This window comes from Primulina tabacum, chromosome 3, assembly GCF_025594145.1.
Source record: "Primulina tabacum isolate GXHZ01 chromosome 3, ASM2559414v2, whole genome shotgun sequence".
Classification (NCBI taxonomy): domain Eukaryota; kingdom Viridiplantae; phylum Streptophyta; class Magnoliopsida; order Lamiales; family Gesneriaceae; genus Primulina; species Primulina tabacum.
Genome location: NC_134552.1, coordinates 50,908,634 through 50,980,722, shown reverse-complemented (window position 1 = coordinate 50,980,722; position 72,089 = coordinate 50,908,634). Strand labels below are relative to the sequence as shown.

General features: G+C 36.6%; 3 protein-coding genes across 7 annotated transcripts; 2 read left to right on the top strand and 1 right to left on the bottom strand.

The window, feature by feature from the left end:
• Window positions 1–41,015: 41,015 nt before the first annotated feature.
• Window positions 41,016–44,128, top strand: LOC142538215 (uncharacterized). The gene is made up of 3 exons (XM_075643576.1): window positions 41,016–41,262; window positions 42,446–42,820; window positions 43,353–44,128. Exons 1-3 carry the CDS (start codon window positions 41,133–41,135, stop codon window positions 44,057–44,059), a joined length of 1,212 nt encoding a protein of 403 aa, XP_075499691.1. The 5' UTR covers window positions 41,016–41,132; the 3' UTR covers window positions 44,060–44,128.
• A 571-nt stretch (window positions 44,129–44,699) lies between these two features.
• On the bottom strand, window positions 44,700–51,556 carry LOC142538214 (serine/threonine-protein phosphatase PP2A catalytic subunit-like). The gene is made up of 11 exons (XM_075643575.1): window positions 51,331–51,556; window positions 49,382–49,438; window positions 49,032–49,115; window positions 48,872–48,943; window positions 47,815–47,886; window positions 47,522–47,562; window positions 46,745–46,811; window positions 46,126–46,317; window positions 45,950–46,039; window positions 45,747–45,854; window positions 44,700–45,102 (listed from the first exon to the last, which is right to left on the bottom strand). The coding sequence occupies exons 1-11, from the start codon at window positions 51,427–51,429 to the stop codon at window positions 45,037–45,039; spliced, it is 948 nt and encodes a 315-aa protein (XP_075499690.1). The 5' UTR covers window positions 51,430–51,556; the 3' UTR covers window positions 44,700–45,036.
• Window positions 51,557–56,480: 4,924 nt separating this feature from the next.
• Window positions 56,481–63,497, top strand: LOC142538212 (DEAD-box ATP-dependent RNA helicase 37-like). Of its 5 annotated transcripts, none has more exons than XM_075643571.1 (7): window positions 56,481–56,687; window positions 57,088–58,040; window positions 58,134–58,217; window positions 59,335–59,577; window positions 61,162–61,329; window positions 61,573–61,686; window positions 62,762–63,497. In XM_075643571.1, the coding sequence occupies exons 2-7, from the start codon at window positions 57,318–57,320 to the stop codon at window positions 63,269–63,271; spliced, it is 1,842 nt and encodes a 613-aa protein (XP_075499686.1). In that variant the 5' UTR covers window positions 56,481–56,687; window positions 57,088–57,317; the 3' UTR covers window positions 63,272–63,497. The 5 variants fall into 5 exon arrangements, with proteins under 5 accessions (XP_075499686.1, XP_075499689.1, XP_075499685.1 ...); XM_075643574.1 differs by having other exon boundaries at window positions 57,080–58,040; XM_075643570.1 differs by having other exon boundaries at window positions 56,481–56,718.
• The last annotated feature ends 8,592 nt before the right edge of the window (window positions 63,498–72,089 follow it).

The following is a 72,089-nucleotide window of genomic DNA, read 5'->3' as shown; positions in this document are numbered from 1 at the left end:
GGAAAGACTCATCTTGGTACAGTGAGGACAATCGTCGAATCTGGGGGGTTATAGTTGGTATCAAAGCAGTGTTCTTGTGAAGGGTTATGCCTACTGCTAGTTGCGAGAAGCTCACGAAGCCACACCTCAAGTCTGTAAGTTTTAAGGTTTTGAATTATTCCTTGTATTAAGCATTAAATCATGATTTCAGCATGTCATGTTTCAAGTTCAAATTACGTGCATCTTATGATATTGATATTATGTTCATGCATGTTGGGTTTACGTGTTGGGTAAATGTTGGAAAGGTATGCCTCCTAGACGTAGGATTGTGCGTGAAGCAAGCGATGAGATTAGGGAAGCCCAGGATGGGGAGAGGGTCACTCCCCCTCGTTCACCCCCAGATATGCAGGCTCAGATGCTTGCAGGGATGACCCAGTTCTTCGCACAGTTTGCGGGAAACCAGACTGCAGTAGACACAGGCGCGAGGCCCGACCGGAGGCAGTTTATGAGAGGTTTCAGAGGATGGATCCGAAGGAGTTCTCGGGGACTACTGACCCAAAGATAACGGAAGGATGGATTAAGTCCATCGAGGTAATCTTTGCGTTTATGGAACTGCAGGATGCAGACATGGTTAGATGTGCCACCTTCTTGTTGACTGGAGACGCCAGGCTTTGGAAGAAAAGTGCATCGGTGTCAGTGGACTTGCAAACACTGACATGGAATGTGTTTAAAGAGGTATTCTACTTCAAGTACTTCACTGAGGAAGTACGATCCAGACTGACCAGGGAATTCATGACGCTGCGACAGGGAGACAGCAGCCTGACAAACTTCGTCAGGGAGTTTGAGAGTGGGTGTCACTTTGTGCCCCTGATTGCAAATGATGCATGGGAGAAGTTGAGGCATTTTATGGATGGGTTGTGGCCGATCTTGCGCCATGTTGTTCGAGTTGCTAGTCTTACGACTTATACAGTTGCCGTGTCGATAGCTTTGGCGGCATGGTATGACCAGATGGACATTGAGGTCGATAGGCGTGGCAAGAGGCCCTATCAGGCACCTTGTTTTGAGGAATCTTTGTAAGTCATTAAGAAACTTAGGATTAAGTGGATATAAGTACTGGAATTAGGTTATCTAAGACTACTTGGGTTGTGTAAGTTTTAATTTCAAGTTTATAAAATAGGTGATCATACGGGGATATTGTGTGAAATAAAAACAAAATGGAATTAGTTGTATTCAACATAGGTTACCAATGGTCGAATATTAAGATTTTTATCGAGTAAGAAATCTAAAATCTTTATATGAGGATTCTAGAATTCTGTGGGTTATAAGTGAAGTTGATTTATTAGAATTAGTCCATCATATTAACAAGGGGAAAACTATTAAGCTTTATACGTTAGAATTAATTAAGTATTGAGGATACGTCAAAGTGTGACATTCGTTCCAATGAGGAATGTTCAAGTGTCTTAGGCCTCAACTATAATGTAATTGGGAAGGAAATAGTTTAAGCATGTGTTTGATGCTAGAAAGGTTTTATTATCTAAGCAGAATATCGATATTCTATATTTTGGGGTTTTATGGATTAATGTTACTCGAAATTTAAGATTAGCAACAATATTATTTGGGATGTACTTGTAAATAGCTAAGTTACGTAAGTTTGGTGTCTTAAGGTAAAGACTCGATTCAAGGATCGTAGGTCAATATTATTACGGGGTTAAGATAAGGTTTAACTTTTGAGTGTAGTACCAAGGATAGAAGTTGATCAGTAACTTTTGGTGCTAAGATTTCTTGGGTTGAACTGCATAAATGCTAATGTAATAGATCGATGAACCTTACGGGTATAGTATAAGGAAACTAAGATACAATAAATTTGAACATCTATTTCTAATTTTGGGAATTGTGAGAAAAGTCAGAATTCGAGGTCATAGTAAAGTAAAACTAAGACATCATTCAGGACTAGATATGGGCATTACGAGTTTTAGTGATGCCGTTTGTACTGACGAATGCTCCAGCAATATTTATGGACCTCATAAACCGAGTATTCCAGCCCTACCTAGAGCAGTTCGTCATAGTGTTCATTGACGACATTCTCATATACTTGAAGAGCCATGAGGAGCACCGTCAGCATTTGGGTATAGTGTTGCAGATTTTGTAGAGATACAAGTTGTTTGCAAAATTCAGTAAGTGTGAATTTTGGTTGGAGAAGGTAGCGTTTTTGGGCCATATAATATCTAGTAGTGTTATTGAGGTGGATCCAGCTAAGGTAGCAGCGGTTAAGGAATGGGTTGAACCGAAGAATGCTTCAGAAATCCGCAGTTTCCTAAGCCTAGCAGGTTACTACAGGAAATTCATTCAGGGATTTTCTTCAATAGCAGTACCACTCACTTCAGTAACCAAGAAGAATTCTAAATTCGTATGGAGTGATGAATGTCAGAAGAGCTTTAACACTTTGAAGCAAGCTCTGATTTCAGCACCAGTTTTAGCCTTGCCAGCAGGGCAAGGTAATTTCGTGCTGTACATCGATGCATCTAAGCTCGGGTTAGGCGCATTGTTGATGCAGCATGGTCGGGTTATAGCTTATACTTCCAGGCAGCTGAAAGTGCATGAGAAGAACTACCCGACTCATGATCTTGAGTTAGCCGCCATTGTCTTTGCGTTGAAGATATGGAGACATTATTTGTATGGCGAGAAATGCCAAATATTTACTAATCACAAGAGTTTCAAGTATTTCTTCACGCATAAAGAATTGAATATGAGACAAATACGGTGGTTAGAGGTGGTAAAAGACTACGATTTTGAGATTAGATACCATCCAGGGAAAGTTAATATTGTGGGCAGATGCCTTGAGCCGTAAAGTTGCAGACGTACCACAGTTGTCAGTGTAGAGATCTCTTCAGTCAGAGGTTCAGAAATTTAGGCTAGAGATTTATCATAACGGCAGGGCTCCTAAACTGTCTAATCTGACCGTCCAGTCTTCTTTGTTTGATCGAATCCGTGAAGGTCAACCTTCAGATGAGTAGATGCAGAAATGGAGACTAGAGGATGAAGCCAAGGGCAGTGTACTATACACAGTGTCCGATGGTATTGTGAGGTACAGAGGTAGGATGTGGGTGCCTAGTGTTGATTCGATCAGAGAGGATATTCTGACAGAGGCACATGCATCTCCGTACTCCATTCATCCAGGAGGTACCAAGATTTACAAGGATTTGCAGATCCTATATTGGTGGCCAGGTATGAAGCGAGATATCCGTCGATTTGTGTCTGAATGCCTCACTTGTCAGCAGGTGAAAGCAGAGAATCAGAGGCCAGCAGGGATTCTTAAGCCACTCCCTATCCCCGAGTCGAAATGAGAGAATATCACCATGGACTTCGTCGTTGGTTTGCCGAGGTCAGTCAGAGGATGTAATGCTATTTGGGTTATTGTGGATAGACTTACTAAGTCGGCACACTTCTTGCCAGTGAAGACTACTGTCTCCATGACACAGTATACGGAGCTTTATATCAGGGAGATAGTCCGATTGCACGGAATCCCAGTTTCTATTGTGTCCGACAGGGACCCGAGGTTTACATCGTCTTTTTGGAAGAGTTTGCATGCAACCATGGGGACGAAGTTGCTATTCAGCACAGCTTTTCACCCGCAGACAGATGGCCAGTCTGAGCGAGTGATTCAAATTTTTGAGGATCTATTGCGAGCCTGTATGATCGATTTCCATGGGACTTGGGAATCTAAGCTATCTCTAGTGGAGTTTACCTACAACAACAGTTTCCAAGCATCTATTTGTATGGCTCCCTACGAGGCACTGTATGTGAGGAAGTGCAGGTCGTCGATTCATTGAGATGAAGTCGGTGAGAGAGCAGAAGTTGGTCCAGAAATAGTTCAGCAGATTGCAGATGTGGTGGTCAAGATCCGAGACAGGATTAAGACCACACAGAGTCGTCAAAAGAGTTATGCTGACAAGAGGAGAAGAGATCTAGGTGATCACGTCTTTGTAAAAATAGCCCCCATGAAGGGTGTTATGAGATTTGGGAAAAAGAGGCAAGCTTAGTCCGAGATTTATTGGACCGTTTGAGATCCTTGACAGAGTTGGGACACTAGCTTATCGTGTAGCCCTACTGCCGAATTTGGCCAGTGTACATAATGTGTTCCACGTCTCGATGCTGAGGAAGTACTTAGCAAATCCTTCGCATGTTTTGAGTTATGAGGCATTGCAGCTTGCTCCAGACTTGTCATATGAGGAAAGACCTGTCCAAATCCTAGACAGACAGGAGCGGAGACTTCGGAACAAGATGACCAAGTTGGTCAAAGTCTGGTGGCCGAATCAATCAGTGGAGGAAGCCACTTGGGAGACCGAAACAGATATGAGGAACCGCTATCTAGAACTGTTTGGTAAGATTTAATTTTGATGACGAAATTTATATAAGTGGGGGAGGAACTGTAGAGCCCAAAATCACTACACGTAAAACCCATGCATTTATTTAAGTTTTGAATCATTTATTTAAATTTAAAATGATTTTTAGTGATGCATGATTTATTAAATTGCATTATTTTAATGTTTATGTGATGCACGTTAAAATATTTCTCGAGTTTCATGTTTCAGGCGATTATTCGATGCGAGATCGAGGAAAAGAGTCCGGTGACGATTTTGGCATATTTTTATGTTGTATTTTATTTTTAAGTTAAGGTTGGGGCATATTAATTAATTTAATAAATTTCAGCATTTTAAAGCCTAAATTATGTAATTAGTGAGTTTAGAATTTTGAAACTTTTAAAGTTGGCTTTGTGCATTTTATTTTGTTAAAAAGGAGAATTTTATAAAATTAATTTGTGTTTATTTTAATTGAGGAGTTGTTTAAAATTAGTGTGAGTTAAATTTTTTGTTAGCATTTTAATTAGTTAATTTAGCAATAATTTCTCCTTATTAAAAACACACACACGTTACACCCACTCACACACACTTACACGTTTTTACACACACCAAAACACACAACACACACCTACACATTTTATTTTCAGAATTTGAGAGCAAAACCTAGGGTTCTTCCACCATAGAGCAGCCGCCCCTTCCTCTGAATCTTTCCAGCAAAATTTTGTTGATTTTGTTTCAAGAAAACCGTTCCACAAGCGCCCCGGATCAACCCTCGCTTCCTTCCCGCGTCGGAGTCGTCGTTTCGGTAACGTTAAAGATTTAAAGGCATGTATATTCTGTTTTTCATACGTCGATCTAGTCATATTATGTGTTGCGATGTTTTTATGCGAGAAAATCCATGTGTGATGTAAATGGTTTGAGCAGAAAAATTGTTTGATCAATCTATGCAACGTTTTTAGATCTCAGAATTTCGTTTTTGCTGTATTTTGAATTACTTTGATTTTTCGTTCGATTTTTCTGAAAATCTTTCAACATATGAAACGTAGAAATTTTTGATACCTTCGATTTGATATAAAATTAGAAATATTTGGATAAAAATTGAGTGAGTTATGGTGTTTTTCGTGGGGCTGCTCAAACTGCGTTTTCTGAAAATTATTCTATTGATGTGTTCTTGAAGTTTATTTGTTGCAGGCTTCGTTGGGAACCGTCGGGTGATCGCTGCTGTGTTTAGGTATATGGAGTATGAGTTTGGGATGAGTTTTGATGCTTCGTTTCTTGTCGATAGTAGTTGGTTGAATTAGAAATTGTAGGAAACAATTGTTGTCAAAATTGAGTTTATGGGTATTATTGCATTGCGTGTGGTGCGTCGTCTCTTTGGGAACGTATGGGGAGTTTTATGGAGTCGGGTCAGTGTCATAGTGTCCTAGGATGAGTCTCGATGGATTGGTTCACGAATCGTATTATTTAGTTAGGAGTATTAAGATGCAAATCGCGGAGTCCAGTACACTCGGCGCCCGAGCGGTAGTTTCTTACCGCCCAAGCGTCACTCCTTATGTCCGAGTGTTTTTTTTTTCCAGAATACCTGGCGCTTGAGCGGTAAAGTTTTACCTCCCGAGCGCGGCCTCATCTGTGAGAGTGTTTGGGTTCTTTCTTTTTTTCAAGTTCAATAGTGAGTTCATGTCTTTTATTTTTAGGAAATGTTCACACATCATTTTAGAGATTGTTCGGGGTTCGATGTCATGGGTTAGTACGATGATTTAACGAGGTCAAGTCTCGAGTGATCTAGAATGTCATAAGCTATTTTTGTACTTCGGTGGTTAGCACGAGTACCTACATCTAAGCTATGTAAGTTAAGGGTTTGAACGCTTTTTAGTATGTGCAGCAGTGGCCCCAAGCAAGATCTAACGAATCCCTCAACGCAAAGTAAGTAAGTATGTTCGACGTGCAAGAAAAATATTTTAAAGTTTTTGAGGTATGCTAAATATCTTGTGACCAAATTATGTATGGGATAGGAAAGCGATAAAGTATGACCATGGACCAATCCACCCCGTTAAATTATGAACGGTTTTAGATCAGGATTGGAAAGCGGTAAAATATGACCAGGGACTAATCCACCCCGTTAAATTATGAGCGGGTTTAGATCAGGATTGGAAAGCGGTAAAGTATGACCAGGGACCAATCCACTCGTTAAATTATGAACGGGGATCTCATGTATGTGGCAGTGGATCTTCCCTATCAGCCCTGTACTGTGGTTTAGTCTGATCAGGCGTTTTATGTATGGGTCACTTGCTTTGAAACATATCTCTACGCAAAATGATGAAGTTTATGTATGTTCAAGTATGTACAAAGTAAGCATGTTTAAAAAAAGTTTTATGTTTATGGCACGTCTATGATATGTATATATGTTCAAGCTTTTATATGCACGTTCAAGTTCAAGTATGTATGTTATATTTTAAAGTTGCATGTGATTTTATTACATATTACTCGTTACTTCTAGTTTATACATGTTGAGTCTTTTGACTCACTAGATTTGATCGATGCAGGTGAGGATGAATTTGAAGAGACGAGGGTTGAGGACCAGTGAGCTGGCTTGGACTGAGCGGGAGGCTAAACCCGAGGACCGCCATATTTTAAGTTTGTATGCAATGTTCGAAATACTCTGATTTTACGTTTGATTACAATGTTTAAACAATTATTTTTCTTTAGCAACTCTAAAGGTGTTCACTCTTTTGCAAATACTTATTTTTGGACAGTTATTTGTGAACGCAAATTTAGAGTTTATTGGCATTTAAGAAAGTTATTATTTTTCCGCAAATTTTAAATAGTTTAAAAGTACGGTACGTTACACACACCTCTGTGGATACCCGAAGTACAAAATCACCTAGAATTGTACAAATGTGGGTTCCTAAAGGACTGATAAGGCTTGGACCCAAATAGATTGGGTATCAGTTACTAAAACTTGTGCTTGCAGGAACAGGAGAAGAAAACCAAGATAAGCAGCTCCACATGGAATCTGGACAGTGGATGTTTCAGACATATGACTGAACAAAAGAGTCCACTCTCAGAATTAATGAGTTGTACTGGACCAAAGATAACTTTCGGGGACAACTCAAAAGGTAAAACCGTGGGTAAGGGTAAGATTATCCATGGTAATATTACTATAAATGACGTGCTCTTAGTTGAAAATCTCTGCTACAATTTAATCAGTATTAGTCAAATGTGGGATAATGGTTACTCAGTAGCTTTTCAAAAGTACACCTGCACAGTTAAAGATGCCAATGAATCTGTAGTCTTAACCAAAAAAGAGAAGGCAACACCTACAAATTATCTTGGAACATAGATCATGTTAATGTTCCTACATGTTTGGTTGCCTCCCTTAGTGATAAACATTGGCTTTGGCACAAGAGATTGAATCATCTGAACTTCAAGTCAATCAATTATCTCAAGAAGCAGAACATTGTTGATGATTTACCTGATATTAATTTCGTTAAGAATCATGTATGTTCTGCATGTCAACTTGGCAAGCAAGTAAGATCTAGCTTCAAGAATAAAGGTAGTAAATCAACATCAAGGTGTTTGAAATTATTGCATATGGACTTATTTGGTCCAATCCCTAACATGAGCTTAGGGGGGATGAATTATACACTTGTTGTTGTTGATGACTTTTCTAGATTTACTTGGGTAATATTTATTGCTGAAAAGATCAAACCAGTAGCCTACTGATCAAGATTCTGAAAATGATTCAAAATGAAAAATCAATTTATGTCATCAAAATCAGAAGTGATCGGGGAACTGAATTTACTAACAAGATTCTTGAGTTATTTTTGGATGAACATGGTATTCATCATGAATATTCAGCTGCCAGAACGCCTCAACAAAATGGAGTAGCTGAGAGGAGAAACATAACTCTTAAAGAAGCTGCTAGAACAATGCTAGCAGATGCAGACATCTCTCAGCGCTTCTGGGCAGAAGCAATCAACACAGCTTGCTACACACAAAACTGAACCATAATAAACAAGAGACACAATCAGACCCCATACGAGATATGGAAAGGGAGTAAGCCTAATGTATCTTATTTTCATGTGTTTGGTTGCAAATACTTTGTGCACAATAATGGTAAAAATCATTTGTCTGCATTTGATTCAAAATCAGATGCTGGACTATTTCTTAGATATTCAGCAGTAAGCAAAGCATTTAGAATTTTCACTAATAGAACTCTTAATGTTGAAGAATCTATTCATGTTGTTTTTGATGAAGATAGCAGTGCTCCTGGAATTTTCTAACGTGTCAAATCTAAGTAACAGGTTAGACAGGATTCATCTGGAACTGGATAGTGAAGATGATGCAGAACCAAGTGTCAAAGATGCTCAAAATCTAGAACCAGACATTCCTCTAGTAGAACCAGTTGTTTAGACACAGGACAAACCAAAACCAGAAGTTGACATTCCAGAACCTGCTACTGCTTTAGCTGAGCATGATCCGAATTCATCAAACCAGGAAGAAATTTCTTTAAACCCTTTGTTTGGAGAAATCTCACCCCCCCTCCCCCCCATCTTTGGTTATTGGTAATCCAGTAGCTCCATTAAGAACCAGAAGGCAAATGATTAATGAATATATGCATGCTACTTTTATCTCTCAGGATGAACCAAAGAAGATTGAAGAAGCTCTTCTGGATCTTAGTTGGATTGAAGCTGTGCAAGAAGAGCTGAATCAATTTAAAAGAAATTAAGTTTGGTTTCTTGTACCTAGCCCAGACCGTCTCATCAAGCAATAATTGGAACTCGGTGGGTATTTAGAAACAAGATAAATGAAGAAGGTACTGTGATTAGAAATAAAGCAAGACTGATGGCTCAATGTTTCAGACAAGAAGAAGGAATAAACTATGATGAAACCTATGCACCAGTAGCAAGGCTTGAAGAAATCAGAATATTCTTAGCCTTTGCTGTTTTCAAGAACTTCAAAGTTTATCTGATGGACGTGATTTTCTAAATGGTCTACTGCAAGAAGAAGTCTACGTTGAACAACCTCCATGTTTTATTGATCATTTCTTGCCGCATCATGTTTTTAACTTACACATAGCCTTGTATAGTCTGAAACAGGCATCTAGGGCTTGGTATGAAACTCTCACAATTTTTCGTCAATCATGATTTTACAATCGGCACAGTAGACAAGACTTTATTCACATTAGTTAAGAATAAGCATATTTTGTTACTACAGATTTACGTTGACGACATTATCTTTGGGTCAACTAACCCCAAATTGTGTGAAAAGTTTGCTAAGATTATGCAGGATCAATTCGAAATGAGCATGATGGGAGAATTGAAATTCTTCCTAGGACTATAGATCAAGCAACTTGATACATAAATCTTCATAAATCAGGCTAAGTACACTAAGGAACTACTAAAAAAGTTTGGCATGGAAACATGCCCTGCTGCTTCCACTCCAATAAGCTCATCTACAAAACTTGATAAAGATGAAAACGGAATTTCAGTAGAGGTAACTCAGTATCGTGGTCTAATTGGTTCTTTGTTATATCTTACTGTCAGTAGACCTGATATTATGTTTGTTGTTTGTATTTGTGTAAGATTTCAATCTAACCCTAAGCAATCACATTATATTGCTACTAAACGAATTCTGAAATATTTGAAGGGTACTCAAAATGTCGGCCTATGGTATCCCAATGATTCTTCTTTCAATCTTATTGGATATTCAGATGCTGACTATGCAGGTTGCAAACTGGATAGAAAAAGCACAAGTGGTTTTTGTCAATTTCTTCGTGATAGGTTGATCTCTTGGTTCAGTAAAAAGCAGACTTTCATAGCCACGTCTACTGCAGAAGCAGAATACCTTGCTGCTGGAAGCTACTGCTCTCAAATACTGTGGATGCAACAACAACTTAAGGACAATGGAGTTCAAGCCTCTGAATCACCTATATTCTGTGACAATACCAGTGCTATAGCAATTACACACAATCCAGTACTTCATTCAAGAACAAAGCACATTGACATCAGACATCATTTTATTATAGATCATGTGCAGAAGATTGACATTCGTCTGAAATATGTTCCTACTGATCAACAAGCAGCATACATCTTTATAAAACCTCTGCCTGAGAATAATTTTTTCACTTTCGTAATGTTCTCGGTTTAATTGATTTATTTTAACTATTGTTTACTATCTTCTATCTTATTTTGTACAGTAAGTAAAAGCAGTAGATAAACAAGAGATATGACAAAATGAAATATTTCATTCATAAAACCAGATGCGTTACATTGTCTAAGCTATTACAATTGTTGATATCAGCAATACTGAGAGTTACAGAGGAAACCTAATTAGGACTTGCTGGAATACCCCCCTCTTTTCGCATGATCGTGGTTGTTAAAATTGATTATTCCGCAGCATAGTCCTTCTAATAATTTTGAAAAATCTCACTGATTATTCAGATTACAGGTCAAGAAATTTCTTCCAAGTCTTCATTTCTTGGAGAATGATGTCTTCAAACATCTTCTTACGAGACGTCGGAAGTTGACTATGGAACTCCTTTGTTGAATCCGACTCTGAAGAAGACTCCGAAAGAATGCTTGCACTATCCATTTGTTTTGATTTGTTTTATGTGTAAATGACTTAGTTTGCATGTTTGCAGGTATTTATAGAGCCTCGGGGAAGCTAAAAAGTCACTCGACTGTTCACCCATGCACGAATATTAAGAGTCATCTGTCATTCCTTCAGATCTCGAATCTTCGCTTTTAATATTTATTTATTATTTGCATTTATTATGGGGGAATAATTTTATTGTGACTGATATTTTCGTGTCATGTCATAAGCAGAAGAAGATTTGATTTTTCGATAAAACAATGTGTCTACTGGTCTTTATAAAAGTGTTGGATATGTTTCAGTAGTTTATGACTTCCAGTAGATATTATCATAAGACGACAAATCCTCTTCTGATTTCTTTTAATAATCGCTTGGACAGCCCGCCTCTTTTATTGTATTTTAAAAGTTTGGCGTACCTGACACTCATCTTTTAACCTTTCAAAAACTCAACCGCAAACATACTTACACGTGTCCTTATGTTTTCACTGACGGCTGTACATTTTGAATATTAACCGCCTCTTCTTTCTCATTTCATCTTTTACGATTTCAGACTATTGCATACTAGCTACTGCTTTCTCTCGCATTCATCTCTACTGCAGAATCTACTTCGAATCAATCTTATTTGCAGAAATGGCTGGAGCTTATACTCTCAACGCTTATCAAGTTAACTTTGCATCGGTTCTGACCATCAAGGATGACAATCTTGTTAAGATGTTCAAGGCCATGAAAAATCTGGTCTTAGGAGGTTTTTGGAGGTTCCAGCAATTATCTACAAGACTACACTCCTGGATTTTTATGCGAAAGCAGCCATTGAGGATGGGAAAATCATTTACTCCCAGGGAGATGCATCCATCTCCATCGATGCTGCACTGCTGGGATCAACTTTCTTTCTTCCATTCTCAGGTACTTCTGATTTTTCAGTTATTTCTAAGGAGGAGATGTCTACTGCCCTTACCTCCTCCTTAGCTTCTGGAGAGGAACTCTCTCCCTCTTGATTCAAGAAGTTTCTGAAAATGAAATACCAAGTGCTTGCTGATATTGTGGCAAAAGCACTTCTGGTCAAAGCTGGTACGTTTGATAAGCTGACCAAAGAAAAAGTTCAAATGATGGTAGCTATCACTTCTGATATTAAAGTGGACTGGAGTCAATTTTTGTTCAGAACCATGAAGGATATGATTGTGAGGAAGGGTACGGGTTTTGCTATTCAGATCAGCATGATGTTGAAGGATGCTGGTTTTTCCTCTTACTTCTGAACATGATGGTTCATCTGTTACAATGGCCGACGCTAATAATGTACTTTCTCTAAGGCCTAAGCCCACTGTGGCTGAATTTGTTGCCCTGAAAAAGGATATCGACGACACTCAGACTGAGGCTCAAGGACTTCAAAAGAAAATCAAGAGGAAAAGAGTGGTTGTCTCTACTGATTCAGATAAAACAGTATCTGAGGAGTCTGCTGCTCCAACCAAAGCCTCACTCCCAGCCACCCCAAGGAAAAAGAAAGCCCGCACTATTCTCCGTCTCAAGAAAACATCAGTTGTTGCCGATTTAAACATTGTCCTCTCTGAGACAATTGTTTCCAGAAGCCACCTCATCCAAACCAAAATCTATCCCCGTCTCCAAACCAGCAACCATCCCCACTACCACTACTTTTACCTCTACTTCTTTTCAGACTCTCAGACCCGCTTCTGAAGTCGTTATTAGAGAAACTACTGCAGGGTCTTCTGTGTAATGCCCGAGAATTTTGTTATCGTAATCTGAAATGATTTATTGATAATTGATGTGATTATAGATGGAAAAGATCAGATCGGAGAAGACGGGAGAAGACTGAATTATGTGCGAGGACTGAACCCGGCAGAGAACCTCGCGCATATGCACAACCAGGGACCCGCGCATATGCACGAGTATGGCAGAGAACCTCGCGCATATGCGCCGGAAGGGGACGCGCATATGCGCGAGCTGAGGATGTGAAGGATGTCGAGACCAGTAGGTACCAGTAGGTCTCGCGCATATGCGCCGAGGAAGGTCGCGCATATGCGCGAGACGTGCACATACAAAGATGAAGCCACATGTCTTTTCTATGCAAGTTGTATATAAATTCTTCATTCCTCCTCAGATGAACTCAACCAAAACGAGAAAAGCTCCTAATAATCTTCAAAGTTCTTTAAAGCATAAGAATTGAGATTTTGCGAGAAATCCGTCCGTCCGATTTTCAATCCGAGTTCAGTACCGTGTTTCTATCGACAAAGGCTTCAAGTGGACGTAAGTTTTCTTATGTTTTGATATGATTTGAAAATCTGATATGAGAGGAATCCTGATATGACTGATATTATCTGTTCTTGAGATTGTTGACATCGTATAATCGAAACCGGATTGAAGAACAAACACCTTATGAAATTGTTATCATTTTCAGATATGATTTGATTGGGATTATACAGATTTGATATCAGATTATGTTTGTTGATTGATTGTGAGTTAAGATTGGTATCTGTTGATATTTGTATTGCTGGGTATATCGAGATTGTGCCATTATGCCATTGAAACAGAATTAGATTGAGTTCTGATTATATCCAATATTGATTTGAGTTGTATATTGATATTATACTCCTCAATATTGTCATTGCCAGATTGAGTATTGAGAGATTTGAATTCGAGATTTCGACTTCGTCAGATCGACAAGAGAAAGGTATAAATCAATGTTGAACCGAGAAGATACGACTCGAGTTTGATTTGACTTGAGTTTCCCAAAACCACATACTTTACGTTATTGCATTGATGTTTGCAATTCATGAGATTGATATGTTTAGTCTATTGATTTATAGCAAAGCATGTATTAAGTCATGGGCGGATGTGCCTAGTCATTGGCGGAGGTACCAAGTCTTTGGCGGATGTGCCAAGACACTGGATGTTTGATTTATATCGATGTTGCTTAGGTGTAGATCGACTTCTATTGCTGAGATTCGATATGTGTGCCAATGTCCAGGACCGGGATCCCTAGATTAGAAATGAATCGAGTTTGAGATGATGAGTCCATAGTTTATTTACAGTTTTATATCGATTCATGTCTTCAGATTTTGATACATGTTACTGATATCTGTTTGATGCTTTTATATCTGTTTATATGATTGCATGTATACGTTGTTTATACTGGGAATATATTTCTCACCAGAGTTATCCGGCTGTTGTTGTGTTTGTGTGTGTGCATGACAACATGTGGGACATGATCAGGGTCAAGAAGAGGATGAGAGATCAAGATTAGTGTGGAGATCTGGACTTAGAAGTAGATTTGTTTCATCACCTGATATGTAGTGAATGAACAGTAGTTTGTTATGATTTACTTGCGTACAAGACTTGTACTTTAGATCTGGATGTTGATCTTGTAAATGAAATAAGAATTATTTCATATGTTGCGCACTCGTGTATTTTTTTAAAAAAAATTTACACCCAGATTAATTAATTGATCCTAATAATGATTAAGAAAATGAATTAGGTTTGGGTCCCCACAGCAGGTGGTATCAGAGTAGTAGGTTCCTTAGACTGAGATAGAAGCTAGTGAGCGGGGTAGATTGAGTTTTCTTTCCTGCTTTTGCTATGCTTGCATGTTTTACTGCTTTGAAATGCATGTTTACCTAAATATCTGATTTGATTGGAAACATGTGTTATTGAGAATGAATCAAAACCGATTCTTGATCAGCAGTAAGATGATCAGAGGAGGACTGAAATAGATTTGTTGTATTTGGTTGCTAACCCTTTTGATAATCAGATATGCCTCCTCGAATTGTCCCAGAACAGGGTAGTACTTTGACTAATCCGATGGATGTCACAGCAACTCCGATGGAAACCCTACTGAAAAGATTTCAGTCATTCAAACCGCCGACTTTGAAGGGCACAGAGAATTCTGTTGAGTGTGAGAGTTGGCATTGATGACATTGAAATGTTGTTTGATTCCTTGGATTATACAGACGAGCGCAGAGTTAGACTAATTGGACACCAATTGCATGACGTTGCAAAGAATTGGTGGATCACGACGAAGAGGGCTTTGGAGCATCGAGGTACAGTCATTACTTGGAAAATCTTTAAGACTGAATTTTATCAAAGATTTTTCCCAGTATCGTACATGAAAGACAAAGGGGCAGAGTTTGCTAATCTGAGACAGGGTCAGTTGAACATTGAAAAATATGCGGCCAAGTTCTCTACTTTGTTACGTTATGCTCCGCACGTTGCTGAAAATGATGAAGCTGTTGCTGATCAGTTTATCAATGGGTTGAATCCTGAGATCTTTACATTGGTAAACACTGGAAGACCGAAAAATTTTGATGATGCCCTGAACAGAGCAAAAGGAGCTGAAGCTGGCCTGATTAGGCAGAAAGGAGCTTCGTATGTTCCTTCAGTACCGAGATAGCAACAAACTTCTACTCAATTTCAGCAACCCCCTCCCAGATTTGATAGCACCAGTAGCAATGGTGGGAAGAAAGGTCAGTTGAAAGCCAGAGGAAAACAGTTCAAGAGGCCTGGGAGCAGTTTCTCTAGCTCCAGTGGTTCTTGACAGAGCCAGAGTAGTACAGGGGTCTATTGAAGAACCTGCGGAGGGAGACATCCCACGGAACAATGCCAAGGAGTACTTGGTAGTTGCCGTATTTGCAGACAGCAGGGACACTTTGCCAGAGTCTGTCTACAGCAAGGTTTCCAGAGATCCCAGGGAGCAGAATCATCTGGATCAGTGACTCAGATTGATAGACGAGCATCAGCTGTTCACTCTTTCCAGCCACCGACTACTACTCAGTCACAGCAGAGGTCAGGAGGAAGCCAGACTGTTAACCAGCCTCCGAGACAACAGGCCAGAGTATTTGCTTTGACTGAAGAACAGGCACAGGAAGCACCAGATGATATTGTTGCAGGTAACTGTTCTTTATGTGGTTATCCTGATTACGTATTGATTGATACGGGTGCATCACATACATTTATTTCTGAGCGATTTGCATTGATTCATGCATTTCCTGTGGAGTCCTTATCTGCTGTAGTATCTGTCTTTTCACCTTTGGGGAGAGGTCTTATATCAGTGAATTCTGTGAAACATTGTATGCTACAGTATGACGGACATGAAATTGAGTTAGATTGTATTGTACTTGGGTTGTCTGATTTTGACTGCATTATTGGCATCGATATGCTGATCAAGTACAGAGCTATCGTAGATTGTTTCCAGAAGATTGTGAGATTCAGACTTGAGATGGCTGATGAATGGAAATTTTACGGTAAGGGTTCTAGATCTAGAATTCCTTTGATATCTGTATTATCTATGACTCGATTATTACAGAAAAGAGCAGAAGGTTTCCTTGTGTATTCAGTTGACGTACTGAAATCGAGCCCATCATTGGCTGATTTGCCAGTGGTATGTGAGTTTGCTGATGTCTTCCCAGATGAGATTCCGGGTTTGCCTCCAGTCAGAGAGATAGACTTCAGCATTGAATTGGTACCAGTGAGGATATGTTATTGCCTATGCCTCGAGACAATTGAAGCCACATGAGTCTCGCTACCCAATTCATGATCTTGAATTGGCAGCCATCGTATTTGCACTGAAGATATGGCGACACTATCTATATGGTGAGAAATTTGAGATTTATTCTGATCACAAGAGTCTGAAATATCTATTTTCACAGTCTGAATTGAATATGATGCAACGAAGATGGCCTGATTTATTGAAAGATTTTGATTGTGAAATCAAATACTATCCGAAAAAATCGAATGCAGCAGCTGATGCACTGAGTCGAAAGGTATGTTCTTTATCCTTATCGACGATTGGTGTTTCAAATTTGATTGAAGATTGCTGTTTGTTTGGATTAGCATTTGAAACAGATTGCAGACCGTTGAAATCGTATACTATTCAAGTCGAACCAGAGCTGATTTTGAGAATTAAAGAAGCTCAGAAAGTTGATCAGAATGTGCAGAACTCGATTTCGATGGTCAGAGCAGGGCATCGATGAGAATATCATGTACGTGATCATGTAATGTATGTGAATAATCGTCTCGTTGTGCCAGATGTTTAAGATTTGAAACGACAAATATTGTCAGATGCGCACAGTAGTCGATTCAGTATTCATCCTGACGGTGGAAAGATGTATAACGATTTGAAAAGACAGTTTTGGTGGAAACAGATGAAGGAAGATATTGCAGAGTTTGTATCAAAATGTCTGAATTGCCAACGGGTGAAAGCCGAAAGAAAGAAACCAGGAGGTTTGTTACACAGCTTGTCTATTCCTGAATGGAAATGGGATCACATTTCTATGGATTTTGTGACGAAGCTATCGCGATCCTCCCGAGGTTGTGATGCGATTTGGATTGTGATTGATGGATTAACCAAATCCGCATGTTTTATCCCGTACAAGATGATGTACAGACATGACCAGATGGCAGAGATCTATGTCAGAGAAGTGGTAAGATTGCATGGAGTGCCGAAGTCGATTGTATCAGACCGTGATCCTTGATTTACTTCGCACTTTTGGCACAGTTTGCAGCAAGCTCTAGGTACCAAATTGCACTTGAGTACCGTATATCATCCACAGACTGACGGACAGTCAGAGCGGACTATCCAGAATTGGAAGATATGCTTAGAGCTGTAGTGCTAGATTTTGGCACTAGTTGGCAAGAATCTTTGCCACTTTGTGAGTTTTCGTACAACAACAGCTATCAGACGAGTATAGAGATGGCTCCATTTGAAGCGTTGTACGGCAAAAAGTGCAGATCCCCTCTTTATTGGGATGATATTTCTGAGGTACCTGAGATTGGACCTGATATGATTCGAGAGATGACTGAGAAAGTGAAGCTGATTCGTCAGAAAATGAGAACAGCTCAAGACAGACAGGCCAAATATGCCAATGTTCGTCGTCGACCGTTGGTATTTGAGGCAGGAGACAGAGTAATTTCTGAAGATTTCTCCTTTCATAGGCGTTGTCAGATTTGGCAAGAAAGGGAAGTTATCTCCACGATACATCGGTCTGTATGAGATTCTCGAGAAGATAGGAGATCGTGCCTATCGACTCGCCTTACCGTCTTCTCTATCTCGAATACATGATGTCTTTCATGTATCTTTATTGCGGAAGTATCTTCCTGATGCATCTCATATTCTTCAGCCATACGAGGCAGAACTTGATGAGACACTGAGTTATTTTGAAAAGCCGATCCAGATTCGTAAAGAAAGGCAACTCAGAATGAAGACTATTCCGCTTGTGAAAGTTCAGTGGAGTCATCATGGCATTGAAGAAGCTACCTGGGAGACTAAATCAGACATGAGACAGAAATTTTCAGAGTTATTTGATTGATGTGAGTTTACTATTTAGCTTCTATTCTCCATTTCTTATTGTATCTGATTTGCTATCTGATTTGATTGCCTGTGATTTCGGGGACGAAATCAGATCTTAGAGGGGGAGAAATGTAATGCCCGAGAATTTTGTTATTGTAATCTGAAATGATTTATTGATAATTGATGTGATTATAGACGGAAAATATCAGATCGGAGAAGACGGGAGAAGACTGAATTATATGCGAGGACTGAACCCCTCGCGCATATGCGCGAGGTAGGCAGAGAACCTCGCGCATATGCGCGACCAGGATCCCGCGCATATGCACGAGTATGGCAGAGAACCTCGCGCATATGCACCGGAAGGGGACGCGCATATGCGCGAGCTGAGGATGTGAAGGATGCCGAGACCAGTAGGTCTCGCGCATATGCACCGAGGAAGGTACGCGCATATGCGCGAGACGTGAAATAAAAAGATGAAGCCACATGTATTTTCTATTCAAGTTTTATATAAATTCTTCATTCCTCCTCAGATGAACTCAACCAAAACGAGAAAAGCTCATAAGAATCTTCAAAGTTCTTTAAAGCATAAGAATTGAGATTTTACGAGAAATCCGTCCGTCCAATTTTCAATCCGAGTTCAGTACCGTGTTTCTATTGACAAAGGCTTCAACTGGACGTAAGTTTTCTTATGTTTTGATATGATTTGAAAATCTGATATGAGAGGAATCCTAATATGATTGATATTATCTGTTCATGAGATTGTTGACATCGTATAATCGAAACTGGATTGAAGAACAAACACCGTATGAAATTATTATCATTTTCAGATATGATTTGATTGGGATTATACAGATTTGATATCAGATTATGTTTGTTGATTGATTGTGAGTTAAGATTGGTATCTGTTGATATCTGTATTGCTGGGTATATCGAGATTGTGACGTTATGCCATTGAAACAGAATTAGATTGAGTTCTGATTATATCCAATATTGATTTGAGTTGTATATTGATATTATACTCCTCAATATTGTCATTGCCAGATTGAGTATTGACAGATTCGAATTCGAGACTTCGACTTCGTCAGATCGACAAGAGAAAGGTATAAATCAATGTTGAACCGGGAAGATACGACTCGAGTTTGATTTGACTTGTGTCTCCCAAAACCACTTACTTTATGTTATTGCATTGATGTTTGCAATTCATGTGATTGATATGCTTAGTCTATTGATTTATAGCAAAGCATGTATTGAGTCATTGGCGGATGTGCCTAGTCATTGGCGGAGGTGCCAACTCTTTGGCGGATGTGCCAAGACACTGGATGTTTGGTTTATATCGATGTTGCTTAGGAGTAGATCGACTTCTATTGCTGAGATTCGATATGTGTGCCAATGTCCAGGACCTGAGATCCCAAGATTAGAAATGAGTCGAGTCTGAGATGATGAGTCCAGAGTTTATTTACAGTTTTATATCGATTCATGTCTTCAGATTTTGATACATGTTATTGATATCTGTTTCATGCTTTTATATCTGTTTATATGATTGCATGTATACGTTGTTTATACTAGGAATATATTTCTCACCGGAGTTATCCGGCTGTTGTTGTGTTTGTATGTGTGCATGACAACAGGTGGGACAGGATCAGGGTCAAGAAGAGGATGAGAGATCAAGATTAGCGTGGAGATCCGGACTTAGAATTAGATTTGTTTCATCACCTGATATGTAGTGAATGAACAGTAGTTTGTTAAGATTTACTTGCGTACAAGACTTGTACTTTAGATCTGGATGTTGATTTTGTAAATGAAATAAGAATTATTTCATATGTTGCGCACTCGTGTATTTTTTAAAAAAAAATTAGACCCAAATTAATTAATTGATCCTAATAATGATTAAGAAAATGAATTAGATTCGGGTCCCCACATTCTGCCTTTAGACATGTGCTGCCTGCATCATCATCAGATAAAGGCAAGGGAAAATTTGTTGAAGAACCGCAAGTTCATGGCGCCAAGTCATCCGTTAACACTGTATTGATCTTCACATGGAAGAGATTAAAAAATCTGCCAGTGAGGATATTATTTTCTTTGATGATTGGCTTAAGATTAGAGTTTTTCACCCAATCACATACTTGAGATCACCAGGTGCATATGCAAAATTGTGAAGAATGAAAAGAAGGTCTTTGACTATGCCAAGATCAAAAATGTGATTGAGGCGATGAACAGAAGAAGCTACATCCTCGAGCAGCTGAAATGCCAAAAGCTGGAATCCGTTTTAAAGACTCTTAAGTCTAATTTTGACTCTATGATTCCTACTGCTACTCATGATCAAAATGTGATCCAAATTTTGACTGACCAACTGCGATTGATGATTGAGCAACTTCTTGCTCAAGAACAAGCTTTTGAAAAACCGTTGCAATACCGAGTAGGTGATGTCCCAGACTTTCTTCAGAATAAGTCAGTTGAGAAAAGGACCACAGCTCCCTCAAAAGACAAGGTCTCCAGTACACCTGCATCGCCGACATTGCCTACCAAATCCTCATCTCTTATTTCTGTTCATGATCTGGCATCAATTGATGAAGTTATTCAATAAATTTTCCTCTCTGCTTCTGCACTAGAAGCACCTCAGGTTGCTGACTTGGTACTTTCAGAAGCGCAACCAACAGATCAATCGATGGAACTTTCAGATGCTGCTCCATCCCAATACTGCCAAATCTGGAGATCTTTTCTGCTGATCATCAAGCAGAAATGGAGGCTCTATTGAAAAATCAGTCTGAATCTATTCCAGCCGTTGAGACACTGGAAGCCTCTGAAGCTGCCCAACCAAAGGAGAATGCAGCTCTTGAACTACCTACTGCTACTGAAGGAAATTCTGTTGAACCAACTACTGCTCTACCAGAAGATGCCTCTACTGCTTTGATTGTTCCTCCTGCTGATTCTCCTGCTCACATTTATCGTCTTGAAGAGATCAGACAGCGTATGCTCGAAAGAACCCCATCCCCAGCAGAAGCAATGTTTGATCTTGAATTCGAGATACATATTCTGAGAAGAAATCTTTATAATCTTTTAGAGATTGTTAAACAATTGTCATTTGAACATGCTGGTGAAGTTAGTGCCACCAAATTCTTCCGTGACCGCATCTCAAAATAAGTCACTCGCACGGCAGAATCGTTGGCCAAACTGCATGTAAAAACAAGCTTTTTCAGACAAAATGTTTTCTCAAGTCAGGCCAACATCTTGCTTGGTCAAGCTAACATCATTAAAACTGTCTCTGATCATGATTCAGTTATTCACTCAGTCTCCACCAAAGTAGAAGCTATGGACTCGAAACTTGAAACTATCGATGCTAAGATTGAGTCCTAATCTCAATCTATTCATGATCTTAATGAACGAGTTTCGATTCAAGCACCTGTTCTGGAGATGCTGAATCATGGCATTATTTCTCTTACTAGCCAGATGGATGATTTACTTTCTCGAATTCAGGCCAGTGATGCCAAAAAGGGGGAAGCAATAGCCATGACTGAAGAAGGCAGAACTGGAGGACATCATGCAGAATCCTCTTTCATAAATCAAGATCCTCAGGATGAGGAAACAATGTTCAGAAAAATCGGCACTGATGATTAAACACTTTTGAACTCTATTTTACTGCTTATTTACTTATCGAATTTTTTTGCTATTAATTGCTATATGCTTATTGTTATAATTTTTGTTCTTCTTATTTACTAACATCTAGGTTTTGGCATCACCACAAAAAGGGAAAATTGTTAGACTTAATTTAATTGTGGTGATGAAAGTCAAAACCAGTAGGCCGTTATAGCTAATCAGAAGACTGTATAAAAGCAGAAACCCTCGTATCGCTTTTGTAACGCCCCTTATTTGACGACTGTCCTCACTGTATCAAGACGAGTCTTTCCAGCGTGCTTATGTCCTCACTCACATACACCCTGGGAACTTCTCAGGAGGTCACCCATCCCAAAATTGCTCCAAATCAAGCATGCTTAACTTTGGAGTTCTTATGTGATGAGCTATCGAAAAAAAGATGCATCTTCGTGATATGATTAATACATATCAAATCTTTTAAGCCCTCTTAAACTGTACAGTCCATTACATTGAAAAGTCTCGGAATCCCTCTCATTCCGATGTGGGATCGGTTCATTCATGTTTCCTCCACCTAGAAGCCTGCCAGGAGCCGCTCATTGTCCGTGCAATCTCATGGCACCGACAATCACCCCCCACCCTCTTCGGCCCCGGGCCTCACATGCCCACCAACTTCCGCTTGGTTCATCCCTGAACCACACCGTACTAAGAGAGGTCGGCTCTGATACCAACTGTAACGCCCCAGATTTGACGACTGTCCTCACTGTATCAAGACGAGTCTTTCCAGCGTGCTTATGTCCTCACTCACACGCACCCTAGGAAACTTCCCAGGAGGTCACCCATCCCAAAATTTCCCCAAGTCAAGCACGCTTAACTTTGGAGTTTTTATGTGATGAGCTACCGAAAAGAAGATGCATCTTCGTGATATGAGTAGTACATATCAAATCTTTTAAGCCCTCTTCAACTGTACAGTCCATTACATTGAACAGTCTCGGAATCCCTCTCATTCCGGTGTAGGATCGGTTCATTCATATTTCCTCCACCTAGAAGCCTGCCAGGAGCCGCTCATTGTCCGTGCAATCTCATGGCACCGGCGATCACCCCCCGCCCTCTTCGGCCCCGGGCCTCACAGCTTTAACAAAAGCAGAACTCGACTTAGAAAACCAGAAGCAGAACATAGATTTAAAAGCAGAACTTAGCTTAAGTAGAAGTAACTTATCGTCTTTTACTTGATCGTTACAGTCTTAAATGTTACCGTTACTTTACCTAGTACTAGCATTAATTGCACCATTAATTCTGTACAAAGACATTTGACGCTCCTTACTAGTTTTGGTATGAAACAAGACTGATTACTCTGAAGCTTTCTGCAGGACTTTTTTTAGGTATTAAAGCTGATTTTACTCAGGAGCCTCAGAAGCCGTTTTTTATTATAGACGTTGGACTCAAGTTTTCTATATATATAGAGGTCAGTCCTTTATAGAAAACAACGTTATTATCATTATCAACGCAACGATTATTTCAAGGCGAGTTTGAGCTATCATCAACTACTACTTATCTTCAAACTCAACATATAAAAAAGCAGCACACACTTTATTCTAAACATCCGATATTTTGAGATCATATTGTGATGCTACTGTTTCATAATCTCTTCAAGCTAAATGCTTTACTACATATTATTGAGAAAAGTTTGTAATCTGGAAAAGAGTCTTTTCCAGAATTTTGTTGTAATCTTTTACATCGTGTTGAGAAACTAAGAGTTTCAGTAGGCGAAGGATAAGCCCTACTGAAGTGGGTGTGTACAAGTATTGTATTGTAATAACCAAAGTCTTTTAGTGATACTTTCTGGAAACAGAAGAAGGGGAGACGTAGAAGATTTTATCTTTGAACTTCCAGAAACAAACACTATTCTATTGCCTACTGTTTTATTATTTTCACCTCATACCATAAGATCGTTTCCGCACTTATTATTGTGATCTGCTGGTTATACATTCGAACAAGATAAGCTATAATCTCTAACAGGATTCTAGCACCCTTTGCAAAATCGTACAAAAAAAAGCGAGTTTATTCACCCCCCTCTATACTCCATATCGATTCCCAACAATAGATTTAACTTTTTTCGTACAAAAATTGAATCAAGAAGTTGCATTCATATACATTAGATTTTGTCTTATTTCTCATAAACAATAAATTTATACATAATATATATGTCTTCTTGTTATTTTAATTTGTGTATTTTGTTAAAATATGTTCAGGAATTCAAACTCTAATATTGTCCTTTATATTCGAGTTAATTGAAATATAATGTCATTTAAATTAAAACATATCTAAAGTAAATTATATATTACAAATTTTTCAAATTCCGTACTTATCTAATTATAATGCTTTATATTGCTTCATTTTACAACATTTTTAATTAACACAATTAATTAGCAGTAATTTTTTCTGAAATCATGTTTTAATTTCATTCGGGTATTTAATATTTTATCGACAAAAACTTGTTTAGTTTTTTGCGCAACTACAATGAATGTTCCTCTTATTATTATTCTTATCACATATATATTCGATCATATTTTTTTTCATTTTATAATAATTTCATATTATGATTCATGTAATTTGAATTAGTTTTTTTTCAAACAATACAGATTCATCAACGCAATATTGTATTGTTTCTTATTTTTTTCGATCAATTAAACTTTATATAACATGTGATCAAATTGTTTCGCCGAAATGGATATGTGAAATTGTTTAACTTATTTTCAATTATCATTGTATTAAGTTGATATTATTTAAAGAAACTATATATGACTCTTATGATTTCTCAGTGTTTTAAATTTTTTTAAAGATTGCAAATCAGAGTTTTTATTTTTCATTCAAATAGAAATGTATATAAATATCATTTATTATCAATCAAAAAAATTTCGTTGGAGTTGAATATTGAGTTGTCAATTGATATATTTTTTTATATCATTGATACAATGACAATGTCCAGAAATATGATGTATTCCAAAAATTAAAAAAAAAATAGTTATTTCTTGATTCTTAACTCTCTTCTTTCCTTTTTTTTCTACTCATTTCATTTTGAAACATGATTGTAAATCAAAGTTCATACTCATAATTAATTGAACTATGACGCAAAATGAATGTCATTTCTTAAAAAAAAAACTATAAAAGTAAAAAAAATTAATCTATATTTTAGATGTTCTATATAGATATATATATGTTCATCTTTCTCACCATTTATTATTTGTATTTAGACGTGATAATATGTATTTCTATCTTTTAGTTTTAAATAATTGATCGCTTACGAGTATTTATTATTTACTCATATAAATTTTTATTATTTTGAGACGTAATTATCTAACATCTTTAAAAGAAAAACTTAAATTACCATTATTTGATTTAGAGTGATTTATAATCTAAAATATAAGATAAAATAGACTAGTTTTAAGGTTGTAATGTTTGTCATTTGTCTTGTAAAGAAACAATAATATGGAAATAACACAATTTTTGATGGAATATATAAATATGTTGGGACATGGAATAAATAAAAGTTGTGTGAGCGTGATATTGGATTGAGATTTTTTTATGATTGTAAATTGTCTGTATGTGTATAAAGAAGAGAGTTGAAAACTTATTTAAGTATAGTTTATTTGCATGAAAAATATATGTCTAAACATAATGAGAACCTTAGAGAACCAAACAAGAAACATCAGAATTTTAATTTCAAATTAGAAAAATTAGTAACTAAGAACAATGATACGTTGTCAATGATGGTGAAAGATGTAGGGAAACCAAGTGAGACTTCAAAAACACAAGAGGAAATAAAATAAAGTAAGATTCGAAAAATGAACAAATCAAAAATAAAATAAAGTAAGATTCGAAAAATGAACAAATCAAAAACAAAATAAGAACGTGATAAGAGAAAAATAAATCAAGTATCAAATAGATTAATCAAAAAATAGATTGTCAATAATATTGAATAATTCAAAAATAAAAAAAATATTAAAAAATTTAAATCATGGTTGTTTGAAAATGATAGATATATGTGAAATTGTTGAAAATATGAAAAATATTTGTGTTGAAAATTATAAAGTTGAATGTTGAAAATTAGGTAAAATTAAGTGTTGAATATTGAAAATTAGTGTGTGATGATGTATGTAATGATCAAATTGTTTTTGGATTGTTTTCCCAAGAAATCCTATAAATAGGTCTTCATTTGTAAAGATTTGATACAATTGAGTAGGGAGAAAAATATTATAAAGTGTGTAGTTTGGTAAATTTTAAGAGTTTGAGATTTTTACTTTTTACCATAAATTTTTACTTTTGCACAACACGTTATTAGCACGAAGCTCTAAAAGTCCTCCATACTTTTCCAAGCTCCAAACAGAAGAAAAAAGTAACAAAAGTAATAATATTTATTTTACTGTTATCTATTTATTGTGTATATATTTAATATATAATATAATGTTATTATTAGAAATAATAAAAATAAATTTTTCAAAAACTTGTTATAAATCCTGGGAGGATGTTAAGACGACATCCCACACTCCCGGTAAGGGATACGACAAGTATAAAAGCCTATAAGGTTTTTAAACAAAATAACTTATGACACTTCATTATAATAATGTGATATGATATACATAATTATTTAAACATGACTAATATTATATACACCATGTTATTACTATAAAATTATACAAATACATACATTTATTTTTCTGTACACCAACGGTAACAAAACGGCTAGTTTTTGCCCTATAAATATAATATCACAAACTCTTTCAATCACTCCAACTTTCTCATATTCTCTAAAAACTATTCTTCATCAAATTTTCGAAGAAAAAGAAAATGGCTTTCTCAAGGTTATTTTTAATTATTTTGGTTATCATACTCACAAGTCTTTTATTTATCGGAGAATATCCTCCTCGTGTGTTTTCTTTATTTTTACAAATGCTTGTACTTGTTGTTTATCCATTACTTTGTATTGCAATATTCATTAACTAATAAAATGCATCGTAATTTTTTAGTACCACCATGTCAAATTTGACAAAGCTCGAATTTGTTGCGCTCGACATCACGGGAAAAAATTATATGCCAAGGACTCTCGATGTAGAAATGCATCTTGAGTCATTGGGTCTAAGCGAGACCATTGAAGAAAATGGTATATCTTCATCACAAGAAAAAGCAAAAGCTATAATATTTTTGCGTCGACATCTCGATGAAGGTTTAAAATATGAATATCTTATCGAAAAAGATCTCATGGCTCTGTGGAAAGGATTAAAAGAAAGATTTGAACATATAAGGGAAGTTATACTTCCGACCGCCCGTGATGAATGGAATATGTTAAGATTCCAAGATTTTAAGAAAGTCAGTGATTATAATTCAGCGATGTATCGAATAATCTCGCAGCTAAAATTTTGTGGACATGAGGTTACAGAATCGAAAATGCTTGAAAAAACATTTTCCACGTTTCACGCATCAAATATAACTTTACAGCAACAATATAGAGTGTGTGGATTTGCGAGATATTCTGAACTCATCGCCTGTCTTCTTGTGGCGGAAAAGAACAATGAGCTATTAATGAGAAATCATCAGTCCCGACCCACTGGATCAATAGCATTTCCAGAAGTAAATGTTGTGAATAAAAATGAATTTAAACCTGGAAACCAAAATCAAATCCAGAGACAAGGTTTTGGTCGAGGTCGAGGTCGAGGTCGTGGTCGTGGACGTGGACGTGGAATTGGTCGTGGTCGTGGTCGTGGTCGAGGCCGTGGTTTTGAAACAATATAAATAGTTATTTTTATAACTCATCTCAAAAGGGCGTCACGAACCATCCACAGAAAAGGCATCATGAGAACATGAGTGTTAATGAAAATCACTCGAAAAGATTTGAAAGTTCTTGTTTCAGATGCGGCACTCCAGGACATTGGTCTCGTATTTGTCAAGCCCCTGAACACCTTTGCAAGCTCTATAAAGAATCGATAAAGGGGAAAGAAAAAGAGACCAACTTCACTGAACGAAGTGACCGTTTGAGTGATTCAACTCATTTTGATGCTGCTGATTTTATGAATGATTTCTCTGGAAATGATCAATATGTTGGTGGGATAGAAATGAACAATATTGATGCTACAGATTTTCTCAATGATTTCTCTGAAAATGAACAATATAATGGTAGAATATAAATGTACAATAATTTATTTTTCATGTATTCATATAATAATGTTTTATTGTACAATTATGATATGTGTTATATTTACATATGTATTGTCAGTAATTTTATTTCATTGCATATTTTTTTTGAAGTTCAAATATGGAAAATGCTATGAGCAAAGCTGAAGTTTGCATACCCGATAGTGGTACAACGCACACTATCCTCCGAGATAAAAGATATTTCTTGGAACTAAAACCAACAAAAACAACGGTGAATACAATATCAGGTCCTGTAGACTTGATTAAAGGATGTGGTAAAGCACAATTTTTGTTACCTAATGGTACAAAATTTTTGATCAATGATGTTTTATATTCACCACAATCGAAAAGAAATTTGTTGAGTTTTAATGATATATATTTCCATGGGTATGATACTCAAACAATGAATGAAGGGAATGAGAAGTATATGTGTCTTATCACATATAAATCAAGAAAGAAATATGTGATTGAAAAACTAACAATGCTCCCTACTGGATTGCATTATACACATATAAGTCCCATTGAATCAAACATGGTAGTTGATAATTCTTTAATATTAACCAATTGGCATGATCGATCAGGACATCCTGATTCAACAATGATGCGAAGAATTATAGAAAATACACATGGTCATCCGCTGAAAGACCAGAAGATCTTTCAGAATAATAAGCTTCAATGTAAAGCATGTTCTCTTGAAAAACTTATTATAAGACCATCACCAGCCAAAATCCAAACTGAATCACCAATATTTCTTGAACGTATTCAGGGTGATATTTGTAGACCAATCCATCCACCATGTGGACCATTCAGATACTTTATGGTATTGATTGATACCTCCAGCAGATGGTCACTTGTATGTTTATTGTCAACTCGAAATGTTGCATTTGCAAGATTACTTGCTCAAATAATAAAATTGAGGAATCAATTTCCCGATTATATAATCAAGAAAATTAGACTTGATAATGCTGGTGAATTTACTTCCCAAACTTTCAATGATTATTGTATGTCTATGGGAATCATTGTTGAGCATCTTGTTGCTCATGTACATACACAGAATGGATTGGTTGAATCATTGATTAAACGTCTGCAAATGATTGCTAGACCAATGATTATGAAAACAAAGCTCCCTATTTCTATATGGGTACATGCAATTTTACATGATGCTTCATTAATTCGCATCAGACCAAGTGCATATCATAAATACTCCCCATTGCAGCTTGCATTTGGTAAAGAACCAGACATTTCTCATCTGAGAATTTTTGGATGTATGGTGTATGTGCCTATTGCACCACCGCAACGAAAGAAAATGGGACCTCAAAGAAAGGTTGAAATTTATATCGGTTATGATAGTCCATCAATCATTCGATATCTTGAACCTCAGACAAGCGACGTGTTCACAGCACGTTTTGCTGATTGTCATTTTAATGAGGAAATCTTCCCAATGTTAGGGAGAGAACAGAAACATACCGAAAAAAAATTACATGGTATGTATCATCATTGTTACATCTGGATCCAAGAACAAAACAATGTGAAAAAGATGTACAGCAAATTGTGCACTTGCAAAGAATAGCAAATCAAATACCAGATGCATTTGCAGACACAAAAGGGATAACTAAATCATATATACATGCTGCAAATGCCCCTGCTCGAATTGAAATTCCGAAGAAACAAATTGAAGATACTCATGATGTTATTAAACACCTGAAGCGTGGAAGGTCAGTCGGTTCCAAGGATAAAAATCCTCGAAAAAGAAAATTCATAGAGAAACACGATTATCACAAAATAAAGAATGATGTTCCTGAAGAAACACATGATGATCACAAAATAGAGAATGGTGTTCCTGAAGAAATACATGATGATGAAAATGTTCTGTCAGAACCACAAACTGACGAGAATCATGAAATCTCTATCAATTATATTAATACTGGAAAAAAATATGGAACCGAAAAGATATAGAAGAAATTGATGATATATTTTCTTATAATGTGGCAATCGACATCATAAATAATAATGAAGATCATGAACCAAAATCTTTTGGTGAATGTAAAAATCGGCAGGATTGGATAAAATGGAAAGAAGTCATCCAGGTTGAATTGTATTCGCTAAATAAACGTAATGTTTTTGTGGCGCCCTAAACCTCGCCACGTAATCATACAACATGTGACGTCATATGCATAAAAATTTTCTTTTCGACGACGTAATAATATAATGCATATACGACAAAATAATGCCATCACCACACTATCTACGTCAGTGTAGCAGAAACAGTTTAATAAATACACACATACAACTCAAATAAGACAATGAACCATATTGTTTCTATTAACTATTAACTACGGGACTGTTTGACTAGACACACCTAGTCCTTCACCACTATCCTGTTTCACGCATAGTCCTGTAACCTGCCCAACAGAAACAGCCCCCAAAGGGTGAGCATATACAACAACTTATCATCGTAATACATAACAGTTATATTAACGACATAAAATATAACTGAAATCATAACAGAAATACCCCCTTTGCCGTTTCTGGACAATCAGCCAACAACAATCTCAACAACATCACAATGCAACAACATCGACGATACGTCGCACCCCAACACCGGAGACAGCAATATCGTCGAACGAACAACATCGACGATACGTCGCACCCCAACACCGGCGACAGCAATATCGTCGAACGAATAACAACATCCACGATACGTCGCACCCCAACTCCGGCGACAGCAATATCGTTGAACGAACAACATCAACGTGACAACATCAACGAGACTTCTCCCAACAACGATAGTCAACAATATCAACAATAATAAACAACAACAAATATAATATCAAATCACCCAATTCCGGTGATTTATCATCGTTCAACGCAATAGTATTCATCAATACTAAACAATAACAACATATGCTCGTACGTCAACACGTACCTGATAATCGAGTATATATACAATCTGGCTATTTCTTTGATCCTGAGGCTTGTGATGTATCTAAATAATTCAACAACAATTATCAGGTCATTGTCACCGTATCAACATAATCATAACAGACTCAATATATAACATCAAATAGCCCAACAACAATTAATTCAATAAAATATAAAACTCGATTATAAATTATTATCGCTCAATAATTTAATATTCTGGTGTATTTAATTCACAATACTACCATCAAATACACCCTAATTAATTTAACATCAAATAATAGGCTATTTTACAACATCCGTCAAATTGCGAAAACTTTATATCAACGTGTAGCCTATACTTCGTAGACTCCGAATATATAATCAGAATTAATAACAACTGACAAACAACTCTCCAATCTCAATCCAATGATTAAAAATCCCTAATTATAATAAATTAGGAATAATTCAAAACAACAACACAATAATCTTCTCTACTTCGTTAAAATCATACGCTACTCAACAATCTTCAATTTCAGTATGATTTAACAATTTATTGGATTTATTCCAGAAATCGACGAATTTCAAACATTACCAAAAATATAAAATTTATACCTCAAATCGAAGACCTCGTGTCAACGATCCCAGAACTGAAGTCGGTTCGTCGATTGGATAAACTGATAAGTCGCAAGAATTAAAAAGAAAAATCGGAACTTTCTTTCCCTCTCACCTCGCGTCTTCGTTGCCTTCTGTTCTTGCGGTGGAATTGATGATCAATTCCACCGCTTCAAATATTTTTTTTTATTTTTATTTTTTTTAAAATATTATATTATATTATATAATATTATATATTTTTTTAAAATATTATATTATATTATATAATATTATATTATAATATAATATTATATAATATAATATAATATTTTAAAAAAAATAAAAATAAAAAAAAAATATTTGAAGCGGTGGAATTGATGATCAATTTAATATAATATATAATATTTAACATCGGTATATCTATTTGGACCAGTCAAATGATAAAAATTTCCAAAACTCAAAACATGAAACTTCTATATCTTTGAGTTTTCTACGTTATATCCAAATTTCAAATCATTTGGACTTCATATGACCAAAATATGTCATATTTCATTCTTTAAAAATCATTAATTATTTAGCAATCTCATATTACTAAATCAACAACTTGTGATATTACTTCAGACATTACATTTCTACCCCCCTTAAATGAATTTCGACCCCGAAATTAATCAACAACAGTAATAAAATGCATAAATAAAAGATACGTCATACCATCAGAATAAGTAGGGGTAGAGCTCTCTCATATGCCGCTCAGTCTCCCAAGTGGCCTCTTCGACACCTCTATATTCCCACTGAACCTTCACCATCGATATAAGCTTACTACAAAGCTTCCGTTCAGATCGATCCAAAATACAAACTGGTCTCTCAACATAAGATACGTCAGGATCTAACTGAACCTCAGAAATATCCAACACATGTGAAGGATCCGGCTCATACTTCCGCAACATCGATACATGAAACACATCATGAATACCAGATAAAGATGGAGGTAGAGCCAATCGGTAAGCCAAAGTGCCTATCCGCTGCAATATCTCATACGGGCCAACATACCTCGGTGCCAACTTTCCTTTCATGCCAAATCGCACTGTGCCACGAAAAGGAGAAACTTTCAAAAATACTCGATCGCCCTGCTGAAACTCTAAAGGTCTTCGTCTTTTATTGGCATAGGCGGCCTGTCTATCTTGAGCTGCTTTCAATCGTTTCTGTATCAACTTTACTTTCTGTTCCATCTCATGAATCATATCAGGACCGGTAACTGCAGCTCGATCAACATCATCCCAGTATAACGGAGATCTACAACGTTTCCCGTACAATGCCTCAAATGGAGCCATCTGAATACTACTCTGATAACTATTGTTATACGCAAATTCTACCAATGGAATAGATGACTGCCAAACAGAATTAAAATCCATAACATAAGCACGCAACATATCCTCCAGCGTCTGAATAGTACGCTCAGTCTGACCATCTGTCTGGGGATGATAAGCCGTACTCAATCTCAACTCTGTCCCCATCGCAGTCTGCAATCCTTCCCAAAAATGATAAGTAAATCGAGGATCTCTATCAGAAATAATAGACACTGGAATCCCATGCAACCGTACAATCTCTCGTATATACAACTGTGTCATCGTCAAGTACGTACTACTCATGCTATAGGGTATAAAATGTGCAACTTTCGTCAATCGATCAACAATCACCCAAATAGCATCAATAGTTCCAGTGCTTCTTGGCAAATGAGTAACAAAATCCATCGATATGTGCTCCCATTTCCAAGTCGGCACTTCTAAACTCCTCAATTCACCTCCCGGCCTTCTCCTCTCAGCTTTGATCTGTTGACAATTAAGACATCGACGTACAAAATCAATCACATCACGTTTCATTCCATTCCACCAAAACTGAGAGCGTAGATCCTTATACATCTTCTTGCCACCAGGGTGGATAGAATATCGACTACAATGTGCACGCCGCAACAGGCCCTGGCGCAACTCAGATATATCAGGAATTACCCATCTATCATTCATCCTCAAACTGCCATCATCAGCCACTCTAAAACGAGTATCTTGTTTCTGAGAAACTAACTCCCTCCATCGCTGAACTCTCTCGTCTGTCATCTGTGCATCACGAATACAACCATATATATCAGGTTCAGCTAATAAGGTAGATACCTGGATAGGAGTCGTCGAGATATCAAAATCATATCCCAAGGAACAACAAGACATCATCATAGCTGATAAACGACTCACATCATCTGCAGTACAACTCACTTTACGGCTCAATGCATCAGCTGTAAGATTGGCTCGACCAGGATGATATTCAATCTCACAATCATAATCCTTCAGCAAATCTAACCATCGTCTCTGTCTCATATTCAACTCTGTCTGGGTAAACAAAAATCTCAAGCTCTTATGATCAGTATAAATCGTAAACGAGGTACCATATAAATAGTGTCGCCATATCTTCAAGGCAAAGATAATGGCTGCCAACTCCAAGTCATGCACAGGGTACCTTGTTTCGTGTGGTTTCAGCTGTCTCGAGGCATATGCCACAACATGTCGATCCTGCATCAAAACACATCCCAAACCATGTAATGATGCATCAGTATAAACAACAAACCTCTCATTTTCTGTAGGAATTGATAACACCGGTGCAGTCGTCAGTCGGTGCTTCAACTCCTGAAAACTCCTCTCACATGCTTCAGACCACTGAAATCGCACACCTTTCTGAGTCAACTGTGTCAAAGGCCTAGCAATCTTTGAAAATCCCTCGATAAATCGACGATAATAACCTGCTAAACCCAAGAAACTACGAATCTTAGGTACAGATGTAGGTGCAGACCACTGTAACACGGCCTCGACCTTCGTTGGATCAACAGAAATCCCATCTCTCGATATAACATGACCCAAGAAGACCACTCGATCCAACTAAAACTCACACTTACTGAGTTTGGCATACAACTGTCTATCTCGCAACACCTGTAACACTGAACGCAAGTGCCCTGCATGCTCAGCCTCACTCCTGGAATATATCAATATATCATCAATAAACACAATAACAAATCGATCGAGATAAGGCTGAAATACCCTATTCATCAAACTCATGAACACCGCTGGAGCATTCGTAAACCCAAACGGCATAACTAAAAACTCGTAATGCCCATATCTGGTCCTGAATGTTGTCTTCTGAATATCCTCCTCTCTAACTCGTATCTGATGATATCCTGACCTCAAATCAATCTTCGAATATACTGAGGTTCCCTGTAACTGATCAAACAAATCATCAATACGAGGGATGAGATATTTATTCTTAATCGTTACCTTATTCAGCTGTCGATAGTCGATACAAAGCCGCATAGTTCCATCTTTCTTTCTCACAAATAAGACTGGTGCACCCCAAGGCGATACACTAGGGCGAATGTATCCCTTGTCCAGCAAGTCCTGCAACTGGGCTTTCAACTCTCTCAACTCTGCTGGTGCCATTCTGTAAGGAGTACGAGAAATAGGGGAAGTATCTGGCATCAACTCGATCCCAAACTCCACCTCACGGGCTGGTGGGAAGCCTGGAATCTCATCAGGAAATACATCGGCAAACTCAGCAACTATAGGTATCTCCTCTATTCCCACCTCCTTCTTCTTTTCTGTCACATCTACAGCATAAATAAGATAACCCTCATGCTCATGCTCCAATAACCGAGACATCCGGATGGCAGATACCAACGGAACACGGGGACGAGAACCCTTCCCATAAAATGTCCAACGCTCTTTCTCATCTGTATAAAAATATACCACCCGCTGATAACAATCAACTGTCGCACAATATCTCCTCAGCACATTAATTCTCACAATACAATCAAAATCAGTCATCTCTAGAATAATCATATCAGATCTCAGCTCATAGCCCTCATAAGAAATAATACCATCTGATATCATAGATACAACTGATATATCAACTCCAGAAGGTGTCGAAACAGAAAGAGGCATAGACAATGGAGACGAGCGCATATGATGCTCAACCACAAACCTCTTCGATATAAAAGTATGCGAGGCACCAGTATCAATAAGAATATAAGCAGGATAAGAACACAAATAACACTTACCCGCTATCATATCCTCTCGTGCCTCCTCTGCCTGCTCTCGGGTCAAAGCATACACCTGTGCCTGAGGCGGACCAGCTCCCTGCATACGTGGCTGTCCTCCAGAAGGTCGCGGTGTAAACTGCTGAGGTTGTCGCCCTCCTCTCCCTGAGGATCTACCTCTATCACTACTGGGCTCTCGATGTCCCTCACGACTAGGACACTGTCTGGCTATATGGCCCACACCGCCACACTCAAAACATGTGATCTCGGTCTGTGTACACTGTCTGATCAGATGAGGTCCCCCACAACGAAAACATCTCACTGCTCTAGACTCTCCTCTCTGCCCCTGAACAGACTGAGAACTGCCCCCACGACTCTCAACACGTCGTGAATCAAATCGACGCTTCTCAGATGATGCTGAAGAAGAAGATGAACCCTTCTGATATTTAAAAGATTGTCCCTGTGGTCGCAATGACTCCCTAGTCGGCTCTGATAATCGTCCCTGAGCCCCATACTCCTGCATCACCAACTCAGCCATCTCAGCCTTCGTCACTGCATCCTCAAATGATACCGAGTTTTTTGACTGCACACGATCAAATAACTCTAACTTCAACCCTTTCAAGAAGTGGCTCATCTTAGCATGAACATTCGTAGCAATATGTGGCACATATTTCAACAATGCAGAATATCGAGTCTCATACTCAGCAACAGACATACTACCCTGTCTCAAATCCTCAAATTCTTTCTCTTTCTTTTGTCTGGCTGCTATAGAAAAATATTTATCAAGAAAACGAGACCGAAACACATCCCAATCAACAGTACGGCCCTGAGGTCTCAATCCGGCCTCAGTCGTCTGCCACCACAATAGTACATTCCGCGAAAGCTGAAATGTAGCCAATCGTAACCAAGCAAACCTAGCACACGGTGCAGTCACGAATATCTGCTCTATCCTCTCAATCCACTCCTCTGCTCGCTCACCGGTCTCAGAACTATCAAATCTCGGTGGAAGATAACTGTTGAACTGTGCCAAAGTCAACTCACCAGGTAATAAAGGCTGATCTGCTGGTGTCTGTCCCATAGGAGGAGAGGTGGCAATGGATTTATCTGTCCAAATCCACTGTCAACCTCGTCTGTTTCCTCGTGTGGATGTACATGTTCTCTAGCTGCCATCACTAGAAATCAAATTGTTAATCATAACATTTAACAATTATAATCCAGTAATCATTATCACACCTTTCGCACGAAAGTACACGCAACTAAAGAACAATCAAACATATCGAGAAATCATCAATAAAAAGTCAAATGCACAGACACACGCAGATAATATCGTCATCCAACTCCCTCATCACAAACCCAACTCCTAACCATCCAAGACATCTAACAAATGCTCTGATACCACCAATTGTGGCGCCCCAAACCTCGCCACGTAATCATACAACATGTGACGTCATATGCATAAAAATTTTCTTTTCGACGACGTAATAATATAATGCATATACGACAAAATAATGCCATCACCACACTATCTACGTCAGTGTAGCAGAAACAATTTAATAAATACACACATACAACTCAAATAAGACAATGAACCATATTGTTTCTATTAACTATTAACTACATGACTGTTTGACTAGACACACCTAGTCCTTCACCACTATCCTGTTTAACGCATAGTCTTGTAACCTGCCCAACAGAAACAGCCCCCAAAGGGTGAGCATATACAACAATTATCATCGTAATACATAACAGTTATATTAACGACATAAAATATAACTGAAATCATAACAGAAATACCCCCTTTGCCGTTTCTGGACAATCAGCCAACAACAATCTCAACAACATCACAATGCAACAACATCGACGATACGTCGCACCCCAACACCGGAGACAGCAATATCGTCGAACGAACAACATCGACGATACGTCGCACCCCAACACCGGCGACAGCAATATCGTCGAACGAATAACAACATCCACGATACGTCGCACCCCAACTCCGGCGACAGCAATATCGTTGAACGAACAACATCAACGTGACAACATCAACGAGACGTCTCCCAACATCGATAGTCAACAATATCAACAATAATAAACAACAACAAATATAATATCAAATCACCCAATTCCGGTGATTTATCATCGTTCAACGCAATAGTATTCATCAATACTAAACAATAACAACATATGCTCGTACGTCAACACGTACCTGATAATCGAGTATATATACAATCTGGCTATTTCTTTGATCCTGAGGCTTGTGATGTATCTAAATAATTCAACAACAATTATCAGGTCATTGTCATCGTATCAACATAATCATAACAGGCTCAATATATAACATCAAATAGCCCAAAAACAATTAATTCAATAAAATATAAAACTCGATTATAAATTATTATCGCTCAATAATTTAATATTCTGGTGTATTTAATTCACAATACTACCATCAAATACACCCTAATTAATTTAACATCAAATAATATGCTATTTTACAACATCCGTCAAATTGCGAAAACTTTATATCAACGTGTAGCCTATACTTCGTAGACTCCGAATATATAATCAGAATTAATAACAACTGACAAACAACTCTCCAATCTCAATCCAATGATTAAAAATCCCTAATTATAATAAATTAGGAATAATTCAAAACAACAACACAATAATCTTCTCTACTTCGTTAAAATCATACGCTACTCAACAATCTTCAATTTCAGTATGATTTAACAATTTATTGGATTTATTCCAGAAATCGACGAATTTCAAACATCACCAAAAATATAAAATTTATACATCAAATAGAAGACCTCGTGTCAACGATCCCAAAACTGAAGTCGGTTCGTCGATTGGATAAACTGATAAGTCGCAAGAATTAAAAAGAAAAATCGGAACTTTCTTTCCCTCTCACCTCGCGTCTTTGTTGCCTTCTGTTCTTGCGGTGGAATTGATCATCAATTCCACCGCTTTGATCAATTCCACCGCTTCAAATATTTTTTTTTTATTTTTATTTTTTTAAAATATTATATTATATTATATTATATTATATTAATATAATATAATATATAATATTTAACATCGGTATATCCATTTGGACCAGTCAAACGATAAAAATTTCCAAAACTCAAAACATGAAACTTCTATATCTTTGAGTTTTCTACGTTATATCCAAATTTCAAATCATTTGGACTTCATATGACCAAAATATGTCATATTTCATTCTTTAAAAATCATTAATTATTTAGTAATCTCATATTACTAAATCAACAACTTGTGATATTACTTCAGGCATTACAGTTTTTGGACCTATAGTCCTTACACCTGAAGGTGTAAAACCTGTTGGATACAAATGGGTTTTTATTCGAACGCGAAATGAGAAAAATGAAATAGTAAGATATAAAGCTCGACTTGTTGCGCAAGGTTTTTCTCAAAGACCTGGAATTGATTATGAAGAAACGTATTCTCCAGTGATGGATACAATTACGTTTCGGTATTTGATTAGCTTGGTGGTATCTGAAAATTTAGAAATGCGTCTTATGGATGTTGTTACAGCTTACTTATATGGATCACTTGATAGTAATATATATATGAAAATTCCTGAAGGATTTAAGATGCCTGAAGCATAAAGTTCAAAACCCAGAGAATGTTATTCTGTGAAATTACAAAGATCATTATATGGGTTAAAGCAATCCGGTCGAATGTGGTATAATCGACTAAGTGATCACTTGATGAAAAAGGGATATGTAAATAATTCAATATGCCCTTGTGTTTTTATTAAGAAAACAACATCCGGATGCGTAATTATTGCTGTATATGTTGATGATTTAAACATCATTGGAACGAATAAGGAAATTCAAGAAGTTGTATCATACTTGAAAGAAGAATTTGAAATGAAGGATCTTGGAAAAACCAAGTATTGTCTGGGTTTACAAATTGAACAAAAAGATTGTGGAATATTTGTTCACTAGACAAATTATACAAAAAAGATCCTTAAACGTTTTAATATGGATAAATCAAATCCTTTAAGTACTCCAATGGTTGTTAGATCATTAAACATAGAAAAGGATCCATTCCGTCCATGTGAAGATGATGAAGATATTCTAGGTTCAGAAGTACCATATCTAAGTGCTATCGATGTCCTTATGTATCTTACAAATTGTACAAGGCCTGATATATCTTTTGCAGTAAATTTGTTGGTAAGATTTAGCACATATCCAATAAAGAGACACTGGAACGGAATTAAACATATATTCCGTTATCTACGAGGAACGACAGACTTGGGACTTTTGTATTCAAAAAATGCTAATCCAAGTATAATTGGTTATGCCGATGCTGGATACTTATCTGATCCACACAAGGCACGTTCCCAAACTGGATATGTATTTACTAGTGGAGGCACTGCAATTTCTTTTCACAGAAACAAACACTTGTAACAACTTCATCAAATCATGCCGAGATTATTGCACTACATGAAGCAAGCCGTGAATGTGTGTGGTTAAAATCAATGAGCCAACATATCCAAATCTCATGTGGATTATCATTCGACGAGAAGCCTGTGATACTATATGAAGATAATTATGCATGTGTAGCTCAAATGAAAGAATGATACATAAAAAGCGATAGAACTAAACATATTCCTCCTAAGTTCTTCGCATTCACCAAGGAGCTTGAGAAGAATAAATGTATTGATGTTCGTCACATTCAATCAAGTGAAAACTCATCAGATCTCTTCACAAAGGCACTTCCTATGACAATATTCAGAAAACACATATATAATATTGGGATGCGCAATCTACGAAATTTGTGAAGAATTGTTCATGTCAACATGAGAGGGAGTTTACGTGGCTGCACTCTTTTTTCCTTACTATGGTTTTTATCCCAATTGGTTTTTCCTAGTAAGGTTTTTAACGAGGCAGTACAAAATCACGTAATGAAGACATCATCGTATCATGATCATCATCACAAGGGGGAGTGTTGAAAATATGAAAAATATTTGTGTTGAAAATTATAATGTTGAATGTTGAAAATTAGGCGTTGAATATTGAAAATTAGTGTGTGATGATGTATGTAATGATGAAATTGTTTTTGGATTGTTTTCCAAAGAAATCCTATAAATAGGTCTTCATTTGTAAAGATTTGATACAATTGAGTAGAGAGAAAAATATTATAAAGTGTGTAGTTTGGTAAATTTTGAGAGTTTGAGATTTTTACTTTTTATCATAAATTTTTACTTTTTTACCACAGAAATGATATTTGTTATTAAATAATTCATGAAAAGATTATGTGCTTATATTTATTTACAAATTTACTACGAATATTAATAATATACTCAAGTTCGTTATTCACGTATAACACTCATGTTTTAACTATTAACAATAGTAAAGATACGAAATAAACATTTATATAAAAAAAAAAATAAGAGGACCTAAATACCTCCATATCATTTTTAAGAAATACAACGAAAATAATAACCAAAGCGCTCGAAGGCCCATTTCCCTAACTTGGTTCTTGGTCTGTGCAATTAACATCCATCCTCAACCCCTTGATTGTTTCAGTTTTCTTGGAAATGGAGTTACTTTCTTCAAACAATTTAATCTTATCTGCTCAAAATAAATTCCCTGCAACTTACTCGAAAAACACTTTTCATTTCCAGAAGTTTCCTCTCGTTCTTCATTCTAAGAAATCCATATATCAAGGTACTACTGCACTCCTTTTATGATTCAACTATTTTTATATTTGTTCTTGCAGTTTGGAAGTTCGTATATTTTGTTGTTTTTGCTGGAAAGAGGAAACAACACGTGTGTGTGTCCCGTGATGTTATTTATTTCGAGATAATTCGATCGATTTCTGCAGGGTTTTGGTTTGTTTATTCATTTGTTTGCGAAAATCTTTGGAACTTTTTTAGCCTATTTAAAGATACCCTGTTGGGGGTATGGCGTTGCTCGTGCAGTGCGTGCTGTATTGCTTGTTTACTATTCAAAAAGTTCCAGCTTTGAAAAAAGCATGCAGAATACTAGATGCATGCCTTAGAAGTTCAGTAAGGCTGCAATTGGATCATTGGATTTGAATTCGACGAGGTTATAATGAATTTGAAAGTAAATTGATTAGATAACATTTGAATCGATTTTTTTTCTAATAAAGGGATTTCGGATGCCCTTTTTTAACTGAAAATGTATGGGATTAAAAGATTACTCATAAATTCTTATTTTTTTTCTTCTTTTTGCCATGCGTGCATGATGGATTTGGATGATAAGTCTTAAACCCATATAGCTCAAAGGCCAAATACATTAGGTGCGGGCCTATGAGTCTAGGATTTGAAAATAAATTGATATGAAATGACAACTTGTCAATGGGATTTTTTTTGTTTCACCGATGAACTCTTGAAGGAATTTCATTTTTTCCTTTCACTAACGAACTTTTGAATGGAGTTGTGTTCTTGCTGTCATAAATACATGATGGATTTGGAGAAGCCGCTCTGCTTGCCTAGCCGTTTGGTGTGCCCCTGATGACCTCATCATAGAGGTTTTCATGGGTTTGATATATTTGATGATCCGTGAATGAAGAGAAATAAGACTAGATATTAGAAAATTTTGTTGAATTTGGTTCGTGTGGCTTGGGCCAATGGGCATCCAATGCCGCATTGAGCCACATACGTATGTGCAAATTCAAATATATTGTCCATGATCAAATTTTAACAAAGGTGCTTCAAGTTTCTCGTTCCAACGCTATAATTAATATTAAGCTAAAGTTTGAGGAACTATGGTTGGGATGTGAAGATCGATGTCTAACCAAGTGAAAGATTAATACATATTATTATTTCATTTGTCTTTGTATTTTTGTCATTTTATTCCACTGAATCAATATCAAAGTCTGTCTTAGATTTTCAAGGATATGCAAAACCTTTACGACTCTTGTCAGCCACAGAAGCGAAAAGTGTCACTGATACCTTGTATGAAAAAATGGTGACTTCTTTCAAGTCTGGGGAAACTGAATCCTTGTACAAAGTCAAGCTACAAACGAGTAATATTAGAGGATCAAGTCTCACTGACTTGAACTCCTCGGTTCTACTTTGCTTAATTGATGAGAACGGTTCCTCCATTTTACAAAGATTACCTGCCGTGGAAAATAAAAACTTGTCAGCAAATGATGATATGGATGACATCTTGCATTTTCATAGAGGCTTGGCTGATGAGTTTGTATTTGAAGGGCCTAGGCTTGGAAATATTGTGGCTGTTTGGATCAGCCTCGAATCTGGTTAGTCTACTATAATGATGAGTATATTTCTCAATTTCATTCGGCTGTGCAATTTTCTGGCCACGTTAAAAGCACTTAGTACTCATTTTGTTACAACTTTTTAGCATTTTAGATGAAAATTATAGGAATATATTACTTTTTGGTCATGTTGAGTCATTTGAAGTAGGAAACTTGGTTCGATGCACAAAAGCTTTTCGAAAAGAGAATCAGTCAATAAATTTGAAATATGAGCTGTGTTGTGCATGCTATCATTCTGACTGCATCAGCCCCTCAGACGGTTGAATAAAATGGTGCCATTGACCTGTGTATAAATTGCAGATAAGCTATGAATATGGAATCCGGAATTAATGTTCTGCTTTGAACTAAAAAAGCAAACATAAAGCACTTCTTAGTCATGGATGACTGTCAAAATCGCGCTTGACAATCCATCTTGGTGATAACCGATGTGATTATTCTGGATTCTAATGTAGTTCATTTTGAAAATTGTACTCCAATGGTTAAATCATTCTTTGCCTTTTGCTACTAATTTCAGGTCAATGGAGGACAGGAGGCATAAGTTTAAGGATGTTTTGCCAGAGTCAACTTCTGTCAGAAAACGGCCAAAATAGAGAACAATATATTGGCTTCCAATACAACTTCGAGGTTGATGATATCTTGCTTGGAGGAAAAAGTGGGATCTCCTTGATGGAATTCAGACCTTACTCAGTTACTGAACTTTCTGAGAACGAATTTAACTTATTCTTAGAGAAGACCGTACAACCATTATCCACAATTGACAGTCACCTCATCTCAAATGAAGAAAGCATGAAAGAATACTCGGACTTAAAATTTTCATTGTTGTTTTACGATGCAATGCTAATCCTGACAGGCTCCTCGATCATATCCATTATGACGGGGAATGACGATTCTTATGCATTCTTGATAGGTGGGACGTGTGGATTTCTTTATTTATTAATGTTGCAGATATCAGTAGATGGATTACAAGTGCAAGAACTTACTCCAGGGGAGGAGAAAGTGAGTTTTGGTCAAATTCTTGAAAGATTTAAGGGCATGAGTTTAAGCCTTGTTTTGGTATGTGCATTTGCTGCCATAGCAGTGAAATATGCTTCAGGGGACGGTGCCGTGCAGTGGACACCAAAAGACATTATCATTGGATTGATGGGATTTCTTGTGTATAAAGTTGCAGTCGTGTTGGCTGCATTTAAACCACTGCCATTTGGTTTAAGAGAGAGCAAATGATTGAAATCTCTATGTATATGTCCATATGATTTCATACAATCAAATAAAACTATTATCTCAGTTTGATGATTTCACCGTGAACATGAGTCGATTTTCAACAAATATCCAAGCATTCGCGTGTTATAATCAGATCTCTTACCAAATTTGAGAAAACAAATTCGTGAATGTTCTTTTGGTATCATGACAATATCAGTCTCCCGTATCTGTTTCATGTATCCAACACCCATCTTATTCATAGGGAATGCGACGTAATATTAATATCATAGTTAGGAGCAGAACAAAAAAATTTCGAAGTCATTTATAACAAAAATTAAAATATAATACCTAAATATAAATAATATTTTTAAATCGAGACAAAGAACAACATAAATGAATTATAATAACAAAGAAGAAAAATAATTTATTTTTTTTACTCTACAAACGTGTGTCATCGGCTAATAATGGAGAAATTTGGAGGATATTTAATTTTTTTTATTAATAATAATTATGTGTACAATTTTAAAATCTCAAGAATATTTTTTTCAGATCGAAATTTAAGGGGCAGCTGCCTCCTTGCCTCTATGTGAGGCCAGCCGTATTACAGTCAACAAATAAGCTGATTCGGGGCACAACTACAAGGGAACATGGGCTCACAAGTTAATTAAACAAGCCAACGACAAAAAGCTTAATAGTAAAAACGTAAGACATGATTCGTGATTTTTCATCGAATACAATCAGATGGAATAACGACATATAGTCGTCCTACAAACAATAGAGGTGTAAAAATTATGGAAAAGAGGAAGAAAATCGTCACGTCTTTTCCGGTAGCTGACATATTTTCAGCAATAGCATCCCAGGTTTACCGAGCTTTTTAGCAGCATCTCCAACAGTCCTACAAGTTATTGCTGATTTGGAGGAAACACCATTTGACTCACGCAGATATCAACACATAAAGCAGCTAAAACAACAGGGAACTGATGGAATTCGGCAACCATATATCAAAGGAAGTAATCTGGTGTTCTTCGAGTCACACCAGGTTCACCACGTCTGGGAGCTGGCTCAAACTGCATTCAGGGAACAAGTTAAATGCTGAATATGTGTGTTACACACAAATATATGTAAAGATTCTGCTCACTTTTGGTATGACCGTTTTCCAAATGCAAATGATACCCCCATCCTATTAATCAAATTAACATTCAAGTAACCACACTACTCCAATCTCATATATTAACTTACACATTCAATATAATTTTAAATTTAAACTGTTGTAATATAAAGTCATCCATTATCCATACAAACTACAGATATATTTAATAAAGTTGTACCGTTATTTTTTTTTTAAAGAAACGTATCATTATTCTTTTAAAAGGACGTACATCATCTAAACAATAATTACAAAAATAATCAGTCGTAGAAGCACATATGTGCACGGGGATGCTACTAGCTTGTGTGTGTGTGTGTATATATATATATATGTATAGAGAGAGAGAGAGAGAGAGAGAAGCACATATGTGCACGGGGATGCTATTAGCTTGTGTGTGTGTGTATATATATGTATAGAGAGAGAGAGAGAAGCACATATGTGCACAGGGATGCTACTAGCTTGTGTGTGTGTGTGTGTGTGTGTGTGTCTCTGTATAGAGAGAGAGAGAGAGAGAGAGAGAGAGAGAGAGAGAGAGACAGAGAGAGAGCGCAGGCGGAAGAGGACCTGAATGAAAGTGAAACCATTGCAGTCATCAACTTCGAGAATAGATGCCATATTACCACAACGATAGCAATAATTAGGCGCACTAAAGATAGTAACAACCTTTTGGTCCTGCAACAAAAATGAACTGTTATCATAAGATATCCCCTTTGCTCATTTGTAAGAAACTTACCAAATATGTAAAAAAAAAAAATCTGCAGAATTACATGTGCCCAATTAAATCCCTCCATAACCAGCTGATGGGCTCTAGCAATAAGCTTCAAATTATTTGCATGATTAAACTGCTCTGATATATCCTGTTCCATCCATGTGAAAAAATCATGTGGCATAATTCTTCACCTTAAGAAACCAAAATGGAGGAGTAAAGTGTTCGGAAAAATACTTGGCCAAATGTATATCCAGCGCCTCTGGGAGAGATACCCCAACCACATCGATCATCAGGATCAGACCATAAAAGATCACACATGGGCCCTTCATGAGGAACTTCTTGAACACGATCAAAATTTCTTATGTTATCAAGAGTTTCAATGGCTGGAGATAGCCCACCGTGCAGGCAAAAGATTTCCGACTCAACCTAGTGAAGTTCATAAAAATATACCACTGAAAATTTTGATTCCCATTGAAGACCTAAGAGAATTCTAAAGTCCTGTATCTAAAATAGTGGTTTCTCAGTAGAAATTTCAAGAAAGGATTGATAAAACTAGAAATCGACAATAGTTACCAGAAATATTCGTTTACACAGAAAAAGCAAAGAGAAATATACCGCATTCTCTTCTTCCAAGCAACTCTATCAATTACATAAGCTAGTGCATCCCACAAAAAAACTGCGAAGCGAGCTAAACATTTACCAGTCCGCAGATGATGAGAGTAATAGTTATATTTACCGAACTAGAATCAGGCAATACATTTTCCCACACGCGAATCATACTAGAAATTTTACAAAATAAGCATCACAAATATGATCATGTTAAACTTTTCATCGATAGATGAAAAATACTCACCAATGCGGTAAGAGGGAAATAGTCAAATAAATCTGTAAAGATCTTCCAGACATTGGCGTTGCCATATCTGAAAATGCAACCAAACAATCAGCATTATGTTATTTTGCTATTCTCACATGCACTTGCACGACAAATAGAGAAGAGATCAATGTGGTAGTTTCTAACAAAAAGAGACATTGTCAAGTGGTTGCTTACTTTTCCACGTGGAAAAGTAGAAAAACTACATTAATGAGGTCTGAAGCGCAATAATATTGTGCCCTCCAAAACCCAATAAAACATCAATGTAATACTAACCAACAATCAATACACGACCTGACAGGCAGTAGCATACAGTGCATGGAAGAATGTTAGACGATAAGATGGTCAATATTTCCACAGTTACATAAGATGTCTATAGCCAAAAGCTAATGTTGGTCATGATTGATGTGATGCATGAACAATACGTCGTGACTGCAGGAACTACTACCACTTCGCCAGCAACCCTCCACCAGCTATTTAATTTTTTTGGTCATCAAAATTACCAGTTATTAAGTGTAAAATCAAGCTCTTTAGAGACTTAAACTTCTAATATTAGGAAATCTCAAAACAAAATAAAATCAAATAAAAGTCTAGCCTGAGGTTATGACATAACAAACCACTAAAATATCATTACAATAAATCTACTAACAAGAAAGGGGTAAATGAAAGTCACGGACATAGTTTTATCAACAGCTCAATTGACATAAACCCATTTTACATCAGAACGCACAAAAACAAAAGATATGAAAAAAAACTCACTTTCTCAGGCACTCATCATAAAACCCATAAACTTGAGTAATCTGCAAGAAACAGAGTTGTAATTTTAAAATTTCAAGTAATAACAATAAAAAACCAAAAATCTAGAGAAATAATGACCAGAATGGTTGATGACCCTCGACAGTAGAATAGAACTTGAGGGGAAAAAAAATCATAAACCAGTAAGACCAATTTTCAATCCACAATGAAATATTTGACACTAAGAAATTAGAGGTGACAAATCGCACTCTCTATCAGGTACAAACTGTCAGGTATTAAATGATTTGGTAATATACCTGGCGGCTTTCATGATTTCCCCTTAGAATCGTGATCCGTTGAGGATATCGCACTTTGAGAGCCACTAATAACTGGAATGTAACCACACATCCATAAAAACAATGAAGAAAAGATATTCCTAAATACATATCAGTGTACTTAATCCACATTTCTTCATGCTTCCATGATAAACATTATCATTGGTTTCATGCACAATATGGACGTGATCAATGATCTGGGTTTATATAGCTGACACAACAGGCACAACTCATAAAAAAATTATAAACAGATAGGCATGCATTCACTGACCTTGGTTATATTCATCAATTGTCACTCATAATGCATAATCTAGGGTGAACATGGCCCAGACAGGTACTAGCAAAAGTTCTTTTAATGTATTTAGCATTCCAACCATTGCCACATTTGATGGTAAACCAAAAATAACTACCTAATAAATTTTGTTCAGCGTGGTTTTGAATCTTGGTGAAGTGTGGTTCAGTTTACAGCTAAACTTTGTTAAAATCCAATTGACACCCTGGTTCATTCCTCCTACTTCTTCTGCTTAAGGCGCTTCTTCTGCTTAAGGCGAGTCGAGATTATAAGCAACGCAAGAGAAATCAAAATAAAGAAATAAATTATCTTTAGGGCCTGATTCGATTTTCTTATGCGTGCAGAAGTAAGCTGACAAAAAATATGATAGGAGTGTGTTAGAGCAAATGCAAGCCAACAGATCGAGGTTTTAATTAGGCTTTCAATCCCAAAAATTTAAAAGAAGAAACCTATAATTCTTTTTTAAATCATATTCTGGTTTAATCGGGCTTTCCAAAATTAACGGTCCAAAAAAAATTTCCGTAAAAAACTCTAAAGGCCTAGGCCCACCTACACCTGCCTAGGATCGCGTGCCGGTTAGGCTGGCCGCCTAGCACCTATTCAGTGCGGTCGGGCAGCGCCTAGGCCGAGTTTTAGAACACTGTTTTTTTTATAGTCAAGAGTTTGCTCTTTATTGGTAACCAGGGAGTAAAACGCATTTAATCCACGAAGTTTATAAAAAGTTCACAAGTGAAAGTTGAAGCTCACCGTTACAGTTTCAACAGAATAGTATCCTCGATCGACATAATCTCCCATAAACAAATAATTTGAGTCCGGGCACTGCCAATGAAATATTATAAACATCAATTCACTGAACAGATGATGGATTTATAACTTATTAGCTAGATGAGGGCAAATAAGTACACACCTTTCCACCGATCCGAAAAAGCTCGGCAAGATCGTGGAACTGCCCGTGAATATCTCCACATATGGTCACTGGGCTTTTCACAGGCTATAGAAACAAGTAATAAGTTGAGTCAATTATAAAAACAATGGTAACCACTAACCATGACTAGGGAACAAATTAACAAAGGCAACATGATGATCAACATTTAATGCTACAGATCCTTCAAAAGAAACTACGGCCAACGATCATAGGGAACACCAGAAGATTACAACAGCCGTTTCATTTCAAATAATAAGAAAACCAGTAAAATTCAAAGCAACTGCATCATAGCACAGTCTGTGATAAAGGAAAATAAATGGAAATTTGGGCACCTGGACATTGCTCTCATCCATAAGAATCTCCTTGGCCTTCTCACATAACACCCTTACCTAAATAAATATAAGTTGAAAAAAAGAAGAAGATATTTTAGCAGATACAGCTCATTCCATAGCAAGACAAGATATATACAAAAAAAATGATAACAAACTTGCATCAATGTACAAGAGAGAATAAAAAGATATTCAATCTCTCCAAAAGCATAGAACCATAGTTATTTAGGGCATGGCGCACTAAGGTGCATGGGAGTCCTGGAGCTTGAGGCGCAAGTTGTGTGCCTTACTTCACAAGACATATTTTTAAAATATACTCCTTCGGTCCCAATAGGCCACATTTTCTTTTTTGTTTGTACCAAATAATATATATGTTTAAATATGGATACATATCTATATAGACGGGACAAACGAAAAAGAAAATATGGCCTATATAATTGGAAAGTCATTTGTATAATTGATATTTCTAATGAATTTCTTAATCATTGTGGAAAAAAGTCTATATAATCGGGACGGAAGTAGCATATGTTATGAAGATATGATCTAATTGATAGGTGATACAGTACTAGGTGGGGCAAATCCATTTGATACTGTAATGGAGCGACATATGAAGTTGACAAGTCCTGAGCTTAATTCTGTTATGGTTCACAATAAGTCCAGCAATGTCGAGGATCCTTTACACACTGATTCTAAATCTATCTTATGATCACTAGACCCGACTTTAGCTACGCTGTGTAGATTCTGAGACAATTTACACATGCTCCAAAATGTTTTCATATGGATGCTACAAACGGGATTGTGAAATATTTAAAGGGCACTCCTGGCTTGGGAATTTTGTCTCCTCGGAGAATTCCATTTCTATCACAGCATATTATGACTCTGATTGGGCAGCTTTTCCCATGACAAGGAGATCTATTACCGGTTTCTATATCAAGATAAGGGATGCATTGGTGCCCAGAAAAACAAGAGAGCAAAGCGTTGTCTTGATCATCAGTGGAAACGGAATATAGGGCCATAGCGGCTACTACATGTGAGATTGTGTGTATTAAAGGTCTACTTAAGGATATGGGAGTGGTGATAACAAAACCTGCATTGTAGCTGGGCTGGTTAAGACTGCTTATGTTTCTTCATAGCATCAACTGGCTGATATTTTTACTGAGAGTTTGGGAAAGCACAACATACATTTTTTATGTCCAACTCCAAGCTTGATGTTTTCAATCTACACCAATCTTGAGGTGTTTTGGTGATATTAGAAGAAGTGCTGCATTGTGAACACGGTAATTCCTTTGTCCATTTTATCTTAATGTTTTTAGTTAGTTTGTATATGCACATTAACATTTGTACTGGCTTACTGGGTTTTGGTTGGTTTGACAATTTTCTTCCAGAAATAGAATTCCATAAGCTTCCCGTTCAGCTATGTTAAGCTCAATTCTTAACAAGTCCAACCACATCTTTGAGTTAGATACGAAAAACCCTGAGCTATAATGAAGAACTACAACCAAACAAGGCTTCATACAAAACTACACAAGCAAATCATCAGATCAATGAATTCAATTCTCTGAGAAAAAAATAATAAATAAAACTATGCATAAACAGATTTTAAAGTATTTTTTTTCCTAAAGAAGATGAGGAAAAATATTGCTAAATTATTGGGGCAAAAGAGTGGACTTTCAACTGCCATATATTGACTTCTATCAAATGAGAGCCAACTGCCAAGACAGCTGAAGATTGCTACTGGCCTTTATTATCCTATTGGATCTTCGATTAACTAAACTAATCCAACACTCACACTCGAGTTCTCATCTGAACCATTAAACATTGCCCTAAACACAAATCACATATTCTGGAATTCTAGACAAACTCGTGAAAAGCAAAATGCCAATCAAATTTCAACGAAATTGAAACGAAAGCCCAATCTAAAAGCATTTTTTAAGTTAAAAACAATAGGAAACCTCTTGCTCGGAGATGGTTTTGCACTGTGTGAGCTGAGCGATCTGCTCATCGAGGTTTCCAGAAGATCCGCCGTCACTCGAAGCCACCGTCGCATCCATCAACGAATCCTTCTGAAACCCTATATTTTGGAATTTGCGCTGCAATTTTTCCTACGACGCCGTTTTCATGTGCCCTTCTTCTCTAAAGACAGAAGCAAACAGGTGGAGATTTTATTTTAATCAAGAAATTAAAGGAGCAGCGTGGAGGAAATCAAAGATGATTGGAAATGACAGAAAAGGCCTTCCTCGTTCATTGTCACATCACCATGTATCAATGTGTCAAATTCGATTTTTTTTCCAAGTATTCTTGTTAACAAAAATAAAAAACCAAATTTAAAATTTTATTAAAAAATTTTAAATTTTATTATTTATTTAATTTGTTATGAAAAAATTCGAGCGAGGGGCTGCGTGTAAGGGCTAGGGCTGGTCGGGAAGGGTCTGATGCTGTCGTGGGAGGGTCCATGGAGGGCTGGACCAGGCTGCCGCAAGAGGTGGAAGAGTCCACAAACCCTAGGACTCTCCCCGTGCACGTGCGCGGCTAGGTCAAGGAGGGGAGAGTCTCACGGCTGGTCTAGGGGTGTAGGCTGGTCCAGTAGGGTCTAGGGAAGATGTTTTAGGGTCGAGGATAGGTCTGGTGCAGCCGTGGTCCATGGTGGCTCGGTTGGTGAGGGCCGCGACCAAGGTAAAATGAATGAGGGGAGCGAACGGCTTGGATATGGGCTACGGGCTAGTGCGCTGGGCTAGGCTAGGTCAGGATGTGTCCAGGAGGTACTGGTGAGGGTCTGGTCCTAGGTGGCTCGAGGGTGGCTTGGTGTTAGAGGGAGTCGTGGCTTGGCTTAGAGATTAGGATTCGAATTGGCTAGGGCCAAAGGAGATGGTTCGAACCATGGGTTCACGGGGCTAGTTCTTGGCTCGCGGGAGTAGCTTAGGTATGAAAAGTTTATGTTTAAAGTTTGAAAAGAAATTATTGAGTTTTGAATTAATTCGGGATTTAAACGCTTCACGGTTTATTAATTAAGAATTAAATCAAAAAACCCGAGTTTACGTCAAATAAAAATATTAGAAGTCAAATTTAAACTTAAATAAGTATTTGGGATAGTCTCGAGTCAATAAAAGTGAAAAAAAGTCAAAAATCGGGAATTTTAGAGCCCAATGGCAAAATGGTTATTTTACGTCTCAGCTAGTACGAAAGGCTTGGCAGTGTCCCGAAGAATCATAACGCGTGCTAAATGATATTTTTAAAACGTTTATGATGAAAATATGAGATTGTATGACTTAGGATAAAACGATGCAATTTTTACTGTTAAAATGCTATTTTACGAATTTGGAAATGACACGATATTTTATGAATAAAAAGAAAAGAAAAATATTTTTGAAAGATGTGAATTGACTGTGACAAAAATGATATGATATATTATTATTGAGAATATCTGATGGAGAAAGGCCCTAGAGGGAGACCATTTACGGGAGAAGGCCCCAAAGGGAGCCTAACATTCGTATTTCCATTTATGTCGGTGCCTAGTGCCTGTCCCCATGCGCAATGATGAGTTGAGACTGATCAGTCGACCAAATGATACAGCTAGTCACTTTTAATGATCAAACTTCATCCAAAACGATAAATGATGGAAAGCTTTATGATTTGACTATTTATGGTGCTTATAAATTTATGCTAACTTATTTTGAATAAAAGTATGATTTTTAATGCATGTTCTTGTATATGTTTTATTTTCTATTTATGTTTAGAACACGTTGAGTCATTAAATTCACTAGTTTTGAATGTTGCAGTTGAGGATGAGATTGAGGGAGGCACTGACGCTTGAGTGAATCGAGTCCGGCATTACACTACCGAGTGACATTATTTTCCGCATTAGCTTGATAGTCAAAGTTTTAACGATTTTGTTAATAATTTAGTTAGAGATTTTTATGCTTTATTTTGAAGTTAGTGTTGATCATGTTAATGGTTGACGCAGTATTTTGTTAACTGACGAGTTAGGGATTTTATGCGATTGAGATTTCAAATGCTAAATTAATTTTTGTGCATTTACGCTTTTTGAAAAGTTGTGTGGTTTTTAATTAAATGTTACGAATTTTATAAAGAAAAAAAAATAGTAGGAATTTAATTTTTAAAAGTAGTTGACATTTCAGGTTGATAGGACCACCTATCATAAGATTTTGTCGGCAACATCTAGCAAGCAAATAATACATAAAGTTATTTACAAGTTTGAAGTCTGGGTTCGAATCTGAAGAGGTTTCTATAAATACATAGACAGAAGGAAGTTGAAGACATCATTCAACCTCTTCAATTTTTTTCAAATAAATTTATAATATTTTTCTTTCTAGTTTTTGTATTTTGTATTCCAAGCTATGATAAGTAACTAAACAAGTTTCTCTTCATCTACAGGAAGTTGTTATTGTAATAATATTTAGTATGTCTGAATAAAATTTTTTAAGTTTTGCCCCTCTCATATATTATTTTCAAAATAAATATATAACTATACATCTTGAGGTAGGAAACAAAACAAAGTTGTGCTTAATGTTGCTGAAGGAATTTGCGTCGAGAACCATCAAATTGCGACTGTGTGGTTAAGTTGTAAGGAACAGTCTCTAAAACCCGGTGGGCACTACCCAACGACTTTTTGGGCAAAAGAAGTATGACCTTTATTTTACCTCACGGAAGCATGATGAGCCATATAAAAAATAGAAGACTCAAATATATGGTATATAGGCAGAAAACTTTGCGTAGCAATATGTCTTTAGAGAGACTCGATAAGTGTAACAATGTCACATATTAAGATTAATAAAAAAGAGAAAAAGTTAATAAAAATGAAGACAATGGTAAAATGGGAAGATTAATAAGTAAGAATTGAATGATATAAATATTCATTTTCAATGGTTGATATCAAAGCGAATGTGGTTGAGAATGGAATACTTATTACTTATATTTGATTCCTATACGATGATTGGTGGCTCAAAGTAAATACCAAGAATGGAGTGAAATTATTTATTTATATTGACAAAATAATCCTTTAAGTTAACTGAATAAAACAATAAGTGTACAATATGTATATTCACTTTATTTTATTTTTATGATTTTTTCTTCTAAAAAGAGAAAGTACATTCTCAGAGTGTGTTTTCAAAAAATCAACTCAATAACAATAAAAAAGTTCAACTAAATATCAAATGATCAACATATTATTATAATGTATCGTTGATTTCCAAATATCAAAAATATAAAATGTTTCTAGTCATCACCCAAAATATGAATCAATTACTATTTTATTTCTTCAAAAACTTCAGATATCATTATTGATTATACCTTGAACCAACTGATTTTTTTTTTCTTCCAACATGCTAAAAAACAATTCAATTAACTCGTGAGATTTGGCTATATGACACACTGCTTTCATGATTTCTCATGTGCTAAGCTTGAGAATCTTTCTTATCTCATAATTTAATTTTTTTTGTCGCTTTTTTGAAATTCTGCGTCAACTCCAATTGCTTTCGCAAAAACTTGACTTGACTTGCTTTGGCAATTTCACTTTCAATAATTGAAACCGTATCTTTAATATTCGCCACGACAATCATGTTATCATTGCTTTTACTTCTCTTTTGCTTCTTTTGGTTGTGAACTCCTTCACTTCTCGGGGATTGCATAGGAGAAAATGAATTATAAGCATCAAAATCTTCAAGACCATATTCTCTAGTTGTGTCAATATCATTGTTAGCGCAATTATTGCTTTCTTCTCTTCGTATATCTTCCATCGTATCGGCGGAAGCTCCATCGTTCAATCTTGTTGCTCGATCTTTTCCAAAAATAATAATTAGCTCGCCATAAAGCGGGATTGACTTGTTTCTCCATACTGAAATAAAAATTGTGTTCATATGTTAGATCTCGAAATAATAAACTTATTATGATTTTCTATAAATTTAAGAACAATGATCCAAAACCAATTTACTAACTGCAATATGTTCAACCAAAACGATAACATTGCTATGTATTTCTGTTTCCTCGTCAGTTTTCTCGTTGTTAAACTTAATCTTGCCATAAGTGGAAATATATTGAAAATAACATATATTATTTGGTTTAGTCCCAAAGAATTCACACAACAATTTGCTAAACCTCTGCAACTTTATACTAATGTTGTTGAAATGTTTAATATATTTTAAAAACGTCATTTCCAGTTAATGATAATAAGGGATTAATTAAATCAAATCTCAAGCATGTGATTTGGAATGCTCGTTCCATTCCTACCTCATTTCACTATATCAAGATCAGCATTAAAAAAAATAAAAATCCCCAAGTCGGGTTGGAGTTAATCGATAGTCACGCACCTTAGCAGATTAGAAAAATAAAAATGAAAATCGATCCATGAACTTCAAAATTATGAACAATTATTTCATATATTTTCTGGAAATTAAATATTTTTCCAATTGCCATTAACTTCTTCATTTCCCCATAATAATTTTCTTCTTCATTCTATTTCATATACTCATTTATCTTTCTCTTTTCATAACAAACTTAAATATGAAAGTCAATACAAAATCATAGATTGCTTGAAATATTGAGTCTGTCCTTTTGGAAAAGAGTAGATATCTTGTGAGACGGTCTCACGAATCTTTATCTGTGAGACGGGTCAACTCTATCGATATTCACAATAAAAAGTAATATTCTTAGCATAAAAATAATATTTTTTCATGGATGACTCAAATAAGAGATCCGTCTCACAAAATACGATATGTGAAACCGTCTCACACAAGTTTTTGTCATTAAAAAATATCACATTGCAAAAACTCATTAAGCAAACAAACACATTCCATTAAATGCAAGTGCAATCGAGGATCGATTTTTGACGGAAGAACCTATCGACTAAATGGAGGACCAAATCGGATTAATTGAAAAACAGATCGCGAAATTAGGACGTAACATAAAACGAGGGACTTATTTGAAAATTATCTCATTTTTACATATTGAAATTTGTTCAAAATTATTTATCTGTTTGTAAACTTTTTAATTATTCCATAATATTGTCAATAATCCTCATGTCTTATTATAATCATATTCAAAATTTCATAAACATCTGTTTTTTTTTTTTAAATTTTTAAAAAAGAAGAAGTACACAGACGTGTTGAGTTTAGTATGGAGAAATCACATAGGTGGTAGAATCGAGCCTCCATTCCCCAATTGAATGCTGCCTCCTCTCGTTCGTCCATCCGTTTACTCGGAACAGAATCAAGCATCAAATCACACGCGCACATAGATCAACGCGAAGATATTCGTGAAATTTGCATTTGATCGCACATCCTTTGCGCGAAATTAGGTTTTCTGTTTTCTCTCCCTTCCAATCTATTGTACGTACCCTTTTCACTTGCTTTCTCGATATCATCTGTATGCATTTTTACTCGTATGTTTTCCACTTTACATTCCTTTTTTTTTTCCCTCTTTGAATCACTATTTTGTAAGGGATTGCTTTGTTTTTTCACACTGTAAATTATTACCTAACGTTGGTGTATTTTTTTTCTCGGTTGTTTTTTTAAGGGATTTTCCGCGCTTGTGGCTGTTGGGAGGAGACGATTAAGATTTTTCTGTTAATTTTCTTTTATGTGTGTGTGTGAACTTCCGTAAATGGGCATGGGCAAGGTTTGGTCATCAGAATTTTATGCTAATATGTCTGCCTTTTGGTTTATTTTTTCTTTTTGATTAATTTTTTAGCTTTCCAGATGTTGTCATCGGGGCTTTTAAGTCGGTTTGGCTGAGCGGGATAATTGGTGCGTTTGCTTTGGAAGGGATGGTGAGCATTTGGGTGTTTGGTTGGATTTTCAGTGCTGGAAAGTTTTAATTCTCAAGGAAAACCGTGGGTTGAACTGTGGAAGAGGTATTTTGTTGAAGCGGAATCGAGGAAATATTAATCCCGTGGAAGAAAGTGTTGATTTTGTGCTATATTCTGACTATGCCAACATCATGGGCTGATTCGGTTGATAAGGTACCGGCAGGTGATGGCACCGGGGCAGTTTCCCGTGTCAAATCAAGTTATGTTCCGCCGCATCTTAGAAACAGACCTCTTTCATCAGACGATCCAGCAGCTCCATTTTCCTACGCTGGTGTTGCGTCTGGAAATGATCGACAAGGATATGGTGGCCAACCCATAGGTGCAAGTTATCCTGGTGGTTATAGAAATGATAGAAGCGCAGGAATCACCCGCACTGGTGGATGGAATAATAGAAGTGGTAGTTGGGATCGCGGGAAGGAGAGAGAGGTCAATCCTTTTCCAGATGACATTGATTCTGAAGAAGCTTTTACCTCACAGGAGAATACTGGGATCAATTTTGATGCTTATGAGGATATTCCGGTCGAGACTAGTGGGCGAAATGTTCCTCCTCCTGTGAATACATTTGCTGAGATTGATTTAGGTGAAGCATTAAATCGAAATATTAAGAGGTGCAAATATGTGAAACCCACTCCTGTGCAGCGGTATGCCATACCAATTTCAATTGCTGGGCGGGATTTGATGGCTTGTGCTCAGACTGGATCTGGAAAGACAGCTGCATTTTGCTTCCCAATCATAAGTGGAGTCATGAAAAGCAGCCAATCTACTCCAAGACCACCTCACATGCCACGCATGTCATTTCCTCTTGCTCTCATTCTTGCTCCTACCAGGGAGCTGTCAATCCAAGTGAGCTTGTATTACCTTTTCCGATGTTATTCATTTTACATTTATGTATAAGGATGCTATAGAGTGAATCCAACTCTGTTTATCTCTGTACAGATTCATGAAGAAGCTAAAAAATTTTCATATCAAACTGGAGTGAGGGTGGTTGTTACTTATGGTGGTGCACCCATAAATCTACAGGTTTTATTTTTATCCTTGTTCAGTTGTTATTTATTCATGAATACACTTCACTCTGAATTTGTCTGGCTTTTTCCCCTTATGCTCTGTTCACAGATATATATGTTATGTTTCGTTATCTGTTTGGATTTTAAGTATCCCATTACGAATGAGTTTATTTTTTCAAACCTTGGAGGATAGGTTAAACAGAAAGTTAATAAACACAAGAATAACAACTGTGAACCCCATCTTACAGATATTTTGTTTTACTTGATTTATGAATTTATGTTGATTTGGATCCTGAAAGACCTTCCTTTCATGCATCTGTCCTGTTTGGGATCAATATCGGTTCTTTGAGAACATTAAGTAGGCTGTTTATCTCATTTGGAAGCAACTTTTTTGAGGTAAATAGACAGCACCCCTAAAACAAAATTAGGCCTATATTGTTTTATATATAAGATGTTCCTGTCTATTGATTATAAGAAATATACTATATTTATAGCACTAAATTTTTTATGAGTGACACAATTTTAACATTCTCAGTCACCATTTCTTCCACCTATGTTTATGAAAGTTATGTTTTTTATTGTAGCTTTTAAATAATCATTTGTTATATTTTTTTATTTGTTGTTTAGTGATGATACTATTTTTATTTGTTAATTCATCTATTATTCACATATTTTTACCCATTTTCAATTGATATTGAAATTTTGTTATCTAAACTACCAAACCTATTAATCATGATGCTATTTAACTATGAACTTGTGTATATGTAAGGACCAACACCTTATTACTTATTTTTAGTTATTCTGACAATTATTTTATGGTCATGGCTTGCTTTGAAATGGAAGTTTGTTTATTATCATCACTTTTATCTGTCTAGGCTCTTATTAATTTTTTCATAAAAAGTTAAACCATTATTCAGAAAACAAATACAATATAGAACATAGATTAACGATTTCCTCAATTTAGCCTTGATCTGACCAATGACGTGTTTTGAGTGCAAATGTTTCTTTTAGTTTTAAGAATCTTATAGATTCATTGTATCATTTGCCTAAATTTTAGAGCCTGAGAGACTGCTTCATATCGCTTAACACTGTTGGATCTCCTCATTCTAATATTGTGAATAACTTATGGACAGCTTCGAGAACTTGAAAGAGGTGTGGACATACTTGTTGCCACTCCTGGACGCTTGGTGGATTTATTGGAAAGGGCAAGAGTCTCATTGCAAATGATTAGGTATCTAGCCCTGGATGAGGCAGATAGAATGCTGGACATGGGTTTTGAACCTCAAATAAGGAAAATAGTGCAGCAAATGGACATGCCTCCTCCTGGTATTAGACAAACGTTGCTGTTTAGTGCCACATTTCCAAAAGAAATCCAGGTGGTTTTTTTTAAAAAGCATCACTTTAAGCTACATGATGTTAATTAGTCATAGTAACCAAAAATCAATCGGAAAATGTAACTGTTTTAAGCGACTACAACTTTTTATGTTAGAACACGAACGCGTAGCCCCAATTATAATTAGCATCACTTGTCATGAAGCACATAAGCAATGCTGTAGGGATAAATAGTGGATAGGGAGAGAAGAAGTCTAAGAAGCACTTCCAAGTTCCAGCTTTCAATCTCCTTATCTTTTTACCCGACCAAATATTTTATATTAATGTATGTGAATCTAAAATTAATTTATATATGAAATAATATCTTGTCTGCAATTTGTTTTATGATTATATGTATAAATGTGAAACTTACTTACATGTGAGGCATATTTTGTTTGCATTTAGTTTTTTATTTTCGCAAAATTTACATATGAATAATATAATCTGCCTTTTGTTTTTCCCTCCTGTTCACATTATTTTGTTTATGAAATTTTGTTTTGCAAACCAGAATCAGATGTATCGATTTCATAATTTGGGATTGCTTATCACACCAATTATCAGTTGATAAAAAGCCGATGACAAAATTCTCTATCGACAACTAGCACTCTCATACAAATCGTGTGTACCTAAATTACGGTACCATTTTGATAATATCATCATCACACAAGTAAAAGGTTCAAAAATTGTTTGTGCTGGCTGCATGGAAATTCTTGTTCGAATTGCTTTGTTTAAATCTAAAGTATCCATAACTTTTGAATAGCTTAAGTACTTGTTCGCAAGTTAATTTGACCTTCGTCTTAATTGCTTATTCAATGCATTTCAATGTGCCCCAGCCTGAGGGTGGAAATGAGCAGTGCTGATTATGCCAATATTATTTGTCTAGTTTTGCTAATGAGTTTGACATTTACAAACATTAAAAACTGTGGGATATCTATGTTCTTCGATTACACAGCTAAAAATTATAAGAAATCTTATATCTGTATCAACATTTTGTTTCTTAGTAAAATAATCGTGTGTCTTTATGTTTTTGTGAAATTTGTAATACCTTAGTATGCAGAACGAGGTTGGTACGTTGGAAATTATAACACTGCTGTTTATGATCAGTTGACTTCTAACAGAATAAACTCGAGAAACAGTACCAGAATATTCTGTTACAAAATTTTCATAATTTGTTATACATTAACATCAAATTTTGACTAGAGGATGTGGTGCCAGGTTATGCTGTTCCTTGATTTTTATGTATTTATTATGCTCTCCGATGCCAATTTTTCATTATTTGTGCATACACTAGATGATATGTCCTGTCTGAACAGTCTCTGTTCTTCAACTTTCGAGTAAATTTGTGTGGGAGTCAGAATGCTTAAATACATCTCTCGTTGCATGAGATGCCCATGTCATAGTAGTTATAACTTGTGAATTTGTTTCACTTCCTGCAAATGCCTTGCCAATTTCTCGACTTGCAATTAGTTAAAAGAATTCAAAATATGATCTCATTAATTTTATTACGATGACACATGGCCAAGTATAACTTTGTACCTATCTACCTATGTAATCTTGTGAAATATTCCTAACTTTTAATTGGCATACAGAGGCTAGCAGCAGATTTTCTGTCGAATTACGTGTTTTTGGCAGTTGGAAGAGTTGGTTCTAGCACTGATCTAATTGTTCAAAGGGTTGAATATGTGCTTGAGACAGACAAAAGAAGTCATTTGATGGACCTCCTTCATGCACAGTTGGCAAATGGTGTTCATGGCAAGGTACGGTATTGCAATTAATTGTATCCAATCATTCCAAAATGACATTTTTTACCATTGCTATTTTGAGAGAGATGGTAATGGTGATAGAAACAAACATGTCCTGATTTGTACGTTTAGTTAAGGCCCACAAGTGTCTCCTAAGCATGCATATCTTCCTCCGTGTATCTTCTCTTAAAAGTGATTATTATTCCTTTAAATCCTCCATCTGGTATAACAACTTGGTTTTGTGCATTTGAATTACAGCAAGCTCTTACACTAGTTTTTGTGGAAACAAAAAAGGGAGCTGATGCACTCGAACATTGGCTTAGCATTAATGGTTTCCCTGCCACTGCCATCCATGGTGATCGAACTCAACAGGTATGTTTGGGTTGTTGGCATTTGAGCCTAGTACATTGGCCTATATTATTTTCTGGATGTCGAAGTTGGGATATTCATTTTTGACATCCCACTTTATAAGTATGCATTTGATTTTTAATCTTTTTGTGCTATTTACGCATCTGCCACTAAAGTCTAAACATACTTCTCGGAGTCTGTAATATAGCAAATTTGTGCGTTTTTTTTAATTCGTTGGAGTTTTTACATTTTTTGCTTTCAACGGTCCCTTCGCTCTCCTCTCCCTTTCCACTTTCTTTTAGATCGGGTTGTCGTCCTTTCTGTACCCATGTTTTCTATGTACAACTGTCAATGTGGGAGTCACATGAGATGGTTTTATGTTGTTTCTCTCACCCATTTAGAGATGTTCAAGTATAAATTGATTAAACAAGGAATTTTTTATTTTTGATGAAAGATTAAACAAGGAATTGAAATGGATTTATTTAGTGTTCCAGGTAAGCATCCAAGTCGAGTTTCATTAAGAAAGTCGTATTTTAGATCAAGTAACATCAAAAACTCACATAATGACTGTTTAAATCTGCTGCTCAATTCTTATGCTATGCCACTAAAGGTTAGAGACCACAAAGAGGACCCTAGAATGATAGTCAGACGATGGCATGATGTGTATGCCATGGATGACATCACAATAGCATAATTGCTTTTCATTGGCTGCCTCACAATACCAACTCGCACGAGAATAAATACATGTCCACTTTTCTCTTGAAATGGATGACGGTGATCTGGAGTGGTACCATGAATTGAAAGTGAATATTAGTCAAGACGTCTCAAAATTTTATTTTATGCTTTTTGAATGGTTCTTTTTGGAGATTCCACTTCCTAAAATGTGATATTAGTGTTTGAACATTTTTCACTTCCCCTAAAATTTGTCTTATTTGATTTGATAACATACATATCAGCGCAAAATGTGTACTACCAAATGATCTATCAAAGAAAGTTTCTTTGCTTAAAGTAGTGGTGTATATGTAGCATTTTATACTACATATTCATTCGTATTTTTTGTTCATTTATTATTTATTTATTTATTTTTGTATGGTAACAGGAGCGAGAATATGCTTTGAGATGTTTCAAAAGCGGTAAAACACCAATATTGGTTGCAACAGATGTAGCAGCACGGGGTCTGGATATCCCCCATGTTGCACATGTGGTCAACTTTGATCTTCCAAACGACATTGATGACTACGTCCACCGTATAGGCCGGACAGGCCGTGCTGGAAAATCCGGGTTGGCAACTGCGTTCTTTAACGAGAACAATGCCTCACTGGCGAAATCATTGACTGATTTGATGCAAGAAGCCAACCAAGAAGTTCCGGCTTGGCTTTCCCGTTTTGCAGCCAGGTCTTCTTTGTATGGAAAGAATCGTCGCGGAGGGGGTGGAGGGGGTGGTTCGGGAGGAAGATTTGGTAGCCGTGACTTTCGTAGAGATGCCTCGTTTGGTAGAGGCGGAATGGAGTACTATGGTGGGGGTCAAATTAATGGTGGATATGGCAGCAGCAGCTCTGGTGGTCATGGTGGAGGATATGGTCCCAGTGTGACTAGTGCATGGGACTGAAGTCTATTCGCCTCGCCCTCCTTTTGCGCTTCAATAATAATTCATCTACTTAATGTTAACATTAATCGTTTGTACCCGTTGTTAGTTCCATCACATTTCTATTTCTAGTTGTGCATCTCACATTTTTTTCTTTTATTTTTTTTAAAAAAATTCCTCACCTTTTGAATGTAAATTCTTTCGTCCCCCAACTAATTATTTCAATATTGAAGTAGTTTTGTTTTGTTTCCATTGCTTTATTTATGTATATATATTTTAAATTATTTTCAACCATTATTATTATTATTATTTTTGTGTGCACCCATGATATATATATATTTTTGCTAAATTAAAAATGTAAATATGTAAACATAAATCTACTTGTATTATATTAAAAAGTGTATCTGGGCAAATTGACCAGTTTAGTCCCGGTAGCAAATAACGCCCCAACACGTGTCTCTTTTACTACATCACAGACAAGGGACACAATAGCACGTGAGATTGTCTCTGCCCTCCCACCACACCACAACACATCACTGCAAGTGGGTTTAGCTTCTTTCTTTACCTTTTTGTTTTCCTCTTTTCTTCCTCCGTTTTTGGAGGCTCGGTCTTCGTCTTCCCACCATTGAACCGAGCAACTCCACCACAACACATCACTGCAGGTGGGTTTGACTTCCTTCTCTGCCTCTTCGTTTCCTCTTTTCTTCCATTGTTTTGGAGCCTCAGTCTTGTCTTCCCACCATTGCACCGAGCAAAGTCCAGCAAAAAAAGTTTGGTTGTTGTGTTGTCTGCCTCCTTCTTGTTGCAGTTTCTCGGGCTTAACTCTGTTGCGGGGCGTTCCCCTTTCTTGTCAAAGTAGACTGTGACAGTCGAGTCAAACATGAAAATGCATGGACTAATGATGAGGTTCAGACTTCAAATTTCAACTCTAAGGCACTCAATATCATCTTTAATTCGGTCGATGTCAACATGTTCAGTCTCATTACCAATTGGACATTTGCTAAAGAAACATGGGACATTCTTCAAAAGCACTGCGAATGATTCTTCAAAAGCACTGCGAATGATCTGAAAGTGTCTGTAGAACCAAACTGAGGATGTTGACCTCCGAATTTGAGAGCTTAAGGATGGAAGAGAATGAGACAATTGTTTAATATGATCGAAGACTCCGAGATATTGCCAATATAGCATTTAGTCTCGGTGATCTTATGTCTAATGAAAGGCTCGTCAATAAGGTATTAAGATCTATTCCTAAACGATTTAACATCAAGATTTGTGCCAAGATGAATCAAAGGATTCGTCTACTCTGAATATGGAAGATTTGATAAGCTCTCTAAGGACTTTTTAGTTGAATCTGGATATACAGAAAGGAGATAAAAGGAAGGCTATCGCTTTGCAAGCTACTGATGACTCCGTCAACAATCTAATTCAAGAAGCAAATGAATATGGTCCCGGTGAGGAGTCATTCTCCTTGATTACTGAGAAGTTCTGTGATTATTTGAAGAGCATGAGAGACAAGAAGAAAATCATGTCAACACCGAAACTTTTTTTTGTCATTTTTAAGAGAAATAAAATGTCTACACCTACTCAAGAGAATTTAGATCGAGAAATGAAGTGATTGCTCGACTAGAAAATAAAAGATTGGACTCCGTGCAGTGTAGAGAATGCTCTAGATATGGTCATTATACAAATGATTGTGCCAATCGACTTCGCAGAAACAAAAGCATGTGTTAGGATCGGTAGATTGGTTGAGATGTGTTTAGAAGGGGGGTAGAATAAACACTCACGATTTTTGAATCTTTTCGAATGAAGTGTCAGTTCTGTTACAAACTGAAACTATGAATTTTGTCAGTCAATGACAATCAGTTTAACTGATAACAATTGCGGAAATAAACTGACTGAAAGATAGAATAAATAACTCAAGTAGTAACACACAAAGATTTATGGATGTTTGGAGATTGAAATAACTCCTACGTCACCCCTTCTATCACAAGGATAGGATATGCACTAAAAGACTTTGATCGATACAAAACTTGTACAGACCCACTTCAGTTTGGACTTAACACTGCCAAAACTGAAACTCTTAGTTTACTAAATATCTCACAGTTCTTCGACTGAATTTAGCACAACTGATCTAGTTAAGATCAAATAAACAATAAAACGATTTGTGCTTGTAAGCTCGAAAGGTAGCCTCAAATGCTACAAATAAATCAGATAAGTGTGAGCTTTTTGATTCTTGAGTAAGAGCTATAAATTCAGCAGGGTAACAACAAGTTTTTGAGAATAGATAGATCGATTGGTTGTTTGCTCAACTGCTCTTCTTACCTATTTATAGGCTTCTTTTCAACGGTAACATTAAATATAATTTGAATCATTATATCCGTTGATTTCCACGTCAATATTCCTCTGACATTCGTACACTATAAGCTCTGAAATGCAGAGTTCCACCTACGAGTTGCAGTCTGCTTTGTACTGTTGTCGGTTGAATGTCCTTTTCAACAACTGATGACGTGTACAGCTGAATGATCAGCTGATAAGCTCACAACTGAATATGTCAACTGATCAATTTCCAACTGATTAGTCAGTTGTCTTCGTAAGTTCAATTCAGCTGGTTTCAGCTGCCTTCGATAAACTGCGCATTACTTAGGGGTGTCAAAATGCAACACGACCCGTCAACCCGACACGATCCAACACAAAAAAAATCATATTCGGGTTGTTGTTTTTCGGGTTCGGGTCGGGTGAGTTCAGGTTAGTACCAGGTTAGACGGGTTTCGGGTTGGGTCGGGGTTGACCCAAAAACTTTTTTTATATAAAAATATTACCTATATTTTTATATATTGTATGTTTGAACAAAATTTATTGTATATTTATACGATAAATTTTCATCATTTAAAATTTATTTTGTATATTTTTTATTTTTTTAACAATTGTTTATTTGATTTAGTAAATATACTTTAATTTTCTACAATTAAACTTTCAAATTTAAATCGGAAATTTTGTTATTATGTGTTTAAATTAAAATATTATTATTTTATTTTTTTTGAATTTTTTTTAAAAAATAAATAAAATTCGGGTTAGACGGGTTACGGGTTCGAGTTGGGTTGGGTTTTCGGGTTGCTTCGGGTTCGGGTTGAAAAAAAAAAAAAATCGCGGGTTGACCCGAAACCGACCGACCCGACCCGATTGACACCCATAGCATTAATCTTCAGTTAGACAACTGTCAGTTGATTTATGTATTTCAGTTACTTCAAACTACTTGATCAGTTAGTCCAATAAATTAATCACTTAGTTGGTCAAACAACCGAAATTAAGTTTCCAACAATTTCCCCCCTTTTGATGTTTGACAAAACTTGTAAAGTATGAACTGATCAACTGAACTCAAAGATATTCTTCGAACTCATTGTAGATAAAATAATTCTTCTAATGTACAGATTCATACAAAGAATAAAAGAATAAAGAATTCCTGCATAGTCTTCAACCATCAACTGAAGTATCAATTGATCTTCATTTCTTCTTCTTTCCTTTGTCTTCTCCTTTCTGATCTTCTATTTCTCCTATTTCTCTCTTTTTGTCAAACTCATCAACCTTTCTTGACAAATTCCACACATATGAAGATAGATTAGAAACTGCATTCATTAGGATATCTTGCAGTAAATCTATTCGTTTTGAAACAGTACTTTCCAGATAGTCGAGACGCTTGTTACTAATGCTTGCGTCTGGAAATGAGCTTCAGTTGAAACTCTGTATTTGTGAAGCTCGTCCATCTGAAAGAATAACGAAGACACATCCTTCTAGATTTTCTGCAATTTACTCATGGTATTATCCTTAATAGAATCAATTCTCATAGTGTGCAAGAATTGCGTTGATAAGATATTGTCAGAAATGGAAGTCATTATACCAACGAGGTTGGTCTGAATAGCTGAAATTTCTTCAAACAGAGACTCAGTTTCTATTGTAATGCCTGGAGACATGGCTCCAGAAGTTTCTGGTTGCTCTCTATTCTCTCCATCGAAAATGACCAGTGCCCCGTCAGTTGTTTCAGTTGTTGTATTGACCATTTCTGAAGTCTCTTCAGGTAAGACTTTCTGTTGAGATTGTGGAGGAGAAGTTGGATCAGTAGCAGGGTCCGATGATGCTTCATGCGGATGATCAGTTGAAACACTAGTTATTACTGGGATAGACTGCTCAACTGATGCTTCAGTTGGCTGCATGATAGAAGGCTGATCAGCTGGCTCTTCTTCAGTTGCAACTGAGTGCAGCTGAGCCTCTTCAGTTAATTCAAAAATGCCTGTTTAGTCATGATAACTGACTGAACTGGCTCTTCAGTTCTCAAAATTTCTTGTTCAGTTGTGGAGGGCAACTGAAATGGTTCTTCAGTTGTGAATATTTCTTGTTCAGTTGTGGATGGCAACTGAACTGGTTCTTCAAGAGGTTGAGCTGGGGCTTGAAAAACTGGTTCTTCAGTTGTGAACAACTCTTCAACTGCTTCAGTAGAGGATAGTTGAACGTCAGAGGCAACTGATTTGATTACTTCATCAATGTTGGCCAATGATAATTCAGCGTCTATGTAGAGTGTAGCTTCAACAGTTGAAGACTGAGGAACATCAGTTGACTTTGATGTATCTTTAGAAAAAGAATCAGTCATCTGTTCAGCAGAGCCTGCATTTGGATCCTTGGATGGCTGATCTGTTTGAGCTGATTGATAAGCTAGCTCATCTGAAGAAAGATCTTGAGAATTTTCTGGAATAATAAGTTCTTGATCCATTTCCCAATTCTTGATATCCATTTGCAGAGATAACAAGTCCATGTCTAGTTGGTCATGAACTGCTTTATCATTAAGAGAAGTTGGGCTAGTAGGATCGTAGTTCTGACGTAGCTGACCGATCAACTGACTCAATTTCTTTGCCCGTATCTGATCAAAGAAATATTTCTTTCTCTGAAGTGCTTGAACCACCGTGGCAGCTTTGACCATTCTCAGAACAAGTGTTTCCAAGGCAATGAATTTCTTTAAAATTGATTTTTTCCGTAATTTCCTGACAAACACAACAGTTCTAAACTTTACCCATTCTTCATATGTTATGAGTTTACCTTCAGAAAATTCATTGACTTCTTTCCAAATGAGGTCAATGTGCGTCTGAATGGTGTTGGTTGGTCTGGGCTCTTCAATCATTTTCTCTTTGCCCTTAGATTCAGTTAGAACATGAGAAATGCTCAGTCCTGATCTTGTCGAGTCCACTTGTTCTCAAATCACTACTACTTTAGGTCTTGCCATCGGCAGAGGATTTGGTCTGGTGATAGTGATAAGTGGAGCTTTAACTCCAACAGATTTCTTCTTCCCACCAGATTCGGGGATAGACTTTTTGAGAATTGCAGATAGTGGTAGCTGATCATCAGTTGACGTCTCAACTGGTACAGTTCTGAGTGGAGTAGCCTTGATCGGCTGTTCAGGTCCAGATTGGATGGTCCTATCAGACGGGATGATTCCCACATCCATCACTGATTTAGTCTTTTTGGTCCTGGGTTTCTTGGAAATTTTGGGAGATGGAGTCTTCTCAGAGTCACTTTAACTGATAATCAGTTTACGTTTAAGCATCTTTTTCCAAGTCTCCATCCGAGCTTTCTTAACTGATTTGGGAGATCCTTGCATCTCAATCTCCTTCTTCACTTTCAAGAACTGCTCAGGTGACATGTCCAGTTTATGCTTTGGTGGCTGGACATTTTTAGCATTGAAGATTTTCAGTTTTGACGATCTTTCAGAATCATCAGTCACCAGCCCCTTGACTTTCAGCAAATAGCTGAGCTGCACCACATAACCCTTTGATTGCTTGGACGATTGAAACATATTCCTCAGGATGTTGAAAATTATATTCTTCCAGTTCAATCTCCGACCAGCTATGATAACAGGTAATAGCTTGAAATTTCTCAAGTGTAAGTGCGGCAAAGGATCCAGCCTTTGCTAAAAGCTCTTTGGCTACTATATATGCCACCAGTTGCACCTCTGGCTTCAGCTTCTTCTTGGGATTGGAAACTTTGATTTTCCGACCATCAGCAGATAGAAGGGTTTGCGTCTCTTCAACATCAGATGCCTTTAATTCAGAGAGGTTAACTAGCCCATCAGTAGGCAGTTGAAAAAGGTTGCAGAAGAAGTCCTTGCCAATGATCAGCAGATGACAATTACAGTAGTTGCGATACTGCCTTCTTTAGTGACATATCCGCTGGTATAGAGATCCTGAATCTCTTTAGTATAGATTTCTTGAGAGGATAATCCCAGAAATTGTTTCAGTCCTGCTGCTTCCACTTTGATGAAGATATTCTTCACAGCTTCATCTGATACAGTCATAACTGAGTCAAAGTCGATTGCCATTGCGTTCATGACATGAGCTGGGATCTGATTTGCCATTTGAATGAATGTTTTTCTGCGAGAAAGAAAACTCGAATTTGTTTTTTCTCTGTAAATTTGAAGTAAGCGTAAGGAGAGAAAAACCGAATTGGAGCGGGTATAGTACTGATGTAAGTGACTATTCAAATTATTGGACACTATGCCAGTCTAGGAAAATTTGAATTAGAAACGTGTGTACGTGTGATAAAAACATGTATAGAATATGAATGGATTATGTGGGTCCACGTTTCAAAATACTATTCATTGAAAGACAGCAATTAATGCTTCGACAAACAGTCACATCATTTAATATAGAATATTATTCGATTTATCAGTTAACATATTTGAGAAGATCAATTGGGTCAACAACTGAGTGACCAGTTGAAAACTTAGTCAGTTCAGTTGAAGAACAACTGACTATTGTCTTCTCAGTTAACTTTTTGTTCGATATTCCCCCTCAATAAATGCAAATAAATAAGGGTAAGAGAAACTTAGTCTGAATCAGTTAAGGCCAGATGACTCTTTGTCTTCCTCCTGTCTCTTGTCTATAAATTAAGATCATTGTTATTTGGTAATGACATCTGAACTCCAATGGATTGTGAAAGCAGCACACACGTCCCTCATCTTTCATGGACGCCTCGACGTATTCAAAGATTTAAAAGAGATGCTGAAGAAGACGTCTTTACAGAGGTTATGTCCGTTTGGACTACCGCTCACTACATTCAATCATTCAATACTGAAGAATTCCCTGCTTCTGCTAAGCAGAGATCACTTGCAAGGAAGCTTAACAGGCTTGCTCAAGTCGATCATATATCCGAGCTAGTCAAGGATGATGTTGTATGGTATCGATTTTATTCTTAATAAAATCTTGATTTGTATCATTGCTGTTGTCTCTTTGTCTTTCTATAAAACTTAACTTTCATCAGTTGATAAATAGTTAACGAACTAAATACAAAAACTGATACATGACCAACTGACATCAGTTGAAACGCATTTAAATAATAAATGACAAACTTACTGAATAGCTATTGACAAAGCAACAATAATACTGATATAATTAAGATAAATCAATTAAACCAAGTATATTGCGAAAGTGAGAAAATTTAGTCTCTGACAATGGTTTGGTGAAGATGTCAGCAGCTTGTTGTTCAGTTGACACATATTCTAGTCTGATAGCTTTCTTTAGAGCATGATCTCTGATGAAGTGATGCCTGACATCAATGTGCTTGGTCCTTGAGTGAAGAACTGGATTGTAAGTTATTACAATCGTGCTTGTATTATAACAAAATATGGTAGATTCTTTAGCATCAACTCCATAATCTTTCAGTTGTTGCTGAATCCAGAGCAGTTGGACACAGCAGCTTCCAGCAGCAAGGTATTCTGCTTCAGCTGTGGAAGTAGCTATGGATGTTTTCTTCTTGCTGAACTATGAGATCAGTCTGTCTCCTAGAAACTGGCAAGATCCACTGGTGTTTTTACGATCTAGCTTACATCCTGCATAATTTGCATCTGAATATCTAACTAAATTGAAAAAAGAGTCTTTAGTGTACCATAATCCCACATTTTGAGTGCCTTTTAGATATTTTAAAATTCTTTTAGCAACTGTAAAATGCGATTGCTTAGGGTTTGCTTGAAATCTAGCACACATGCAAACAGCAAATACAATATCAAGACGACTAGCAGTTAGGTACAATAATGAACCTATTAAACCTCTATAGAGTGTCGTCTCAACTGATATTCCCCCTTGATCATTGTCCAGTTTGACTGATGAACTCATGGGAATGCTTGCAGCTGAACATGTTTCCATGCCAAATTTCTTGAGCAATTCCTTCGTGTATTTGGTCTGACTGATAAAAATACTAGTGTCCAGTTGCTTCACTTGTAGTCCGAGAAAGAATGTCAGTTCACCCATCATACTCATCTCAAATTTATCCTGGAGGTTGTTCAACATAAACTTCTTTTTGCAACTGACCATTCAGAATGCACTTTTTACATCCATTTGATAGACTTTGAAGTTCTTGAATGATGCATAGGCAAGGAACATTTTGATTGCTTCCAGTCTTGCAACTGGTGCATACGTTTCATCACAGTCAATTCCTTCTTCCTGCCTATATCCTTGTGCGACAAGTCTTGTTTTGTTGCGTGCAACTGAACCATCTTCGTTCAGTTTATTTCTGAATAGCCATTTTGTAACTATAATTGTTTTGCAATCTGGTCTTGGAACTAAGTTCTAAACATTATTATGGGTAAACTGATTTAGCTCCTCTTGCATTTCATTTATCCAGTTAGGATCAGCAAGAGCTTCGTCAGTTTTCTTTGGTTCCAGTTGTGAGACAAAAGCAGAATGAATGAACAAATTAAGCATTTGATTTCTTGTTCTTACTGGGTCGGATGGATTATCTATCACCAATTATGGCGGATGTGATTTCTTCCATTTGAGCTCAGTATTTGTTGTTTCCATATCAG

Coding starts and splice junctions, on each gene's coding strand:
- LOC142538212 (XM_075643571.1), top strand. CDS start 57,318: ATGCCAACATCATGGGCTGATTCGGTTGATAAGGTACCGGCAGGTGAT. Junction 58,041..58,133: donor CCAGGGAGCTGTCAATCCAA/GTGAGCTTGTAT, acceptor ATCTCTGTACAG/ATTCATGAAGAAGCTAAAAA. Junction 58,218..59,334: donor GTGCACCCATAAATCTACAG/GTTTTATTTTTA, acceptor ACTTATGGACAG/CTTCGAGAACTTGAAAGAGG.
- LOC142538215 (XM_075643576.1), top strand. CDS start 41,133: ATGGAGTTACTTTCTTCAAACAATTTAATCTTATCTGCTCAAAATAAA. Junction 41,263..42,445: donor TAAGAAATCCATATATCAAG/GTACTACTGCAC, acceptor AGTCTGTCTTAG/ATTTTCAAGGATATGCAAAA. Junction 42,821..43,352: donor TTGGATCAGCCTCGAATCTG/GTTAGTCTACTA, acceptor TACTAATTTCAG/GTCAATGGAGGACAGGAGGC.
- LOC142538214 (XM_075643575.1), bottom strand. CDS start 51,429: ATGGATGCGACGGTGGCTTCGAGTGACGGCGGATCTTCTGGAAACCTC. Junction 46,318..46,744: donor ATTTCCCTCTTACCGCATTG/GTGAGTATTTTT, acceptor GAACTTCACTAG/GTTGAGTCGGAAATCTTTTG. Junction 46,040..46,125: donor CTGGATATACATTTGGCCAA/GTATTTTTCCGA, acceptor TGGATGGAACAG/GATATATCAGAGCAGTTTAA.